The sequence below is a fragment of the Varanus komodoensis genome, unplaced genomic scaffold, assembly GCF_004798865.1.
Source record: "Varanus komodoensis strain SLA01 unplaced genomic scaffold, ASM479886v1 scaffold39, whole genome shotgun sequence".
NCBI lineage: Eukaryota > Metazoa > Chordata > Lepidosauria > Squamata > Varanidae > Varanus > Varanus komodoensis.
Window position 1 is genome coordinate 5,541,573 of NW_025335922.1, and position 71,596 is coordinate 5,613,168.

The 71,596-nt window shown below is 41.2% G+C and overlaps 3 protein-coding genes across 6 annotated transcripts in view; 2 read left to right on the forward strand and 1 right to left on the reverse strand.

Annotated features, from left to right (window-relative positions):
* The first annotated feature begins 391 nt into the window (after positions 1-391).
* ALDH1L2 (aldehyde dehydrogenase 1 family member L2) lies at positions 392-33,305 on the forward strand. Its single transcript, XM_044441271.1, has 23 exons — positions 392-442; positions 4,064-4,208; positions 4,669-4,903; positions 5,918-6,083; positions 8,149-8,250; positions 10,791-10,880; positions 11,282-11,416; positions 11,625-11,750; positions 13,278-13,369; positions 14,606-14,753; positions 15,853-15,972; positions 17,313-17,440; positions 20,561-20,711; positions 22,281-22,351; positions 22,478-22,583; positions 23,840-23,927; positions 24,052-24,145; positions 26,329-26,428; positions 27,707-27,805; positions 30,972-31,137; positions 31,529-31,634; positions 32,371-32,570; positions 33,250-33,305. Exons 1-23 carry the CDS (start codon positions 392-394, stop codon positions 33,303-33,305), a joined length of 2,775 nt encoding a protein of 924 aa, XP_044297206.1.
* NOPCHAP1 (NOP protein chaperone 1) lies at positions 32,297-39,279 on the reverse strand. Of its 3 annotated transcripts, none has more exons than XM_044441272.1 (4): positions 39,144-39,279; positions 37,486-37,572; positions 36,050-36,186; positions 32,297-35,341 (listed from the first exon to the last, which is right to left on the reverse strand). In XM_044441272.1, the coding sequence occupies exons 1-4, from the start codon at positions 39,211-39,213 to the stop codon at positions 35,162-35,164; spliced, it is 474 nt and encodes a 157-aa protein (XP_044297207.1). In that variant the 5' UTR covers positions 39,214-39,279; the 3' UTR covers positions 32,297-35,161. The 3 variants fall into 3 exon arrangements, with proteins under 3 accessions (XP_044297207.1, XP_044297209.1, XP_044297208.1); XM_044441274.1 differs by having other exon boundaries at positions 39,222-39,245; XM_044441273.1 differs by lacking the exon at positions 39,144-39,279 and adding an exon at positions 38,973-39,058.
* A 12,314-nt stretch (positions 39,280-51,593) lies between these two features.
* The window catches only part of SLC41A2 (solute carrier family 41 member 2), a 39,007-nt gene continuing 19,004 nt past the window's right edge, over positions 51,594-71,596 (forward strand). Inside the window, exons 1-6 of one of the 2 annotated variants that reach the window (XM_044441254.1) lie at positions 51,594-51,719; positions 58,744-59,480; positions 61,719-61,826; positions 62,974-63,045; positions 64,125-64,269; positions 64,976-65,122. In XM_044441254.1, coding sequence (XP_044297189.1) covers positions 58,923-59,480; positions 61,719-61,826; positions 62,974-63,045; positions 64,125-64,269; positions 64,976-65,122 — 1,030 coding nt within the window. In that variant the 5' untranslated portion in view covers positions 51,594-51,719; positions 58,744-58,922. Of the gene's footprint in view, positions 51,720-58,484; positions 59,481-61,718; positions 61,827-62,973; positions 63,046-64,124; positions 64,270-64,975; positions 65,123-71,596 lie in introns of those variants that run through there. The other variant, XM_044441253.1, reaches the window with a different exon arrangement.

Sequence of the window (71,596 nt, forward strand, 5' to 3'; positions counted from 1 at the left end):
GCAGAACCCGCGCACACGCCCTCTTTCTCGCTCCCAGCTCTGAAGGCTCCCAGACAGGCAGCTTGGTTCGCATGTGCGTGTCTTTCGCTCGCCCTTTGTTCCAAATTGCCTGCTGCTTGTGGGTGGGCGGCGGGGGCAAGGCCAAGCAGCCAAGCGCGCTCCCGCGCTCCAGCCGCTGAGGCGGGGGGCCTCCCATTTTTGCGCGCGCCCGCTGAATTGCATCAGACTAGACGCGGCGGCTGCTACTGCAAGTCTGTGTGTTGCAGGGTACCCAGAAGCTGGACGAGGGCTCTCCAGCCACTCTCGAGGATTCGCCTTCGCTCCTCCAGGTGGCAAAGCCTCCCCGCTGGAGCAGCTCTGCGCGGCTCCGCTCTTCAGCCTTTCCCGTCCAATGCTCTCCAAAGCCACCCACTTTCTGAAGACATTCTCCACCATGGCAACAGTGAGTAACTTATTATTAGGAGGAGCAGGAGGAGCAGGAGGACATCGGTGGAATGTGCCCTTTCTCTCCCATGCTGAAACTGTGGCAGACCCTTTACAAATCGGGGTCCCCATCTATTCTGGGGGTATATGGGGGCTGGTACTTGCAAGAACTGAAGCTTTTGTTTTTCAAGGAACTGAACAGATGGGAAAGAGGGAAGGGGAGAGTGGCCAGTGGAGCTTCAGTAATGTGCCCTGACAATATTTTATCGGTGGTGATGGTTGCGTGTGTGTGTGTTTTAAACTTCTCAGAGGAATGGGAGCTCTGTTAAAAGGGGCAATCCCTTTTCCCCGTCAGGCTAGAAGTGCCTTCTTATCCAAGGTGCTCCTAGTTGTAAAGACAGAGTCTTTATTCTGCCCCTCTGCCGCATCTCAAGCATCACGGACCATACGGGATCTGCACCTGTGTAGGCAGCACTCTTGCATGGTCAGCTTTGCCAAGATTGGTGATGTGGTCCCTGCATTGTGATGCAATTTTATGCAAGTTTAGGCATCAAGTAAGACCTACAATGCTGTAAGCTGTATGTATGTATGTATTTGCTGGCAACAAATGCACCAGTTGTTCAGGGCAGGATGAGTTTGCCTTTGGGATGCCCAGTCCTCGTGCAGTTGTGTGTGTGTGTCTGCAGATATGTGTGGCAAATGCTCACTTGTTTCCTGGCTGATGCCCCTGCTGTGACTCCAGTGCTTCTGATGTGATGCTGGTACATTTTATGCCCACTCAGCAATTTCAGTCCACAAATGAAAGTACATCAGGACATTTTATTTATGTATTTATTAGATTTATATCCCACCTTTCCTCTTTTAAAGAACTCAAAGGGGCTTACATAATTCTCCTCCTCTTGCTCTCAATCTTATCCCAACAACAACAAGAACAACAGCACTGTGAGGTGGGTTAGGCTGAGAGTTTGTGACCTACCCAAAGTGCTCCAGTTGGTTCCATGGCCAAGCAGGGACTGGAACCCAGATTGCTTGGGTCCTGGTCCAGCACTCTTAACCATTACACATTTTACCCTGAAAACACACCTTTTAATTATAGATTATATTCATATCCCAGCTTTCCAAAGAAGCTGAAGGAAGCTTTCACATTTTCTCTCATGTTATCTGTACAACAGTCCTGCATGGTACGTTTGGCTCGAGCTCACTCAGCAAACCTTGTAGCAGAGGAGAGCGTTGGCTCCAGGTCTTGCAGGATCCAGGTTCCCAAACAGTGCCCTGCACAACTTTTGTTGCTAAAATAAATATTACCTGCAGGAGATAGCAGGAACGAGCAGACTTCTGTGGTATAATGATCCATGAAAAACCCAACTGTCTTTGGAATCAGTTCTCTTCTACTGTTCTACACAAATGGGTGCACCAAGCAGATTTAAAAATATTTTTAAAGTCAGGGCTTAATGCCCGACAGCAGAGCTAACATACCATCTGTTTTATGGAGGCAGGACATTTGTGATTGCCATAGAAGGCATAGCTAAAATGCACTCACTGCTCTGCAGTCATTCTGCTGAAGTCCCCTTTAGTGCTCATTCCATTCCTCTTAAGTTTGGGTGCAAGTAGGAAAGACAATCCAAGCTGGCTGTAATCCACAAGAGCATATGCACATCGTAAACGTGTTAGTGTTTAAAGTGACTCTGATAGGGGTGGTACTAAGTACAAAAAGGATCCAAGGTTCAGGCCTCTAGGATCAAATAAAAACAAAATGCACAGAAGTGCATATGCTAATTTACATTTGTTCTAAAGTCTCTGCCTGTGTGTCTTTAAAGGACCCTGCCTCTTTAAGACACCCCTATTCGTAAAAAGGATTGTATGGATCTGGGAGAGGAGGGCATTTGATTTCAAGGGAGGAAAAAACTCAGGCAGAAAGTCTGGCAGGGGAGCAGCAGCAGGTGAAGCACATGTGCACTTGAAGCCAGCTGATTCAAGGGAATCATATCATCAGGTATTTCATCAATACTCATGGAATGCAGGATGTTAGGGGAGGTGGTTTTCCAGATATCAGGGCTTTAGCCCCAATGGGCCACCCCCTAACACTGCCTCTGGCCACCAGGCTCTCGGCTGTTTTTGCTAGGATGAGATCAATGTGGCAGTGCCTGTCCCTGGAAATCCAAACCCAGACAGTGAAATTCACAGGCTCTGCCAGCTCACGGACGCTTGACCGGAGCCTACTGTGCATGTGTTTAACAACACAGCCCCTGGTGCATCTGTCAGCAGATTGAACGGAAATCTGTGCCAAGGGATTGGTATAGTACGAGAGGGCTTGATCTGAGCTCCTCGGATTGCATCAGCAATGCTAAATATGAGAATGAATGACTGATGAGAGCACATTGTATATGGATAGGGAGGGGTTTGGCATGGCTTAAGAAGGGATTTACAAGCTTCTTAGTTGAAGAAGAACAACGCTCCACTGGAAGCGGTAAGCAGTCACGCTGCTTCTTTTAAGACGAAGATGCCACAGAAAGAGCCACTGTATGTTGTAGCAAAGCTATGCTTACTAAACAGTCATAAACTGGACATCTCACTCTTTGCAACAGTGGCTAGATAAGATGTGGGAGGTGATGGTTATATATAAATGGATTCATCAAGTTCAGTTGCTTAAAGGCACAATCCTATGCAAGAAAAAAACCCCTAGAGTTTTTTCTGCCTAAATTTGCCTACGAGTCATGCCTTTAGACATCTGCTCAAAAGAAAAAATATGTAAATAGATGGGTTTCCTTTCATTTCTCTTGTCAAACATTAGATGGGCCAACAGGCAATTATAGCTGCAAACCTATGCATGCATAGACAAAAAGGCTTGCAACTCCCATCATGCCCCAGCTGGCATGCTGAGAGTGGTCTTTCTTCTTGTCTAAACATGTACAGAATTGCACACTAGCTCAGATTTAAGCATATGTATAAGTATATATCTCAACCAAATCTATCCTAATATTTTGGCATGACTTGGTTTGACACAACATCCACCATTCTTAGATAGATTACCTGTCAAAATTTCTTTCTTAGTAAGCTCAATAAGTATTTAACATTTTATTTTCCCTTCTTGCTTTAATAAGATATTCCTTTGTGAATAGTTGATAATATTTTGTACAACTACTAAAACATTTCAGTGTTTGGTTTTTTTAAAGTGAAATAGCAATTCATCGTGTATTAGTTACTTCTTTATAACTAGTAGGAAACAAACATAGTAGCACTTCCAGAACACAGACAACTGATTATTTACTAAAGTCTTCTTCAGAGGCGACCACAAAAAGAGGTAAGAGGTAGGTGGCTACTAAGGAAAGGGGCTTTTCTGTGGAGGCACCCCTATGTCTTTGATACCAAGTGAAAGCCTCTGTATTTGCCCATGTTTTTCAGCTCAAGCAACATGTTTTAGTGCTCTTTGAATCTTGGACATGACTACTGATTTTATTCTCCTTTTATTCCAGTGATGTTTTAACTTACCACTTTACATTCATGGTGTGTGTGTCTGTAAGCCTCTCAAAAGAACTGCACTGGTTGCTTATTCATTCCATGCCTGATTCAACAGAATAAAATAGAACACAAATTCACAGGGAAATGAGACTTTTCTTTGGATTTTTATCTTTGCTGACAGGTTTACTGCCAAAATAAACTAAAGCTAGCTTTAATAGGCCAGAGTCTATTTGGACAAAAAGTCTACCAGCAATTACAAAAAGAAGGACACAAAGTTGTGGGAGTGTTCACAGTCCCAGACAAAAATGGAAAGGCTGACCCTTTGGGTAAGTACTTATGTCCCTTAATGATTACAGTATTTGCAGTGGGCAGGGATAGGCATGATCAAACACTCCAGCAGGGGCCACTGACAAGAACCATCTAGGCTTGCTTCTCTTTGTCACGGTTGCAGGTACACATGCCTCTGTGCTTCTCACACCCTTCATCGGATGCCTGTAAAACTCTGAGTTCACACAGTTATGGGCAGCCTCACTGGACTGTGGCCTGAGTTACTCTGCTAAACAAGCCCATTCCACATAGTCTGGTAGCATCACAAAACTGCAGCCCATGGGGTGATCCCAGATTGTGGTGCCTTCCCGCAGCAAGATGGCTGCACTTTCTGGAAGGGGTGAAAGTAATCTCAGAAGTGGTCTTGATCTGTTCTCAAATCTTTTTCCTATAACATTACATTTCAGTACTTTAACTGACAAACCCACTTGCAAATGCTCTGCTACTCTTACTTCCCAGCCTCTGCTGCAGAGAAGGATGGGATCCCTGTGTTCAAGTTTCCAAGGTGGAGAGTGAAGGGCAAGCCCGTCAAGGAAGTTATTGATGCTTATCAGTCTGTTGGAGCAGACCTGAATGTCCTTCCATTCTGTACACAGTTGATTCCTATGGATGTTATTGAGGGTCCAAAGCATGGGTCAATTATTTACCACCCATCACTCCTTCCCCGTCACAGGGGAGCATCTGCAATCAATTGGTGAGTCAGAGGTACAGATTTTGTCAAATCCATCCTGTATGTGTTTCTTGGCAGATTTTCAGGCATCTTTCATTCCATCATCTACTCAGTAATAAAATTGCTTGTTCTTTATTGGAATTTCCACTTTGACAAATTTGAATTAGCACTAAGACACACTTGTGTGAATGTGCTAATCAGTATTAGCTGGTGTGCATTAATGTTAATGTACATCAATTAGCACAGCAGAACAAGTGTCTTTGCGAATGCCTATTTTTGCTAATGTGAATTAGCTCAAATTATGATCAAAAGTGAAGGGAAAAAAAGAACAAGTCCATAGGTCTGTGGAATCCATTTGACTTGAAAAGATTAGTGCCTCTGTGCACTCTGCTGTTCAGACCCATAGAAATCTAAACTCAGTTCAACCCATTACAGATTCCCCTTGCATCCCTGTTGGTGAGTAGACTTGATAAAGGCCTACCTCCCCACCTCATTACCCATGCACAGTGGCCTCAGTCAGGCCTGTGGCTTTGTACACTTCCATTAAACATAAAAAAAGATTGGACCAAGCCAACTGGAATAACGAAGAGCTTGAGCCAGTAAGATGTAAATCCAGGATGAAGTTTCAATTTTGAAGACCAGCTTTGCATCTTTCAAGATGCTTGAAAGATGGCTCTCAGGAACTTGGACTGAACTCTTTACAAAGGAAGAAAAGACCTGTAGGCTCCCAACTGAGCTCCTAATCTCAGAGGGCAGCCAGTATGGGTTTTTTCCCTGCCAGTTATGAGGGGGCAGGGGAGAAGGGTCAGAGTTTTGATCCTCAGCTCTGAGGTCAGAGCACAGTCTTTGACCTTGGACCTGGAATCTGAAAATTTCTGGGACCCTCAGACACTGTCTAGGCACCATAAGACTGCATCCTAAATTTCCAGATCACCATTTCTGGCTCAAGCCTCTGCCCAGGTTTATCTGCTGCATAGCTCAGAAGATGCTCTCTCATTCATTATCTCCTCTTCCACATGCCCTTTTATTTGTTTTCAGGACTTTAATTCATGGTGACAAAAAAGCTGGATTAACCATTTTCTGGGCGGATGACGGGCTGGACACAGGACCAATTCTTCTGCAGCAGGAATGTGATGTTGCCCCAAATGATACTGTTGATGACCTGTATAATCGCTTTCTTTTCCCAGAAGGAGTAAAGGCTATGGTAAGGTTCCCCAGAATAAAAGACAAGCCATTGGAAGGAAAATTCAATGGCATGCCAAAATCTGATGATTGCAGCTTGCTTTATATAGACAGCTGAGAGTGCGCTGCTTGTGCAGGAGGCAGCGAATGGAGCTTTCACAGGCATGTCAATAAGGGGCCACCCTATGTCAGTCCCTGAAGACCTGCATTGACTGCCTATTAGGGCCAACACAGAGATTACTGTAAATGTGTGTCCAGCAGTGGTGTCTTTTCATTTTTACTCTGCAGGAGGTGCAGAGGGTGCAATTGACATCTTAAAAGTTCCTCTTCTTGCCAAACTAAGGTCCTGATCCATACTGGAGGCCCTGTGCCTACTATAGAGAAAAAAAATAAAAAAAGACATAGCTGCTAGATATACCTTTAAAGTAATGTCTTTTGACCTTCAGTCACAAGACCTGATACAAAGCTCAAAATGGCTTGAGACATAGATACTTTTGCCAATATAATCCTGGCCAGTTTTGGAGATAAGCCAGGGAGGCACTTCTGATGCTACTAGCTTCAGAAATCAATTCCTTGTCAGAGGGCTTTCTTAGCAGTAACACCCTGGCTGTGGGATGCTCCCTTCCCTTCCCTTCCCCTCCTCAACATTTATGCAATACTTCCAATATCAATGGAAAGCTTTTCCTTTTCGACAGACCTTTCCAAGTGCTCCTTTTTAAAATGCTGTCTGTTTTTATTTGATGGCTGTGAGCTGGCCTGCAATCCCAGGTGATGAGGGGCGGGATAACATATTTTCTAAGCAAATAAGCAAATTGTGGAACTTTGGAGACTAAGGGCTCAACCCTTGGCCCCTGGGTATTGCCTGAGGCATCATAGGAAAGTAGGGATTCCCAGCTCTAAGGCCAGAGAGAGCGATCCGACCTTGGAACCAGGCTCTGACCCCTCTCAACCAGTTGCCCACCCACTCACAGCCTGTATGGAAGGAGCAATGCTTTCCAAAGCACATTGGCTGCTCTTTAGAAAGCGGCTTCAGAGAGAGGTCAAAGGGGCATTTTGAGGGGCAGGGAGAAGAGGAGACGTAGGTATCTTGAAGAAGAAGCCACTCTAGCCTGTTCCTCCACCCAACCCAAGATGCTCTAGTGAAAAAGCCTGTCTAGTGAAAAGTGCAGAGCAGGCGCTCCAGAGGACAAAGACCGCTTCTGCCACACCTCCTGCTCTACACAGGATGCCCCAAAGCTTCCAATTTCAATGTTGTGAGCTGCTCCCTCCCTTTTTTTCCTTCTGGTGCTCAAACTCAAGGGCATCCCTTGAAGTGCAGTTCTTTTACTGAAACTTAACAGACTACAGAACAGTGTGAACTTCCCACCAAAGCTGAAGGAGAAGCGTCGGGACATTCAACACATGGAAAGTGTGGAATCCAAACTGGAACCTTCCCCCTGACCTTCCCTCTCAACAAAGCTTCTGACTCCCCTCTTAAGGGCTCCTGCTTCTTGAGGACAAGACTGCAGGGACAGCAAAGAACCTTTAACTGGGCCACGCATTTCTCCTGTCACTTCCTTACCAAGTCAAGGACTGCGTCTTGTACATGCACTACTCCCATCCTGAAAACCCTCCTGTCCCTTCCCAGGCAGACGAGTTCACACAGTTTGCCTGAAAAGCTTCACTAAGTAACCTTGAAATTTCAAAACCCTTTGAAGTCTCCATTTCACTGTGAGTCAGGTTAGGATGAGAGTAAGTCAGACCAAAGTGACCCAGAGAGGGGACTAGAACCTGGATCTCCCAAGTCCCAATCCAAAATTCTAACCACTACTCACAGTGTAGGGCTTATCCTATAGATTGAACTGAGGACTGAATCTGGAATCTGAAACTTCCAGATTCACAGCTCAGAAGCACCAGTATCAACACATGACAACAGATATTCCCGTAAGAGTTGACTTGCTGTATGCTGGTAACAACTTGCAAGCACTTACCACATGCCCAGTGGGAATCCAAATTAGTCTTTTCAATATGTTTGAAATAGATAAAAAACAGGGCAAAGTAAAGTTTGCTAAAGGCATCAAAACAACTCTCTCTTCTTTCCTGCTTAGGTGGAAGCTGTGCAGCTAATTGCTGATGGTAAAGCTCCTCGGATTCCCCAGCCTGAGGAAGGGGCAACCTATGAAGGCATCCAGAAGAAAGAAAATGCAAGGGTATTATGGGCATGCAGATGATGTGGCTGCAGTTTCAAATGATAACAAAAGATGCTGTTGTCCATTTAAAAAGTCGCCATGAATGTTAACGCAGAAAGAATTTAGTCCACTGAGATGGGAATCCTATGGTTCCTGAGCATGAGTCCTAGAAAAGTTTGGCTCTCTCCCTCCAGAGATGAAGCAAGAGGTCATCTACAGAATGGGAGATCTGATCTTGGATACCCCATTCCTGTGAAAGCAGTCCTTGCCTCTTCAGCACCCGAGCCCCAGTCCTGTAGAGGCAGAAGGGGTATGGGAAATAGCTTTGCAGGATTCAGTGTCCTCCACTACCCAGACGTGGCCTCATCGTGGGGTCACTGAGACAGCTAATTTCCCACTCATTGGGTCTAATGGAAGGGAATCAAGAGAAATAAAACAAACCCTAGAACAGGAAAAGGAAGGCAGGCAGGTCTTTGGAGTTGTTGGAGCCTCTGCTATCAGAATTCCCACCCCTGAAGCAAGGGTAGGATTGCTGTGCCCATGGCTTCATTTACACAGTGTTATTGACTCGTAGCTTTTCTACACAAGCATGTGTTGTGTGCTTGCCGTTCCTTATTCACAATTGTTTGCATTTAGCTGATGTGATCCCCCAGTTTCATTTCTGCTTTTCTGGGGGTTTTTTCTTTCCTTACTTATTTTTAGAATGGGAGAAATGAGCTATTAAATTCCAAGAGGGAAAAATGTTGTTATTGCCTGGTGTATTTGCAGTATGCTGCTATAGAATAGCTCTACCTAGAGGCTGTGTAGCAGAAAATCAGGAAAGAAAGAGCTCTTTGAGTGGAATTTATTCTCAATGCTGCAACAAAACCAAAAGTAGATACACTGATTAATAGCGCAATAAATGCTTCATGTAGAAAAGCCCTCACATATTGGTGTTCTTAGAGTGATAGACAAGCTACTATGAGAAGTAAAAGAAATCACATGGATAATGTGAATTTAAAAAACATCTATGAAATGTTTACTTCAGAAATTACAAGAATTTTCTGGGTCTTTCTCTACCTAGATATTCTCCAACAAAGGCAAAAGCTGCCAGTTATCAGTTCTTTTTACATCCACTAAGACTGCTCTTCTGTTCATAATGATCTTGTTCCATAAGTGATTCATTCATTTGTGGAAGATCATGAACTTGGAACCATGATTATAATTTGATTCTGACAGTGCACTGAACGCTGTGTTTGTTCCAGTTTTATCCCAAGTTCCCCAATCCGTGCAAGCAAGGTACTTCACTGCTCTTTGAATTCAGTCCCAATTGCTTGTTGTTAATTAACAGGGAACACCCATTAGCCCATGAACTCTCTTATTTGAGTTTCAATTGTAGTGAAGTTGAATTATTCATGTCGCAAGGTTCCTCATTGTTGCACTCTCATTCTTGAATGAATTCCAAGGAAGAGTGATAGGGCTCCAGCGCAGTCATTTATAATTAGAAACTGCTTGATCTGCTTGGCATTTCCAATATGGAATCAATTTATGTGGAACAGCTCCACTTTCCTTTGACTCAGCCTATGGAAATACAACTGGATCCATCCTTCCCCTCCATAGAATACCCTTTTTGGAGACTAAAAAAAAGGCATTTCTCTATATCCTTATCAGTGTGAACAGTTTTTGTAACTTGAAATTGTTTTAATAGTGTATTTAAATGGGACTTTTCATATTATTATTATATTATTATTATAACATTTCTATGCCGCCCCTTGCCGAATCTCTCTATGTGAACTGCTTGGGGTTTTTTTCTGTTATGTGATATATAAATATTATTAATAAATGATAGAGACAACTTCACCAACTTCATTCCTTACCATTGTATAGCGTTATCCTAACCAGTACTTTGTCAGTGCACTGATAAAACTTTCACATACTATTGTGATCTGTTTTGAAAGTAGCATTCTTTTAAATAGCAGTGACCAAAAAGATAAATGATGTACTTGACTCACTTTTGTAATGTTTTCTGAACAGCCACATGGTTCTTGGGCAGTTCAATGTCACAACTGTTACGGCATTCTCTGAGTAGATATGTCTTCCTTCTGTAATTTGAAATCACCCAGCATTATGTGGCCAGCAATGCATTTTTTCAATGCTGTATTAATTTTCTCTGCTTCCAATTGTGCTTGTGATAGACATGATTCTCGGATCACAAGTGTGTGTTAGAGTAACAAATATTAGTAAGAGGTTGAGGGCACAATCCTATAGACAGAAAGAAGTCATATTTTATTTCACTGGGGAGAGAGGAAAAGATTAAGAAGTTCTGATCTCAAAGCAGTGTTGTATGTTGTTTGGAAGTGAGGGATGAGAGGGAAGTTTGTTTGGCTCATGATGTACCAGGAGTGGCCAAAATTCTCCCCAAAAGTTGGAGGATGTTTTTCTGTCTAAATATGCATAGAGAATATGAAAACATGTAAGTAGGAACACGTCCTGAGATATTGTAACCCATCCCAAGAAGCTAGTGGTAGACAGGTTAGAAAAGCTTTTAATAAATAAGTCAACTTCTACCTCTTGGTTTCTAGATTTCTTGGAATCAGCCAGCATCAGATTTGCACAATTGGATTCGAGGGCATGATAAAGTACCTGGAGCTTGGGCTATGATTGACGGCCAGGTAAACACTGATAACAATATGAATATAGGTCAAGGTTAAACCAAACATGAGGATCAGAATGTTTCAGCTGCCATGCTGAAAGCAAATGAAGAATGATGTGGCAATCCAGCCAGTTTACAGTTATGGAGCAAGATATATTGATGATCAAGAACTGATCATATTTTGGCTTTATCTCTTAAACCAAAGTTCATGAAAAGCATATTTCTTTAGGATGAATTTGTTACTGGCTTTGAAATATTTTTGTTGTGTGAACTCTGAGACTGTCACCAAAAGAAAAAAGCAAATACTTCACCAACCACCTGGCAGATGTGTAAAGGCAACTTACTCTGACTTACTATTGATTGAAGTGTTTATGGATCCCTCCTCTCTTACAATAAAAAAACACCTGGATCTTTTTACAGATGGTTACCTTCTATGGGTCCTCCTTACTTGATGGCTCTGCCCCTCTGGGTGAAGAACTGGCAATAGAAGGTGCTCCAAAATCTGGTCTTGTAACTAAGAATGGGCTGGTTCTTTATGGCAGTGATGGAAAGATGGTAAGCTTTTCAGAAGCACAATACTAAATGACTGGGAAAATGGAATTCAGACAACATTGGTGAAAAAAAATGCAAATTTTATCATGTGCAAACTTTGTGACAGTATTGGCATCGGAGATTTGGGTCCAGATGTTTAGAATGAGGTGCCAGTCCCAGCTGTGGCTTCCTACCTTACTAGCTGCCTTTGTCTGTATTTCTTTTTCTCTAGTTGCTGGTAAGAAATCTACAGTTTGAAGATGGAAGGATGATTCCAGCATCTAAATATTTCTCCATGAATGAGATGTCTGCCTTAGAATTTACCGAAGAGGAGAAGAAGATGGCAGAAACTATCATGGTAAATTCTTGTTGTGTTTGAGAAGAGAAACTTTTTTTACTTTTTAAAATCTGACAGTGACTTCTTAAGTCTGCAGGTGGGGACTGTGTTGTTCTTTTAATTTCCAGGAAGACTTTAGGAGCATTCTAAAGAATGATTGAATTAATTAATTAATTAATTAATTAATGAGGGAAAGGGAAAAAAAGAAAAGAATCTATGCAATATCACCAGTAAGAATTCAAGACTATTGAACTATACCTACTTTTTGAAAACAATAATGAATGATTACAGTATACAGTATACTATAGACCATTCCTTCATTCCAAGAGAATTTCAGGTGCTTTCCACAAAAATGGGAAACAGGCCACTTGGGTTTATATAACTAGTACGCAGGGATATATTCTTTAAATGTATGCTGTCTGAAACCAAGCTTATTTACATTTGACAAAAATTCCAATAAAATGATTTCCACATAGAGTTTTGAATGTGTTTGAATATAATATTTGAACTATATCATGTGGTTCACTTAATTTCTCCCTAAACAAATATTTCAGTTCAAGTAAGTTGCAGCTATTGGCGAAAATGCTTGCTATATTTACCACACATAAAATTGACAGAGATTACATTTTTAGTTCTGCTTACTGAATAGGAGATATTTCCTGTGCTTATTGGGGGAGAATGTGTACTGGGGGTAAAAATGAGTCAAACAGTCATGCAAAATCAGATAACATTATTTAGAGAATTAGAACATTTCCCTTTTTCCTTCTGGAAAATCCACATCTCTGCTCCTCTACCAGCTGGTGTGCACAACCTGTGCAAGGCTGGCCCAATGCACAGGGCCGCCTGAGGTGAAGAGCAAGAAGGTGCTCCCTCTAGTTCCAGATGCAGAAGCTGACCGGAAGGTTAAATGAATCTGGATTGGCCATGAATGATGGGACAGCATCTTCCACTTCACCGTTGCGACAGGCAAAGTTAAGGGGCAGGCTGAATGACACGCTGCTTCAACCCCTTGTTGTGGCTTCCCAGTGTTTGCTGCCCGAGGTGACTGCCTCCCACCACCCAGGGGTGGGGCCAGCCTTGAACCGCGGCTCCCTCTGCCTCATGAGCAAGCGGCTCACCTAAGGGGTGCCGCAGGTAGAGAGCAAGAGCCTTTGGGCATCTAGGTGCACATGCGTGAGGCATGGAGGGTTGACAGCTTACAACCAGGAGCTGCTGGCCCAGAAACTATAGAACCTGGGACACCTATAGTGCCTGGCGCCAACACTTCATTCTTTCCAGCACCAGGCCAAAGCCTTTTTATTTTCCCAGTATTTTAAGATTTGACTATGATTTTAATGTGGGGTTTTATTGTACAGAAAACCAAGTTGGATGCTGTCTCCACTCTGTTTTATTGTAAGACCATCCTGAGACCTTGGTAATGGATGGTATATAAATGTTTTAAATAAATAGTGGGGGCCCAGTTCTAAGGTGTTATATTGTATAATTTGGAGTCTGCATGCATTATCAGTAATATCTCCCATTGTCTGAGGTATTTTCTGTACTTTGCAGTCCATTTGGAAGAGAATCTTAAGCAATGTGGCTGTAATTGAAGACACCACTAATTTCTTTAAATCTGGAGCATCCTCTATGGATGTTGTACGGTAAGTCAATGGCTGGGTGTACACATCACAGCAAGCAATGCCAGGCTGTTTCTGTGGTGTGCAGATTTTTGCCTTAACCTAGTGGTCAGATGGTTGCATGGTTCCCATAGCAACAGAGTTTTCACTCCTTCCGCTCTGCCCTGTTCTCTGGATCTCCCCATGCATCCCAGAAGCCCCAGAAGAACCCCTCCTGCACTGCATTCTTCTGTGGACCTCAGATGCTTCTTCCTGATTGGTCCACTGAGGTTTTGAGGAGGGTGGATTGGTCAAACCAATCCTCCCAAGTGTACCTGCATTTCTGCAATGCTTCCTAGCCACTGCTGCCCCTATTTTTAAAAAAAATTAAATAAACACTTTTCCTATGATTTCCCCCATCAGACAGTAAATTGTTCAGCCAACAGGATCAAAGGGAGTGATGATGTGTGCTGCTCAGGAGCTGAGTAGCAGCAATTGGATGCTTAGCACAGCTTCTTCCACTGCTGCTCTTTCCATGGGACTCTATGGTATTTCCTTACCACCAATGGGAAAAATGGAGTCCCTGGGTCTGGGCATCAAAAGAAGCAACAATGCAGTATCAAAATCTTAGAATGCACCATTGAATCTCTCTGTGGTTTTGGGAAGCCATGCTGAAACATGGGTTTTGTACCATGCTGAAACACCGCAACTGAGTTCTCATGACATGGCAGAAAATCAACAATAGATGTCACCATGGCTTCTTGCAATGTGCAAACCTGGACCTGCTGTTTAAAATGAAAAGATTCCAAAATTCCAAATCAAAGGTACAGACTTGAGCAGGGTTATTGCGGTGGGGGTGCAGTTCAGTGGCAGAGCTCCTGCCTTGCTTGTAGGACGTCCCAGGTTCAATCACTGGCATCTCACGGTGGGGCTAGGAAGTGCCCCCCCGCCAGCTGCTTCATTGTCCTTGAAGTAGTCAATGCACAAATGAAATGAAATGAAGGCTTAAGGGAATAAAAAAGTCAGGAGGGCAAAATTAATCAAAAATAGAAAACTTAAAAATGGGGGGAAAAAAACCCAAACGCTATCCCATGTATTTTCCCCAAATCTCTGGGCAAAATGGGAAAAGAGGGGTCCATTGTTTTTCTTCTCTGCGCTTCTTCTCTCCAGATCTTCATGGCTCTGAAACAGGTGTGACTGCCCCATCTCCCTCCACCACAACATCCAATTTGCTGTTGAATATACCAACTTTTCACTTTTTCAATTTCTTTATATCTCAAGGATGATTGAAGAGATCAAGCAAAAATGTGATGGGCTTGAGCTCCAGAATGAAGATGTCTATATGGCTCCTAAGTTTGGAGATTTTATCCAGATGGTAGTCAGAAAACACAGGGGGGAAGATGCAGAGGAAGAATTCGTAATAGATTATGTAAGCTGCTTTTAAATCCCACCTTTTCTTATGTGATATATTAGCAAAGTGCCCCTGTGTGGGTAGGCAATGGGTGTGTGAAGAAAAGGAGGCAAGGACCTCACTTGGGTTGTAGAACATCTCTATGCGATTCACACATCAAGACACGTTGCACTTGCCTGCAGGATCTCTCTGTGAGTCTCAAGTTATACGTGATGCTATCAGATCCCCATCTTAAACATAATCCCACTTCAGTCATCTGTAAAGTAGGGGAGGAGTATCAGTGGGATGTAAAAGCAGGCAGGCTGGCAACCTGCATCCAGCAGAATGGGGAAGATGCTATGGTCTAGAGGCCCTGGAGGACTTGCTTCTGCTGATGCCAATCTTTCTTTTTAATTCTTCCTTTTTTTAAAATGGATGTGCCTGCACATCTTAGGATATTATATGTGGCAAGCATTCTGGACTCAATAAGCAAGATGATTCTTAAAATTAACTGGAAAAACAAGAATGCATCAAGCAGTCAAGATATGGGTGTCCTTCTGACACTCATTTGGTCATGGAGGTTTGCAGTAGACCTTAGGATCAAGGTATTTGGATTGATCAGGGTGCAATCCAATGGGGATTCCCAGCTCCAAGGTCAGAAAAGAGCATCGACCTCAGAGCTGGGGTTCCACACTCATTTTATCTGCCCCACCCCCTGGAACATCCTCTGTATCCTTCTCTGAGGTTGCTCTTACAACCTTGGACATGTAACTGGTGTGTTCTTTCTGTACCATCTGCAAAAAGAGGTGGGGACCCTGAGTGCTGAGTTCAGAACCCTTTTCGGACCTCAGGACTGGGAATTTGAAAAATCACACAGGCCCTTAAACATGGTCTAGGGTCCACTGGATAGCTCTGCCCAATATTCAGAATATTCTGAAAGGAACTCTAGTTGTGATTTTATTTTTGATTTACCAATCAAACCTGAACATCTCATATGTTCTCAGCCTAATATGGAGATGCTCAATGGATCGTGCTTGTCTGAAATGTTATGGATAGTACCTTGCACAGGAAGGTGTGGTTCATGTACGTTAGCTGCCTGAGAGCGTCAAATGAAGCTTGTGGCTTGTTTTGCTGCTAGGTTATAAAAGATGTCAACAAGATGACTGTGAAGATGCCATATCAGTGCTTTATCAATGGACAGTTTGTGAATGCTGAAGATGGTAAAACATACGACTCTATCAATCCAACAGATGGATCTGTGAGTACATAGCCTGCTCACTGTCTTTTCTGAGTTCTTCATAAACGCCATGGATGCTGTGTTGCAATTGTTACTAGTTGATAGGCAGATAATGCCATTTTGTCACATAACCTCTCTTGGAAAGATGGGGGCTGAAAATCTAGTTTTGCCTGACCACAGGGAGTAACAGCTAATGGTATCCAATCCATTCTTTGTCAGTGTCTAGATGACCATTGACAGTGTGCTTGTTCAACACCCAGCTCCTGGATGTCCTGGTACCAGTAGTCCATGAAATTATACTTGGCATTAAAGACTCACTTCTATGCACATTTAGACAGAACAAGAGTGCTACAACCCCCAGCATTCCTTAGCTAACCATGGCAGGCTGGGAAATGTTGGGAACTGTGGGACATTTTTTTTTCAAAACATGTCTAGGATTACACCTTAGACTGCATGAAGAGGAAACATTGCAGATAATTTGGCAGCGTTTTCTTAAACTCTATCTTGAGCAAAAAACAATGCTGGTATCTGCAGAAATACAACACCCCACACAAGCCAATTCAAAGTGCTGGTTATGACCTATAAGGCCCCTTCTCCCACCTGAGCCTGCCTGGGTTTTAGACGTTCAGTGAAGACCCTTCTCTCGCTCCCAGTGCCATCAGAGGCATGCAGGACCATGGCTTCTTGGCTCAGTTGCCCTTGCACTGGCAGGTGAAGGCTCTTTCATGTAGGTGGGGCTTTGGCATGTAATCTGGTCTGTTGATAAAGGATTCTTTAATTGGTTGGGTGCTCTTTCTTTTAGTGATCAGTTTTAATTGTGTTTTAATGTACATTTCGTGTTTTTATTAAGATTTTCTTTTTAATTTATATTTTATTCTTTGCCATCTTGAGTGAAAAGGTGGGATGTAAATAAAATAAATACCTTATTTGCTCTCATTTCTCCTTCCCTTTTTTCCCCTTTTATGTTCCACTCTGAGCTTTTGCTCCTTTTCTCTCTTTACCCACCTGCTCCATTCTTTTTCTCTCCCTTTCCCTCATCCCCATAAAGTCGATACTGTAGCAAGCAACTTTCACTAAGACAAATAACATAAAATTATCAACCTGGAAATCAGAGGCGTGGACAGATGCAGGGAGGAACTAGGAAGTTTGTACTTAAACTTGTACTGTGCCCATTGCTGAAAAATAGAAGGACATAAAGGTGCAAGTCTAGGATGGGAACAAAGTAATCCAACTCTAAGCCTGCCCTATCCAGCCATGCTGACTAGGGCACGAAAGGCTTTTTTTCTGTCTAAACATGCATCAGTGTCCATAGAAATACTGATACTAGTATCTGAGCTTGCATCTCCCTCTCTTAATGACAGGTGATTGCCAAAGTGTCCTTTGCTACAGTGAGCGATGTTGACAAAGCAGTCGCAGCAGCAAAAGATGCCTTTGAACACGGTGAATGGGGAAAGATGAATGCAAGAGAAAGAGGGAGGTTACTGTACAGGTATGGCTTGCTTAATAAACCTGGTACATTTCTGTCTTGTAAGTCTATTGCTGCTGCCTCTGAAAAAATTGTGATGTGCCCCATTGGGCTGTAGCATGGTTGTTCAAGATAGCAATTCCCACAAGCCCATCCCCTCTGCAAAGAGAAACCGTGTTCCGCATCATTCATAATTTGCACAGATAAGCTATGATTTAAGCCTCAAGATGCATCCCATTTGACTATCACATGACCATTTAAGACCATTATGCAAACAGTGATTTAAAAATCATGCTGTGTCCCAGCATGCCCATTTAAGATAGATCTTTCCACAGGCCCGTATCCTGTGTGTATCCTGCAAAGACAATGTTTATTCTTCATCCTGCACAGTTTATGCAAACAAAGCAATTTTGCACTTATTGGCACCCTTATTCTGCCTTTGCCAAGTGCGGGGATGGGTGAAGGGCCGGAACGCCACTTATGAGCACCTGCCACAACAGCAACAGCCTTCACGCATTCACTGAACCATGTGCATCGCTACACTACTGCTCAAGAGGCTTAATTAGGTTTGGAAGCGGCCTGGTGATGAGCACAGGAGCCAGGTCCTCCTATCTGGAGCCAGGGCTGCTGCTCCCTGCCACGCCATTGCCAGCAGTTTATGGCGAATGTGAGATGACTGACACAGCCCCCCCAACCTCCCCCCCCCAACAGAGCAGAAAGCCTTATGGCCCCTAGGCGGCATCTGAGGGGACAGGGATTTCCCCTTTCAAGACTGTAGACAGAACTGCAAACCTGGAGGGGGAGAGCTGAGTGCAGCTTACTCTCCCAAGCCCATCTGACCCCCCAAAGAAAACTCCATGGCCATTCCATCTCTTGAGGCTGGAGTTCTGAACTCAGGAAGAGGAAGAAGGAGCAACAGGGCATGTTGGTGGGCAGGGAAAGAACGGCCGTCTGTCCCCTGGATCCAAAGACCTTCCCTACCACCAGCAAGATGAGCGAGTTCGACCCGGCCTGTCGAATGTCAAATGGATTTCAGGTTGGAGAAATTCCTCCTGCCATGTTGCTGGGAGAACATTGGATGCTTCAGAACTCCCACGTCGTATGAGAGGACTGGTGAAGGCAAGTTGTGCTTCCCCACTCCTGCTCTCTGCATTTTCGCTGGCCAGTCATTGTCAGAGCAGGAGGGAAAGAGGCTGGAGTGAAGTTGTAGATTGCAAGCTAAATGAGAGCTAGCCATGCAATGCAGCTGCAAAAAGGGCCAATTCTAATTTGGGCTGCGTTAACAGACGTATCACTTCCGAAACACGTGATGTACTGGTTCCCCTATACTCAGCACTAGTCAGACCTCACCTGAGTACTGTGTCCAGTTCTGGGCACCTAAGTTTTTAAAAAACGCAGAAAAGCTGGAAAGAGTACAGAGAAGGACAACAAGGATGATTCAGAGACTGGAGATAAAGATCTATGAGGAAAGACTGAGAGAACTGGGCATGTTTAGCCTTGAGAAGAGAAGACTGAAAGGTGATGTCACAAAGAGTAAAGACAAGATCTCTTCTTATTCATTCCAGAGTGCAGGACATGGAATAATGGACGTAAGTTAAAAGAAACCAGATTTAGGCTAGACACCAGGAAAAATGTCTTTATTGTCAAAACAGTACAACAATGGAACCTATTACCTGAAGAAGTTGTGGGTACCTCCCTGGCTAGAGATAGTCAAAAAGCATCTGGACAGTGGGATACTGTAACTTGGTGTCCTGCAATAGCAGGGGTTGGACCTGATGGCCTTCTGGCCCCTTCCAACTTTACTCTTCTATGATTCTATGACTTCAGGATGGCTCCCAGCTTCTCCCTTCTCCCTGAGCCATTCTCCCTCTTTGCTCCTTCTCCAAGGTTGCTCTCCCAGTCTTGGAGAGCAGCCAGTGCAGTTGTTTCCTTGCCAGCTGCACAGGGGTTGAACCTCTGATTCCCAGCTGAGATCAGAGTATGGACTCTCACCTCGGAACTGGGTATGAAGTCATCCTATGGCCACATAGACAATGTCTAGGGGACCAAAGGGTTGTCTCCTTAAGATATGCAATCCTATGCATGTTGAGACAGAAGTCATACTTCTCCCTGCATAGCTGGCTGGGGCAGGTGGGGAGTTGTAGGACCTTTTTTTTTCCTTCTAAGCATGAATAGGATTGCACTGCTAGTGACTTTGGTGTACCAGAACAGCTACTCTTTCCCATAACTCGGGGAGACCCTTGTATAGATAGGGTTGTTGCGAGAAAATGTTACTTGATCCATATCATCCATATGTACATTCTCAAAAGAAATACAATGAGCTTAGAACAGTGGTAAGGAACCTGTGGCCTTGAAAATGTTGCTAGAACTCCTGATCATTGCCCATGCTGTCTGAGGCTAACGTGCCTGAGAGACCAGCAGCAACGGGAGAGCCACAGGCTCCCCACCCTTGGTAAAAATGCCATTGCCATCTTCTGCCACAGGAGATCTCACCAACATTAACATTATCACACTACAAATACAACATGGTTTCATTCATTAAGTTTTCATGTTTCCTTTGCAGGGATGACTGGAAGTCCCCTGTTCCATTTTGTTCTTGTTCCGTCAGGTGGCTCTGTCCAGAGTTGTGCACCACCTCATCTTCCAGTTTAACCTGGAGAATTTCTAAAATCAGTTTCAGCATTCCTGTGTGCATGGTATAAACTACAACAAGCAAAGCAAATGAGGAATGATAGTATGCCATGAACAATTCCCAATGTGTTCCCAGTATCTTCTTCCCAGGAACAGGTTTGGGGCCGGGGACCAACTTTCCACCAGAGATGTGAAAATCCAGAAAAATGGTGGGGAGGAAATTTTTGATTTCAATTTCTGCAAAACTGAACAGCTTCAGAATATGAAATACTTTATTTCAGAATTTAAAATAAGGTGTTTAAATATTATTTTGCAGCCTTCACCTTGTCAAAAAAATTCTAAAAACTATGCTATAGGAATTTGCTATTCTCTGTTTTATTGTTTGGCTTTTACTCAGCAAATTGTTCTCCAGAAAAACTAGTTTGGGACATGTATTTTGCTACTAGAATAACTCTGCTTGCAATCATGTCAATTTCTGATTTACCCTGTATGTGTATTTGGTTCTGTTGAAAGACTTGCAGATCTTGTTGAAGAATACCAAGAAGAGCTGGCAACCATTGAATCTATTGACTCAGGAGCTGTTTACACACTAGCTTTGAAGACCCACATAGGAATGTCAGTGCAAACATTCCGATACTTTGCAGGATGGTGTGACAAAATACAGGCAAGCTAATATTTGAACTGGCATAGAGACTTAGGGAGCAAAAAGAAGATTGTGCTTTTCTACACTCTGGTCCTTTCCAACAGATTAACATGGAGTGCCATAAATAGATGCCCGTTAATCATTTGTTATCTGAGAAAAAGATAAGCCCTCCCAAGACATTGGCTTCTTTCCATGTGAGGCCAGCATCAAGGATAGGCATGTCTGGACACCTGCCAGGGACCCCAAGCCAGAAGGGTCCCTCTGATGAGAATCCCCTGATGCTGCTCTTCCTCTTCAGCTTGACAAACTGCTTGTTCCTCTGCCTCTCGTTCTGGCCCAGACACTGGTGGTGAGGAAGAAGACGAGCAGGAATCCCTGCCTACTTGCTCACCGGCTCCCTGCCTGTCAAGCAAATGGGTTCCATGATGAGAGAGGATGAAGGGCAACCACAGCCGGTGACAAAAGCAGTGAGACAGTAGACTCTGGGAGGGGGGTCATTCACAGTGTCTTATGCAAAGAGCATCTAAAACCTGGAACTGGAATGTTGTCCAAGCTGAAAGTGAGAGACACCCATAGAAAGGTCTAAGCAGCAAGTGCAGAGTCTCTTAGCAACTCAGTTGGACAAGAAATCATATGAGAGGGAGAGGGAGAGGGAGAGCGAGCACGAGCGAGCAGCATTGGTGTCCCTGATCTGCCTGTAGTCTCTCTCTAAACCAGAGTGAGGAAGCTGGGAAGTAAATCTTCATTAGATATTCCTCACGTTGCAAATTCAAGATCTGACACACCTTCCCCAGTGTTCAAATTCCAATAACTTCTCTGGGGGAAATGCAGGAATTGCTATACCTTAATGGTGCTACTGTAATAGGTGCTGTGTGGGATGTGATCGAACAAGTGTCACAGGCTTTGACAAGTCTTTGGCTTGGACAAGTCCCAGGTGACACTCACCTGCACAACCAGCCACCCATCTGACACAGCCTTCTCCAACTTGGCATCCTTCAGATGCATAGGTACTTCTATGTGGAGTAATCATCTATCTTTTGGGTTTTTTAAAAGTCTCAGTGCATTTAGGGACAAATTTAGGCTAAGCTCAAAAAACACAGTGTAATAGAGGTTTATAAGAAGGGCCACAGTGAAGAGGTGAAAATGGTGGTGGGTGACAATGATACATTTCATGAATTTATTATTTATTTTAGTTATCTGTTAACTTTATATCCTGTCTTTCCTCCAAGGAGCCCAAGGGGACACTCCCAGAATCCTTCTCCTCTCTGTTTTATCTGCACAGCAAGCCGTGAGATACGCATCCTTACCGGCGCTTGCCCGTTGGAATGTTTTCAGAGACATTACAGAACAGTGATCGCGTTGCTCAGCCTTCTGTGACTTGGTGTGCTCCAAATGTCTTGGACTGCAGCTCTCATCAATGCCACCCAGCAAAGCCAATTGTCCTGTTTGCTGGGAATTATAGCAGTTGGAATCCAAAACATCTGGATGCTACCTAGTTAGGGAAGCTCAGCTTAGTTTTTAAAAAAGTGATTGTATAACTGATTTATTTTTCATAGTACTGCTATTTAAATGACTGTTTTCCTCATTTAGGGTTCAACCATCCCAATTAACCATGCACGTCCAAACCATAACTTAACTTTTACTAAGAAAGAGCCTTTAGGGTAAGATGATGATATTTATTTCATTAATGCAACCAGACTGGAATGAACTTTTCTTTTACTGTTGGCAATTTTATTTGGCAAACTCAGTTTTGTTTCTGCATTTTCCCTCTGCTCCTCAATCTAAAGCGTCTGTGCAATTGTCATTCCCTGGAATTACCCACTGATGATGCTGGCATGGAAGAGTGCGGCATGCTTGGCTGCTGGCAATACGCTAGTTCTGAAACCAGCACAGGTAAGACCAAGCAGGGCAATGAGGCCCTGCTACTTGACAGTCCTGTAGCATTTCCATCAGGGGTTGCCACTGTGTAGCCAGCTGCAGGTCTTAATAGCAAATGCATCAAGAAAGGGCTGGTGGAAAGAATGGCCTTGCAATACAGGAAATAGCATGGAAGAACACATTCAGTGGGTCAGCAGCATGTTAGATTTGCATGTCAAGGAAAAGTGGCATCTCAAAGACAAGATACCACAAACACCTTAAAGGTTTATGACAACAGTGCTGTGGACTTTTTCAAGAATAACAAATTGATTAAGTAAGCCAAATTCTGCCATTTTTCCTGTTACTATTTTGTCTCTTTCTACTTTTCTTTATTTAGCTTCCTGTTCTGCTTTCCTCCACTTTCTTTCTTTCATTTTTCCATATATGTTCTATGGACAATTCATCATGGCACACAAAACAGGCATCTTTATGTCATGAAATAAATATCAGGATTTGTGTGGTAGGTTGAACTGTCAGCATAGAGAGATATTTCTTTGTTTGCAAAGGAGGCGGACATGAATGTTTCCTCTGCTGCTATATTTATTTTTAAAAAAATCAGCATAATCCTATGCATGCCTACTCAGACATAAGCACCATTAAGTACAGTGGGATTTAATTCCAAGTAACTGTGTAAAGCTAGGGTGACTCCTTTGTCAGTGGGGCTGCTTATCTTTTGGAACTCATATTTTAAGCTTTGCAGGAGCTCTCTGTGGTTATGAATCCATTTGGAGGTTGTTCAGCTCCATGTAAAATGCAAAATAAAACAGATGAGGGATCCCACTGTTGTAGGAGTCAGCAGCCTCCCTTGTGAGCAGAGCACAGCTGATAGAAAGAAAGCATGATGACCCATTCACTACTGAAGGACCAGATTGCAAAACTATGCTGCAATAAGATTGAGAACCATTTTTTATTTTTTTAGGCTTGGATCCAGATTTAGTCATACTTAAAGTAGACTTATTGAAAGCAAAGGGACACAAGTCAATCATGCCCCACCTGTAAGTATGACTAAAACTGGATCCAGTGCCTAAGGAATGTTAAAATGCTATAGAACTGCTAACATGGTAATATAGTCGCACTTAGTAGTAAAATAGCATGGCTTTATGGTGGTGATCATAATGTTATATTTATTGCAATGCACATAACCTATAAAATACATTCCATTAAAACTTTCAACACATGTATGCCTATAATGACAGGCAGGCTGGCTGATTAAACTGTGTGTTTGGACCTAGGTCACGCCACTGACTGCTTTGAAGTTTGCAGAGCTCTCTGTGAAAGCAGGATTTCCCAAAGGCGTTATCAATATCCTACCTGGTTCAGGTAGAGCAGTGATGTAAACGTTCTTTTCTGTTCAAAGCATAGCTTCGTTGGAATATAGTGTAGTTAAAACAACAACTCAAAATTCCACCAAACTTCACTAATTAAATTTACCTATGTATTACAGGTGGTTTAGTAGGTCAACGCTTGTCTGAACACCCAGATATTCGTAAACTTGGTTTCACAGGCTCAACACCAATTGGGAAACAGATCATGAAGAGGTGAGGCATTCCTTGTATTTTTACCATCCTTTATTTCTGCATGTTGTACATTTGTTAAGGTATACTTAACACAAAAAGGAGGCCACAAAATTCCACCTCATCCAGCAGTTGTAAAAAATATGGACAAACTTATTTGTGGATTATTTTATAAGTCCAAACCATTTTATAATATATACTTGGGTGCTAAAATGTCTCACACAAAAGTATACATCTGGAATGTCAGAAATCGCAAACCATTTCACACACTACTCTGCAATTTCTGGGTTGTTTAATTCAGGAATTGCTAGGGACAAGTGAAGTAACAAGTGCTTTTGTTGCAGGGTTAACTCCAATTTATCAAACCCATAGTTTCTGGCTTTGCACATCATCAAACAGGAATAGGGAATTCTTAGGTTGTTAACTGAATGTCGAAATGACAAGCAGATCAGAGGCAATGCCTATAACTTTACACATCTCTGGGAGTTCCTGAGTTAAACAATTCTATCATTGTAACTAGCTCAGCATCTCAAAATATTCAAACACCCATAGCCAGAAACACATTTTCACAGGAGGGGAAATTTTCCTTTCAGTATGTTTGCTCCTCCCTGTTGAATACAGAATAACCAGCACATTATGTATTGCTTTACAAAGCTATTATTTTTATTTTCAATTCAAAATCAAAAATTGTGTTTTAAACTCAAACTGTTAACATTACTGAAAACAAGAGCTAGTGTTTTTGGTGTTGTGGGTTTATTTGGTGTTGTGGCCCCATTATCAAAACTAGTGTGATAGACATTCCTCCTGAGACTCAATGGTTTTTGGTGGGGGTGGAGAGGATTTTATCACCAGATTACTACAGACTGAGGTGGGCTGGAGCCTCCAAACTCAGTCAAGAAGCTCATTCAGTGCTGAATGGGAGGAGCCATGGAGGCCATTTTCACCTCTCTGCTCCCCCTGCCCTGCATTTGCGCTAGGTGGCTGTTCTTGGCAGCAACTTCAGGATACCGTCTTCTGCTCATCACTCTCCCAAATGCTCCCTTTCCCTCCTCCCTGGAGCTGCTTTCCTGACCAATGTAGTTCAAACCAGCTGTGGGGGTTGAGGGCTCAGAGCTCTGATTCATGTCTTTGAGCTCAGAAAGCTGCCTCCCATCTCAGAGTCAGTAGTCCAAAGCATGCTAGGACCCCTCAGACAATAGAAATGTTGCAGAGAATCCCTTATTTGGTCCCCACTGTCTCTATGCATGTTCCCATCCAAAAGAATGCAGTGTCTAGAGGCGATGGGATCACCCACCCAGACCGGTTTTCCTCAAAAATACCAATGGATTATTTTTACCCAATATCTAACACTGGTTGTAGATCCCTCACTTGCAAAATCAAGAGATACTTGACATAATTTTTGCCCATGGGTGTGTTTTGTTTCTAGAAAGAAAAGGATAATTGGGAGTACCAAGGAAACATTTTGTAGGCACTTACAGACAACAAGTTCTGGGCAAACTTTGTTGTAGATGTGTACAACTTTAAACACTTTTGGAGTACCTATGTAGCTTCCCTTCTTGTGGCAGAGTTTTAAATTACATGTTTACTAAGGAGCACTTACATCCATATATGCCCAGCCGCCCCCTGAGATCAGCAGGAGAGGCCCTTCTCCAGGAACACTCCGTGAAAGAAATTAGGAGGGTGGTTACTCGGAGGAGGGCTTTCTCTGCGGTGGTGCCTAAGTTATGGAACGCGCTCCCCAGAGAGGTCCGCCTGGCGCCGTCGTTATTTGTTTTTCGGCGCCAGGCGAAGACCTTTTTATTTAAGCAACATTTTAAATGTTAATACCACTGAATTTTATCTGGCCAGGGTGGCTTATTTTATATTGTGTGTGTATGTGTGTGTGTGTGTGTGTGTGTGTGTATTAAATTATTATTATTATTATTCTAATGTATATATTTTAATTTTTATTTATGTGGTTCTAATTTATTGTTGTAACCTGCCCCAAGGCTTTGGCGAATGGGGCGGCATAAAAATGTTTTAATAAATAAATAAATAAATAAAAATAAATAAAAAATAAGCACATAAATAAGTTTATAATGTATGTATGTGTGTGTGCATGTGTGTATATGTGTGTGCATGTATGTGTGCTCACTAAATATTGGGGAAAATGGTACTGGATTCTGAATGCTTGCCACTTATTTATTTCATCATTATCATCATCCTAGCTGTGCTGTCAGCAACCTAAAGAAGGTTTCTTTGGAATTGGGTGGAAAATCCCCACTGATCATATTTAGTGATTGTGAACTTGACAAAGCTGTAAGAATGGTGAGTTGGTTTTTCAGCACAATATCAACAGCTGTTTTAAAAGTGTGTTGAGTTCCAGAGAGGCAGGGCGCTAAGCGATGTAAAAGAAAAGCCATACCAGGCAAATGCGGCCCACATGTTGCTCACCCTTTCTCTAGATAACAGTGATGTTCACTATCCTCAAATCTAATAAAAGAAAGAGCAGCATTAAAATGTTTCAAATAAATTAAACCCAAATGTTCTGTTTTTCCCCTTTATAAAGCATTAAACACTTACAGAAAGCCAGTACACTGTGAAGAGGGATGCCTTCTTTCCCCAGTTTTAATGAGAGCAGCTATTACTGATGGTACTGAAGCATCTTGTCCTGCTAAGCAAGGAATGGGGCCAAAACCACTGGAAGGCAACCAGCAGGCCAGACTGAGCTTTGCAAGGACCTCCGGTTACCAATCATCACTCATTTTTGTGTGATGAGTACAGTTTTTGCTGTATTAGGATGCTCCTATGCCAATGTAAATAACACTGTAGAGATGGGAGAAAAGTTCACATTTGCTTCAAGTAAACATAATTTCCTTAACCAAATATATGTTAATGATTGGAGGAGCAAATTTCATGGATCCAAATCTAACCAAGGGAAAACGTTTGTTCTTTCGTAATATGTGCCTTCTGTTTCATATAATAAAATCTTTAAGTGGTTTAGGGAGCAATCCTTTGGATTCCCTGCCCTAACCTCAAAGCTGTGTGGGAACTGGGGTGCTGACCCTCCAGCCCTCTCAGACAGTGCAGGATGAATTGGGCTTGCTGCCCCTCTGAGGTCAAAAACACAAAGTGGGTATTTTGGTGGGTGAGGAGGGAAGGAGACTGACTGGAGGGCCAGGATACAAAATCCAGTGTGGTGTAGTGGTTAAGAGTGTGGGACCGGGTCTCAGGCAATCTAGTCCCCCCTCAGTCATGCAGTTTACTGGGTGACTTTGGGTCGGTCACAGATGCTCAACCCAACCTACCGTACAGGGTTGTTGTTGTGGGAATAAGATTGAGAGTAGCAGAAGGAGCATTATGCAAAAGTCTTTAAAATAAAGAATTCCTTAAAAGGAAAAAAGGGCAGGATATAAAATAAATAAATAAACTGAGCTACCTCTTCAATATCTTTCCCTCCTCTTTCAAAACACATCAGCTAGCTAGGCCAAAAAGAAAAAAAGAAAAGAAACCCTCTAGAGAAACTGCAAGGCAGGAGGAGTTCAAGATCACATGCACACAAAAAAGAGATCATTGCCGTGGATTATTCTTTTCTCTCCAATACAGGGCATGGGAGCAGTTTTCTTCAACAAAGGGGAGAACTGCATTGCAGCTGGTAGACTTTTTGTGGAAGAATCCATTCATGATGAATTTGTTCAGAGAGTGGTAAGGAGTTTTAAAAGGGACAGGTTGTAAGTCTTAATTTTCCATTACTATAATGGGACTGCAGCTTTCATCATGCCCAGCCAACATGGCCATGAAATGATAGAAGTTGCAGTCTCACGCTTTGGGAGGATGCCAGGTTACAGAAGGCTAGTTACACTTAAGTAAACAGAGCTAAGTCAGTGGTTGGCATGTTGCTCTGGGACTTGGGAAATCCAAGTTCTAATCTCCACTCGGCCATGAAGCTCACTGGATGACTGGGCCTAACTTACCTCACAGTCACTGGGTTGTTGTGAAGATAAAATGGTGAAGAAGAGAACCTTGTAAGTTGCCTTGGCTTTCTTGCAAGAGGAAGAAAGGCAGAGTATAAATGTAATATAATAATAGTAAGCCCTATTTTCAGGATTTTCAGTTTTCATGACCTTTTTGAAGTGGCAGAATAGTTGTACACACAAGTACATTAGTTTGTAAAGTGTCTGTGCTTACCAAGTGTAACCTTAAGGCTATAATGAAAGCTCAAGTTATGGTGAGAACCTGTGCTGGAGTCAGAGCCGCTGTGGCTGCTGCTTATACCTCCTCCTGCATAAAATCATTTTGCATAGTTCTGAACCCCATTATATCTCTCCCTCTCATGAAGATTCCAAGATTCAGGAAGACAAACTGCGAAGAACAAAACCATAAAGACATTTATGGACTTTATACTGACACATGGCAACCTGCAATGTCATTGGAGTTGTATGGATTTTGTTAAATCCACTCCATCTGTGCTTTGCAGGCATTGTCAGGCACCTTTTGCTCCATTGTAACTCATTGACAGAAATGGATCTTTTGTTAGGCATGAACAAGAATTTAGATGTTCATTGTGCGAGTGGGCTTCAGCACTGATTAAAATTTGTACAAATACTGCCATTCTCCCCAAGTTAAAACAAAAAAAGAATCTGCAAGTCTGAGGAACCCCTGGAACTTGGGAAAGAATCTTGCTGCAGAAGCTGCAGGTCAGATTCATGGAAATCCATACTCATTTGAATTCACTGTGGATTCCTCTGGCATCCCTAGATGTCAAAATGCAAGATGTCACTGCGGCACACTGAACATAATTGTCCAAGATAAATACTTCAAAAGGGACACCAAATATCAGCTGCCAAGGCTAGGAGGTTCTGGGGACAGTGAACGGACCATGGTAGTTTAAAAAAAATCAATATAAAGCTATTCCAGGACATGGTACTTTGTATTATTGCAGAATGCACACTTTTATCCTAAGAGATTTACAACTGCCGCAAGTGTTTTCTGAGATTTCTTCTTGAACCAGTAGATATCATCTTGCCCATTGGTGGTGACCTATGGTACTTGTGCCACAGTGGGCATGCAGAGCCTCCTCTGTCAGCATGCAAGCCAAGTCGCCCCAGCATCACCCCAGCAGCTGAGCATCGGATAACAGCGCACACAGGGGCCATGCACATGCTCAGAAAGGAGTAGCAGCGCCAGGCGAGGATGTCACGAGCCATGACTCATTAGCCGCAACTCATCCGAGCTTTTGCATGGCCAGTCAGTGCACTGCCAAGGATATATATATTTGCTTGGAGTGCCTGTGAGTTGTTTTTTCTAAACTAAAACATAAGTTTTCAGGTATAATTGGAGTGCTGGCACTTTGCGAAAAATGTTGGTTTTGGGTTGCAGTTTGAACACTCTGTCTCTAAAAGTTTCATCATCACGGGGTTAGGGTTAGAAAAAAGAGGTGTCCTGGCATGATATTGATGGTTGGAATGTGTTTAGGATGGGCAGAAATGTTGAGCTGTGCAGAAAAGGCTACTCAAGGAAGGCTTTTTCAAAATGGTCCTACTTTCAACAGAACATTAGCCATGTATTAGGGTTAGGGTTGTGCACCAGGGTGAGGTCAGGGTTAGAAAAACGGGGTGTCCTGGCATGATATTGATGGTTGGAATGTGTTTAGAATGGGCAGAAATGTTGAGCTGTGCAGAAAAAGCTACGCAAGAAAGGCTTTTTCAAAATGGTCCTATCTTCAGTGGAGCTTTACTCCTATATTAGGGTTAGCAAAGTGCGCCATGGTAGGGTTAGGCCAGTGGTGGCAAACCTCTGGCATGCTTGCCGCAGCAGGCATGCAGAGCCCTCGTTGTCGGCTTGCGCGCCAAGTCACCTCTGCTTCACCCCAGCAGCCAAACATCGGATAACAGTGCACACAGGGGCCATGCACATGCTTAGAATGGAGTAGCAGCACCAGGCAATGATGTCACGAGCCATGACTCATTAGCCGCGTCTTCCGAGATTTCTCAAGGCCAGGCAGTGAGATTTCCAAGATTTCTTCCGAGATTTCGCATAGCCAGTCAGTGCATTGCCAAGGGGATACATATTTATTTATTTATTTATTTATTTATTTATTTATTTATTTTATTTATTTATTAAAACATTTTTATGCTGCCCCATTCGCCGAAGCCTCGGGGCGGCTTACAACAGTTGTTGCTGCTGTTGGCGCGCTCCTCCAGCGGGCTTTCTAGCCGCAGGCCCTGCGTCGCCCCGCCTCGTCCGGAGCACGCCTGCCACACGTGCTGGGGCGTGGCGGAGCAGCCAGGTGGGTGGTGGATGGTGGCGCGGCAAGGCAGATTCATGCGCCCCTATCTGGAGAACGACTGCCTTGCGACAGTGACACATGCGTTGGTGACTTCCCGTCTGGACTTCTGTAACGCGCTCTACGTGGGTAGCCCCACGTAGAGCCCCAAACATAATTGTTTGGACTGGCTGTGAGGTGTTTTTTCTAAACTAAATCTCAGTTTTCAGGTTTTATTGTAGTGTTGGCACTTTGCAATAAATAAGTGGGTTTTGGGTTTCATTTTGGGCACTAGGTCTCTAAAACGTTCGCCATCACTGATCTAGCCTGTGTAGCATAATTTGTACACCTGGGAGTGGGACTGAGGGAATTTGTGGGAGTGGGGAAGAAAACAGCAAGCTCATTGAAAAGGGAACTCTACTTGGAACTAGGAATCTGTTTGGCTGTTCTCATTTTTGGTTTATATAGAAAGTGGGGCAAAGAATAATTTTCTGTTATTTGGCTCAAAATTAATTGCTTTATATGGGATTACCACATAATTTCCTGAAGAAAGCTTTTGTCTTTACTATGAGATTCTCCACCTCTCTCTACTTTGGTCCTCTGTAGGTAGAAGAAACCAAAAAGATGAAAATTGGTGATCCACTTGATAGATCTACAGACCATGGGCCACAAAATCACAAAGCACATTTGGAAAAACTTCTGGAGTACTGTGAAACTGGACGTAAAGAAGGAGCTACGCTAGTGTACGGAGGAAGACAAGTATGTAGACCAGGTAAACAAAACTCTAAAGCAGGGTTTCATCACCTAGATTACTGCAGAATCAATCTAAAGAGTTTTGATTGATGTTCTCTCAGTCAATTTGGTAGCAATTTTTAGAAGAATTTTTAAATGCAAGTATATGAAAAAGCTGCAAGAGAAAAGCAACATCCTAGGAAATTGTTGCCTTTTCTATAGAGAGGTGTACTGTGACAGTCAAACCACCTAAAAATTGATTGTATCCAAATTTTTCAGATCAAACACTGCAGCCCTCAATAAATGAACATATGGCACCAAGTAAGAACTGTGTGGAAGATTGACACCCTAGAACCTTTGACGTATCAAAATGAAAAAAACCCTGATACAATTTCATACTTTATCTGTGACACTGCACTTTGTTTGATTAGGCTTCTTCATGGAACCTACCATATTTACAGACGTTGAAGACTATATGCATATTGCCCATGAAGAATCGTTTGGTCCAGTAATGGTCATTTCCAAGTTCAAAGATGGGTAGGTTCTGCTCTAGTGAAGTCATCTGATCCTCAGTATTATGCTGTTGCTTGTTTTTGAGCTTTCCATCTATGTGATTGCCCTATGAGGGAGAGCACGGCATTCAAACATTTGGATTGGAGAACGACACACCTTTATGAGCGGGAAGCCTGTTCACTGTTTGAAGGAACAACCTGCACCTTCCTGGGTCCTGCAGTCAGCTGTGGAAATTCTGCTCACTTAGTTTGGTGGGCACAAGAGGGTTCCCCCCTTCATCCTTCTGGAATGTGCCACCACAGGTTATGCAGATAGCTCCTTCCATTGCAGTTTTTAAGCAGGCTTTAAAGACTTGGGATGGTCCCATCTGCTTTTAAGTAAATGCATGTCCATTTTTCTTGCCAACATTTTAGTTAATTGTAGCTTAGATTCTATTGTTGAATTATTACTTCATAATCTACTTTGAGGAAGTTCTGCCTCAAAATGGTTAGAACGCTGGACTGGAAATCAGATCAAGTCTCCACTCCACCATGAAATGTACTGGGTGATTCTGGGTGAGTTGCTGACTTCTCTGTGTTATTATGAGGATGGAAAGGAGCACCATGCAATCTGCCTTGGGTCCTTCACAAAAAGCAGAAAGGTTAGGATAGAAATGTAATAATAATAAATCAATGAAAGCCAACATGGACTGGTTAGAATCCTTTATTAGGGAATGGGGTATGTTTGACTTTGCCTAGCAAGTTATCCTTTCTTACTGTAGAGACGTGGATGGGGTGTTAGATCGTGCAAACAGAACAGAATATGGCCTTGCTTCGGGGGTCTTCACCAAAGACATAAGTAAAGCTTTGTATGTCAGTGACAGACTAGAAGCTGGAACAGTTTTTATTAACACCTATAACAAAACTGATGTGGCAGCTCCATTCGGTGGATTCAAGCAGTCTGGCTTTGGAAAAGACTTAGGTAAGTTGCCTCTCCTTTTAAGTCCATTCATAAAAAATAAGCCTTATACAGTAAGCATGCCATCTTATACCTTTCTGACTTTGTTTGGGAGGATACAGGATTTTTTAGAGTCCCAGCTCCAAGATCCTGTAATTTCAGATTGTCTCAGCTTCCACCACTCTGCCCTTGCAACAAACACGGAAAAAGCCATCCAGCTGCCCCTCCCGAGATTGCAAATGGCCCAAAAAGCGGGGGAAAGTGGCAGTTGGGGGGGACAGGGAGGAAAGGACTTGGGTTGCAGACTTATGCTGATTTTAGTCTGCATTTATCCTCCTTCCCACTGCTAAACCGAGATGGCCTTTTTCAGCCATCTAGAGAAAATGCAGGTTATGAGGTGTGGTGGTGATCATAATCATGCCTTGCACTGGAGACTCATAAGCTCTCCAGATACATTGGACTATAATTCCCATTGCTCCCAGCCAATGTAAGAATTGAAGGGCACCAGGCTGGGGAAAGTTGTTCTAATGTATCTGTTTTTACAGTGATTCATTTCCATGGTCTGATATCAAATTATGTCCTAATTGCCACTATTATTCAATGAATTGAAGAAAGATGGGTTAGTTTCTAAATTTTTGAAAGCACAGCAGTGAAGATCAACATTTATATGGTGCAACTGTTTCTACCCTCTCATTTCCTTCAGGTGAAGAAGCTCTCCATGAATATCTTAGAACAAAAGCTGTAACTGTGGAATATTAAGCTGCTCAGCTTCGGTGGCATGGCAATGATCTTGCCAATCTACTCAACTTTAGAAGTACTTCCTCAAGCACAAGACAGGACTGCAGAACTACCAACAGCAAAAAAAAAACAAAAACAAAAAAACAAAAACCCTAAGTAGAGTGCTTTCCTAGCAATGATTCAGAAGTCAGAGGCTCATCCAACTGTGCAATCAAAGAATATTGCATTCACAGAGGACCAAGATAGTCCTCCTTGAAGTTATGCCATTGGTTCCATGTATTTTATTGTGTGGATATCCAAGCGGCGCCCTGCATTTGTCAGAACTTATGCCAGAGTCACGCAGACTCTACTGTGACAACTCCACTCCTGTAGCTTCTTTTTTTGTGCAGTCTCTATCATCACCACTCAACCTGCATGCTGACCTATATGGCTACTAAACATATAGCAGTGGGCAGGAATCTAGGTATCAGTACACTGAAAGCTCTGAGCACTGCAATGTCAAGGGGCTGGCTACATTTCTTAGTTGTCCAATACAGTCACATGGGACTTGGTTTCTGAAAATAAGCATTGTGCCAGCATTATGCCCCTCCCATGAGGCACATTCAGCCTGTTTAAGCAACATAGAAGGAAACAGTTTGCCATAAACCAGTGTAAATAAATTCAAGGAAGTGCACTTATAACATGATTTTGTATGATACAGAGGTCAACATCTCTTAAACTATGCATATAAAAGCTATAGCAATTATTTTATAATCTATTTGCCAACAGAGAATGTGTAATCAACATAGAGTTGTGAATGCCAATTATATTATTAAATCAAATCTGTGTGGGATATTTTATGCAGTATTTTACCATTATGAAGTACACATGGATCCATACATCAATCTACATGCCTCTACTGCTTTTCCTACCCCACCCCCCAATAAAACCCTCCTAGGAAAAAAGTTGCTTTCTTTTAACGAAGATTAACCTCCTTTATGATAATGCAAGATGTAAGATAAACTCATAATGATATGACCACTGGGTAGGTATTGGCCAAAAACTCTGCAGAATTCAGATGAAGATGAAGAAAGTACAACACAAGACAGTTTCTTCCTTAATGTGAATATTTATACATATATGTTTGGTATAAAACAGAAAGATAGATTATAGGATTATGAGTGGAACAGCTCATGCTCTGTTATTAAAACAAAGAAGTGTTTACTATCCCACCTACAATTCTAACTTCCCCCTTGATCTGCTAAAAAGGAGAGAGTCAATTACCTTGGTTTCAAAGGACAGTTCTGGCAAAGGTGGGCACCGGTGGCCCTTTGCACACAGGTGGACTCCACTCATAAGCCTGCTCAGATATGATGAGAGTTGCCACAGGTTCCCTACCCTGGATTACAGCTCTCAAGATGAAGCAGCTGCAAGTACTTCTGGGACAGAGATACCCACAAACTATAAGAGTTACTGACTACCTGATTGGCCAAGTACAATTTTGGAGCTTTGGCTGGACAAGATACTCCAAACTATAGATGCATTTCCATTGGATTCCATACAGCAGCTGAAACATAAGCATTTGCCTTATCAGGTTACATAAATAATACAACACATGAATTGTCCTCAGATAAGTTTCCAGTGATGCTTCCACTCTCCGTCCGATTCAATATTTCCTTCAGCTTTTTTCCAGTATGCTGACCCCATGAAGAAAACTGAGTGTCCTTATTCATCTCTTCTGCATTGAAATTTGAACTTCAAAGAGATTTAATCACCGTGAGGTGCAGACAGTAAGCTAGTTTCTAGGCAGCAGAAGCTAGCTATCCAAGAGGACTTTGAAAAAATTAATGAAACATGACATGTAAGACATGTGGAAATCTGAAACAGCAATAATACATCTATTTGCTTATCTTATTATCCAAAATCTCTATTCGTCCTTCTTCTTTTGATTTAGGAAGTTTAAAGTTTTCTACAGTCACTTCATCACAGTCAGAGCTGTCCTCACTTTCTGAGTCATCTTCGAACACTGACTCCTCTTCCTCTGTATCAGAACCACTCAATTCAACCAATGCCACGTTCTGAAATGATAGCAATTCCATTTAAGTGCTGAACTAAAAGCACATTAAAGCACATTTTGGCAACCCATGGAGGCCTTCAGTGCAGTCTAAACATATCTCTCCCTCTTTGCTAGATTCCTTCCTTCCTCCCACATCACCAAATGTTCCTGGCCTCTCCACTGCATTTTCTTCCTTGAAAGGCTGGGAGAAAGAAAAGTCCTTCTGTTCCAACCTAGCATGGAAAGAAAGCTGAATGAAATGTAAGAGTGTGAATGGGAGAAAAGGCATGAATTGGGAGGGTATGGATAGAAGGAAAATGTGGGAATGGAAATAGAGGAATAAGTGTGAATGAGTGGAGCAGCATAAAAGGGACAATAGGAAGGGAGAAGGCAAGTTTGAGGCTACTTGGATGGATCTTTGGTATTATCCAGAATCCATTTTAGGGTTCGTACTAGACACATTTAAAGAAAACACTTTTTAAATAGATTTCAGTATAGAAATTAGTTTCAAAGGTGTACTGGCAAGGTACAGATATCAGACACTGTTAGGCTTAGTGGCCACTGATCCAGATAACAAAGTCTGCATGAATCATTAGAATAATTTGAAATATAGTATCATTTTTAAATAGGCAAAATTGAAAAGTTTGAGGAAAATGGCCCTCATTTTGAGCACTGTAAAAATGAGTATGCAACATTAGATACCAAGACATATAGAAACAAAAAGAATCACCATTTCAATGACATTTTCAGTTGAAGCATCTACATGTTCTATATCAAATTCGTGAAGAGGTGCATTGTCCATTTCTCTTCTCAGTTCGGCATTTGCACTGGCCATCTGTGGTAGGAAGTTCTGAACCCTATCCAAAACTAACACATGAAAATAGCATTTATGCAGGTATTAAAGCACTTGTAAAAATACTTTGATTTAAAAAGCAGTACATTTGCAGGGACAGGACACAGAATAGGATGTGGTAGCTACTGAGTAGACAATAGTGAGGAATAAGGACAAATAAAAAGTGTTATAATATATAGAATGGTCATGCTGCAAGAAGAAATAACTATTTTGAAAGTTCCTGGCTCCAACAGTTAGAAAATCAATGTGAATAAATAGTGAATGATGTATACACAGAACTCCAGATTTAAGAGATGTTTGCTCTGCAAGAGTTCTCTGCAGGTGTTAAAGATTTCAGCAAGAGTGCTGACTGCTTTCTCTCCACTATGCAGCCAGGAACAGACAGAAGGCAGATGTCTAGATGTTTTGAACCTCAACTCCTGAGGTGGTAGCTGAACGGTAGCTGAGCTGGCAAGGGTTCCTGGGAGTTGTACTCCAAAACTATCTGGACAGCTGCCTTCTGCCCATCTCTGCCTTATGTTACTCACATAGATCCTGACCTTGTATGCCCTGAGGACACTGAAGAATAGTTTTTCCTGGCCACACATGCACACTTGTCACTGCCATCATCAGGTAGATGGCTCCTCATTACAGCACCAACACAAGACTCCATTATTTGCCTTTCAGAAGTGAGTGCTGGTGGGACCAGGCTTATAACCAGAAGCTGAAGAAGACACAAATATGCCTCCAAATACTCCTATATATACCTATTCTTTTAACACAGCATTCTGAAACAAAAATTAACACTCCCCCCCACCCCCGGCAAAAAATAGAGCATTACAGTTTTCTAGCATAAGGTCTGAATATACCTGTTACAATAGATAAATATGTAATGTACACCCCTATATCAAAATAGATAGATCTGTCTATTTGTAGATTCTGCCCAAAAACCAACTGCTTAAAATTGAAAGAGTCATTAAGCCCTCAACCTGTTGTATTACTGAAGGTATCCAATTGTCCTTCCATTGTTATAATATTAGTTTTTTAGCTTCAAAAGAGCAGCTTTTGAAAATCTATTTGCATCAACCCTGTATGAAATTCCAAGATGTAGATAATTAAAAACATGCACCTCTGTACATATTAATGCACTTTTCATCACAAAATTATCTATTTTTAAATTAAAGATTACAATAAAATGGATTTTAAAAACACCATGGCATTCCCAACCTAGTGCTCTCCAAGTACATTGGGTCACAATCCTCATCATGGAGCACCAATGCATTAAAGACAGTTTGTGAACTGCAGATAGACAGAAAATCTCTTAAAGGACTTACGGTTGCTCCTTGGCAGCCTGACTGTCTGCAAGCTTGTGGCTTTCTTCTTCACATGATTTGAACTGAGCAACAGCATCTCCTGAATGCCTACAATCCAGAAATACTGCATCAGTTGTGTGGGAACAGATGGATTACACTAGCATTTTTCTTTGAAGATAGCTCTTTTTCTGTTAGAGCAGGGTTGAACAACTTGGTGCCTTTCAGATGCTGAGGCCTACAATTCCCACCTGCCCCAGCCAGTGCTGAAGGATGATGGAAGTTCTAGGCCAAAACATGTGACAGCTACAAGATGCCCACTCCTATATTACAGGTTAACTCAGTGATTCCCAAAGTGGGCAGTACTGCAACAGATCTAATACAGGTGTGGAGGTGCTAGGGTTGCTGCCCAAGAAGAAAGGACAGTTGCCCAAAACAGTTTGGGGACCACTGGCTTAACTGATAAACTGATTTTATTTATCATGGACCATATACTATGAACCATATATTCATGTCTATTCCACCACGTGTGCATGCTGCCAGGGGCAGTGTTGCAATGTTAAAGAAATATGTATCTACTTCAATCATTACAGGAGAGCGTGCCCTCTAAATCTGTAACATAGAAAACAACCTGTATCTACCACAAGCAAACAAGTTATTCAGCACATCAGTGGCAGCATTTCTTCCAGAATCATGTGGCACTAAGCTGCCTGCAATGTCAAGCATGTGTGAAAATGCTGTTTGTGCATTTCTCAAGTGCAAAATATTGGAGGCATCATTGCTGGTTTTTTGGAGAGGGAACCCCCCCCCCACAAAGTCACAAATATATGACACCCTCAGAAGCACTCCTTCTAATAGTCACAGAAGTCTGGCAGTCATAAGGTAACCTGGTCCCAAGTGGTTTAAGCCTTTATATGTTGACAACAATACTGTGAACTTGGCCTAGTAGATTTCAGGCATACGGGGCTGTTCTTCTAGCAGAGGATTACTCTGTTTTCAAGAGGCCCAAGCTGGAAGTGCCATTTCTTATTTGTTTGTTTAACACTTTTGTACACTGTTGCAATAGCTTCATAGCCCTCTGGCTAATAGCCCTCTGGCTAATAAACAAGACAACATCCCCCTCATAGCGGGGCACCAGCTGCAGCTTTGGGACCAAGCCCAAAGATAGCTCCAGGTCGATCACATTACAATAATCCATTCTCGGGGTTACCAATACATGCACCACTGTGGCTAAGGTACCACAGTCCTGGAACTGCTTCAGTTGGACAAATGTAGTTGGCACCCCATTCTGCTGCTACATTCTGCTGCAAATGTGGGATATCATGGTTCCTAGCTCCCAGCAATATCTTTCTCCTCCACCTTCATTTTAAAAAATTAGCATCCAGTCGCAAAATTCTGCTGAACATGATGGTTTGCTAGTTTCTTGACAACTCTTCAGATGTCCCCGATAAATAGACTGTACGATCAGCTGCAAGTATTTTAGCATGACACCTCACCAGCAGTTCACCCACCAAATTGTTTCTAGCGTTCAGTGCATCCATTTGCAAAGTTTGGATCCAAAGTAAAGAACCCAACAAAATGCTACAGCTTAAAGAGATGCAATCAGGATCACAGGTGGACGTCCTGCTCTTGTCCGGCCACCTGGCTCGAGCTTCCTTGTCCCCTCGCTCATCGTCCATTACCTCCTCCGCGTCCCGCAGAGAGAAGCTCGCGAGATACAGCCGGCCCCGCGCCATCCCCGTTCACCGCCATCCACCTACAAGCAGAGCAGAACAGACTTCCTCACATCCATGTGCGGCTCTTTCGGGAGGAACAGGAACGAGGACGGACCGGAACTTGAGCGAGAGACGGGCGGGGGGGGGGGAGCCCAGAACGGACAGGCCAGCGCAAGCGCGCCATCTGCAGTGCAGAGGGGCTAATGGCCTTCCTGAGTTTTTGTGGTTCAGTTACTATGTCCTTAGTCCACAAGCAGAAGGATGCACACGCAGAGAGAGAGAGAGAGAGAGGGATTGCTAAACTGCAATTAAAACCAGTAAATTAAAAAATAAGAATCTAAAAATGTGAGTAGGTAAAAAGCAGTGAAAGGACTTACAAGGAAAATACCCAAAGACACAAGCGGATCATGGGTAACTGGTGTTAAAATCATTGTCAAGATTGGAAGCTAGCCAAAGAGAAAATGTTGGGTTGAAGCCCTGTAGTTTGCACCAAAGAGCTACGTGTAAAACTATGCTATTCCAGGTCAAAGAGGTATGTAAAACTTTTTGCTTATCAATGAATCAGCAAAAACAATTGTAAAGGGTGTGTACACGGAAGAGCTTTATATACAGATGTCTAGAAAAAATAAAGGTTTAATTGCCAAAATTTGAGTGAAGTTATTTTCTCTGGGACATGTCAGTCTCTGGACACCTTTGTAGGGTGCTTTCCAACATATTAAAACAGTGGATTTTTCTGCTTTGGGGTGAATTCAGCCAATGTAAATGGCATGCACAGCACTTTGATTCAGCTGGCAGTTCTGCACTTTCCCTAAGGTCCAGCTGGGCTGTAAAGTACTGCATGTGTTTATTTTTATTTCAAACATTTGGGTTACACTACCCCACCTACCACACATGGGTCTGTAAATTGGCTTATAACATGAATTAGCCCTCTGCAAACTGACCTTCTTAAGCCTCCAAATAGGACCACCAGCTCTTAAGGCTTTGCAAAGCATCTTTTTTGGAGTGAGGGGGAAGGAAATATAAACATGCAGCACAGGTCCTCTCCTGTTTATGTGGTAAATAGAAAGATGCTGCAACAGTTAGTCCTCCAACTTAATTGGAAATGAAAATAAAAGCCCCCATGAAGCGTGGAGGCAAGGACATCTTTCTCTCCCTCCCATAACACAAGAATCCAGTGTCATCCCATGAAGCTGATTAGCACATAGTTAAATTATGGAATTTGCTGCCATGGGATGTAATGATAGTCACCAATTTTTAAAAGGAGATTGGACTAATTCAAGGAGCATGAGCCTATTAAAGGCTTCTAGCCTTGTTGTTTATGTCCTACATGCTAGTTATCTGGCCAGGGCGACTTATTTTATATTGTTAATTTGTTTTATATTTTTAATGTATTATATTTTAATTTATGTTGTGAGCTGTCCCGAGGCTTCAGCAAATGGGGCGGCATAGAAATGTTTTAAATAAATAAATAAATATTTGCTTAGGAAATGGAATTCCTACGCCAGTGTGGTGTAGTGGTTATGAGCATGGGACTGGGACTCAGACGACCTGGGTTCTAGTCCCCGCTCAGCCATGGAGCCAACTGGGTGACTTTGGGCCAGTCACAGACTCTCAGCCCAACCTACCTCACAGGGTTGTTGTTGTGGGGATAAGATGGAGGAGAAGAATGATGTAAGCTGCCTTGAGCCCTTTGTAGGAAAAAGGCAGGATATAAATCGAAAATAAATACATAAAATAAAATTGTCATACCTATCCTGCTTGAGGGAACCTGTCTACAGATGGTTTACCACAACTGTGAAAGCAGAGTTTCAGTTCTACTAATCATATTCCTACTTTAAAATAATTTAAACCAAAAACAAGAATATGAACTGCAACCCACTTCCTCTTGGTGCTTATAAATATAGCTTTATAAAAACTCTGAGATGAAAACTTATTAGTTTACACAGCCTTTGCAATACTCTGGTCTTTTCAAAATGCACCTGTATCCACTCATGGTTGTGCTTAGTTCTCTTTGGCTATCCTCTTCCTCTAGGCCAGTCTCTCCCTCCCTCTTCATTTCTTGGTAGTACAGTATCTGTTTGTCTGAAGGATGCCCTTGAGTGTTATGTCTTATGGGATGTAAATGTTTACATTTTCTGTGCATCACTTATTTGATTTGACTTTACCTCTCTCCATAACTTTTGTTGATTACTTCTGGTTCACAGCTTTTGGTTGGATATAGGCATATGTAGGTCCACTAATGCCTTATTTATACAGATATGATTGCCTTCTTTGATGGTTGGCCATTTCTTCTCTGCACTGATCTACTCCTGCTGGCTGCAGAAAGTCTCCTCTCACTGACAATAGGGTTTTGGTCCAACATGCATACTATACTGGACTGGTCTGGCAAACTTGTGATGTATGTCCCAGGAAGGACTGCCACCAAGGACTACCTTATGATAACATAGTTTCGTGTAGCATTTTTAGCTGTTTTGCAGAAGATTCCACCTTCCCATTTTGATGTAGGTATGCTGGAGAGGATGTGTGTTGATTGAATTCCTAGTTCTTTGCAAATGGGGAGAAGTCCTCCGATTCAAACTGAGACCCATTACCTGAAAAATACGGAGGCAGGGATACCATACCTTGCAACACAAGCCCTCTGTTTAACAATGACTGCCCTGCTTCTTGTGTCTGAGAGGGCATCAACCTCCCAGAAATGGGAGTAAGACTCGCTTGTAACTAGATACTGTTTCCCTCTGAAAGTATACTAGTCAATTCTAAGCTTCTCCCATGGGTAACTCATGTAGTTGAAGAGTCTCTTTCTGTTGTTTAGTACTATAACACATACTTCTGTGAAGGGTTGGAAGTGTGAGTTCATTCCTAGCCAATGAATACACCCTTTAGCTCTCTGAAGGCAGTGGTCAATGACCAGGTGTGATGATTTTTTAAATGTTATTAATATTATATTATTATTCTAACATTACATTTGTATCCCACCTTTTTTCTGACTATGAGGAACCCAAGGTGGTTTACATAGCTCCATTTTATCCTCACAACACCCTGTGAAGTTTATTGGGCTGAGGGTGAATAACTAGCCTAAGTGACTGCATGGGGACTAAGATCTGGATCTTCCCAGTCCAACACTCTAGCCACCACATCAGCCTGGTTCGCATGACTTCTTTATATAAGGAAGCTGGAACAACTTTCTCTGTCCTTGAAATGCAATCTGATCTTGTTCACTGAGCTAACCTTTGCTTCGGAAATGTGGTTCTGCTCCGGATCATGCTGGACTCTTATCTTCATGCAACAATCAGATTTGTGGCAATGTACTCCAACAGGGCTTTAACTATTTAACAGGGCTTTCCTTGCACACCCATCAGTCAGCTGATATCTCCTTTCATGTTTAGGGTTAGTTATTATAGCATTGCATTTTCTTACTGCTATCATTTTACATAATCAGTGTGCATCTCCTCTATTTGATAGATGTATTAGGATTCAATTCACTTTGTGGGATCATACTGAAAGAGGCCCCATTATCTAGTTAGACACACAGGCTGTTGAACCAATAGAATGATAGAAACATAGAAACAGAATGAGTCAGAGGGGGTCTCCCGGGCCATCTAGTCTGACCCCCGGCTCCAACTGGCTATGCTGATGACATGCCTACCATGTGCAACCTGTATGGCCAACATGTGTTGTTGCATAAAATTCAGCGCTTCTCCTCTGGGACTGAACAGCCTGCACTTGACCTTTTCATATGCCAACGAAGAGGGCTATTATGTCATCACTATGTTACATCATCTTTCTGCACAATTCTGACAGCTTCTCTAATGGGCTTCCTTTTACCTTTGCATATACTGCTGAAGAGATTCAGTCTGCCACATTTCCTGCAGTGCTGACCTAATGCCCAACACACATCTTTATTCTCTCATACTTTCTCCCAGAGTAAATACATCTCACACTGAGCCTGGAGGGTTGGGTTACTACTCTCATCAACTGTTGTCCCACCACATATATTTCAGAAGGTGCAGAACCTCCCAGGGCTTTCAGTCTTTTTCACAAGACTTCTTATTTATGGATGTGAGCCGCCCCAAGGCTTCGGTGAATGGGGCAGCATAGAAGTCTCCTAAATAAATAAATAAATAGTGCGTGTCCTCTATCTATGTATTGGTCTAGTTTGCAGTCACCTTCCCTGAGGAGCTGCTCTAGCAGAGAATGGTTTCAAATGCCACAGAGTAAGATGTCTCTCATCACAGAATCGGTTAAGTCTCCAAAATTGCAATAGGCATCTTGGGTTACTAGAATGGCTGACAGGGTAGAAATCTGTGCTCTGCTTTAGAGCAGTGTATAGCTCTCTGCCCTGTTCCTCTATCTGAGGGATCATAGGATAGTTCAGATTCCCAGATCCAAGGTCAGAGATGCCATTCTGACCATGGACCTGGGAACTGGAGTTCTGACCTCATTCACCCTTGCAGCTGGCATGGAATGTACATCACTGGCTGATTTCCAAGGTTTTGAAAGCAACATCAAAGTAGAAATGGTGGTGTTCCAGTCAGCAGAAAGAGGAATAGACCGTGTGATCAAAATGCAGGGTGGAAGGATGGGGAGCTGAATTGCCTCTGCTCTTCTTCCAGTCTGCATTGGATGTTTGGAGTTCAGGGCTACATCTTTAAATATTGATTCACTGTCTTTTTAAAAGAACAATCAAAGTATAAAATTGCCCCCTGGATAAAAAATCCAGCACTCTCACAATCATTTTTTTCCAGTTGGCATTTTTAGTCAAAGTTGTTGATGATATATATTATAGTTCTGCTGATGAAGTTTTATGATTGTTTATCTTACTTCAATGGCTGGATTGCTTTTCATTCCCTTGTGCTTTATGTATGTATTTGAAAGCCATTCTGCATTTGATTTTATCATAGAAAAATGAGTTCAAGGATAGGGAAAGGTGGGTTCATCATGTCACAGACCTGTTAGTATGCATTCACACCACTGGTATTTGCTGTAAACTTACAGAACCGGTATTTCTGGAGCTTGAATGTAGAGATAAAAGTATTTGAACAAAACATGCTGACCATGCCTTATCGCTCAAATAGTATTGCAGCTGTACCCTGTTTAACAGAGTAATCTAATATGCCTCTTCATAGAAGTAAGCTTCATTTGGTTCAATGGATCTTACTGCCAGTAAGTTTATAGCAGAGAATTACATTGTAAGAGTTCCTTTCCATTGGAAATGGGAGCAACACTCTTAGCCAAAAAGTCTTTTGGAAAAATGAAACTGTATGAGGTCAAACATTTTTTCTTCAAAAAGGAAATGTATCGAGCTAGGGAAAGTTTTATTTTAAATAGTAGTAATAAATTAGAACAAGCCAGATTTTTTTTTAAACCATGATCAAACTATAGCTATATGCTAATCACAGGTGTGGATTAGTGTTTTTAGGTCCATGAAGATCCATTTAGAAAGCAAAAACCAAATAAACAGGTGAACAAGTCACAGACAATGAGATTCAAGAATGCATTTATCTGAATGTTTGGCTTACAGAAGATGCCAGGGAGCCTTTGAAATGGAAACAAGATCCCCCTTTAACTCACATGGATCTCAATTAAGAATAGCATGCAACCTTCTCATGACAATATAAGGTTATGAACTGAACATAATGTTGGAGTACCTGCTTTAGTACAACGTAGCTATTTGCTGCAAGTTAATGTAGTGTTGCATTGTATGAATCTGCAACTTGCAGAGTTTATATGGTTCAGGGGTTGCATCATCAAGCAACTGGAGAAAGAACATTTCTGTTTATATCACTGCCACACACAAGTCCTTGAGTGACTCAGAAGAGGAAGGAGAAAGTCCCAGGTGTGGGCAAGTGAATTAACCTTTGGTTAATCCTATATGTAGTCACAGGATCCAAGCCTCTCCTTGGACCAGTGAATCCCTCTGCACAGACATCCAAAATCCACTCATATGCATATGGACACAGGTTAGAAGAAGGCACAAGATCCAAAAGAAAGTAGGCAGCACAGCCAACACTGGGTTAATACAATAGGCACTACAAAAGCATGCAGAACATATGACTGGCATCATCTATCACAGTTCCCCAGTTACAGCATCTAACACACTCAAAGGAACGCCAGTTGCCATTACAGGGCATGCATGGAGCACAACAGATGGAACTGGCAACAAACATGCTGTGAATCTTACAGTGGTGAGATGAGTTAAGCACCAAAGAGGACTTCAAGTAGTAAAAGTGTACATACCATGTATACATTCCTGTTTATGTACATATACTATTTTGTGTGTGTGTATACTATTTTTCAAACATTGGTTTCATCATATTTCATCTTGGAATGTTCAAAGTGCCAGGTGGATGGTTCTGTAGGGACCAGACAAATGTTAACTTATGATGCAACAATAATCAGTTAATGGAATCACATCGGCATAATTTTTCTGTTTACATAAATTCATCACCAGTTAAAAGTTATATGAACTAGGCATCTCATATGTTTAGACTTCAGAGATGATAAGCTAAGATACAGGGTGGATACAGGTAATCATTAATCTGTAAATGTAAATGATGGTTCTACAACTGTGGCAAAATATGCCCCTGAGGTAGTTTGATCATATGTAAGGGCTTAAATTTTTCACAGTTTGGCACTCATAATAAAACCTTCCTGCATGGAATTGTGACATTACATCTCCTTGATACTGGATTCCATCATAATGACCACAGGACATAGTTAAGGGGTAGGTGCTTAAGCCTGGTCATGTCCCTCTCCTCCTGGACGACCTGTTTTAAGGACAGCCAAACGTAGGTTGTGAACTTAACAGAACAGTTCGTCTGATGCTGTATGGTTTGTAGTCTGAGACCACAAGCCTATCCATGTTAGGCAAGAAAAAAAAGTCTTACAATCCCTAACATGCTGCAGTTGGTCACAGTTCCTGGGGCATGCTGGGAGTTGTAGGGACTTTTTCTGCTTAGAGTTTTTTTAAATTAAATACATGCCTAGGAGTGCAGCCTGAGAATGTGAGATGCTGACTAACTGAAGCCCTTTCTCCAAGAAAATCCAAAGCCACCAGATCTAATAACCAAAACCAATATCATATTTGGGGCCATTAAAATACAGACGAGGTCCATGTTATTGTGGCCAGGTGGTGACTCTCCCGCTTGGAATGACTGATACTAATTTCATAAAAACAGTGTAAAATTCTCATTCACCTTCACAAAGTCTTCTACAATTAGTACAGAGACAAAGGCACACACAGCAAAAAGGCTAGTTTTTAAAAGGGTGGGGTAAATACAATAAGATAATGCTTTGGCATGGAAAACGCCAAATTTAAAAAGGTAGTAGTGCTAAATTAAATTACACAAATGTACAATGTGCCTGAATGCTGGCAAACAGACAACTAGTTCCTATTTTGAAACCTTTCCCATGCTAATTGTCAGTGTTTGGCAGGTGCCTCTGAGATTAAACATTCCCCCTAAGGCACTCAAATTATCTTTCAATAAAATTACTCACACACTTGTAGCTGACTCAGGCTGATATAATTTGCTCTACACTTTTATTACAGCATATGCTTATTATGAACTAGACCTTGACATCAGTAAAAGCAATTGGATAATTTAAATGGATGATAATAGGAAGTGATACTCACTTCTACATTGCAAAGTCCGGCTCAAATCAGTTATGTCATTCCCAGCATAGTGCTCTCCAGATGTTTTGGACTGCAGGTTTCAGAATTCTTGACCATTGGCCTTGTTGATTAGAGCTGATGGGAACCAAAGAAAAAATGGATCCAGAGAGAAATATTTGGGATAGCCTGCCCTCTGAGGTTGCTTCCAGACAGGGGGCTCCTAGTGCTACCAATGAAAATACATTGTGCTGCTCTTCCATCCTTTCAGTCTAAGTAGGTATTTTCTGGTATGGAAAACAAAGGACGAAATGGAAAAATACAAGATTGCAACCATTGATGTCTGAACTCCCTGTAAAATTCTGTAAATGAGGCAGAGTGATGCACAGAAGTCCAATCTGGAAACATGTTGAACGTCCCTGGATAGATCATGGTTTCTATTTGTACACTCATCAACATTCATTTGGATTGTGAAAAGGCCTATTAAAGTGGGCAGATCAAAACAACAGAGCACACTTAGAAGCCCAATCAATCTTTGCTTCCTCAGTATCTGCAAATGGCTGACTTTATTTCTGTGTTCAGCTCAAGCAAGGCTTTTGTATGATAGGAAGAGATCTGTATGGCTCTCTTAAGTTAAAAAAAAAAAAAAAAACAAGCAAGCAAGCAAAAATGTAATGCAGCTTCTTAGAAAGCATCCTAGCAATTGAATTCACAGCTGATACCTTGGTTTAATAATACGTGGGAGTTTAATCAGAAGTAGGTACCATTTAGTTTTACTGAACTGATTCCCAAGCAAGGATGCACAGGACTGCTGGCTTACACAGATATTCCAAGATGGAGTTAATTGAATTAAGCCTGAGGTATCACCAGTCCCATCAAACTTAGTAGAACCTGTTCTAGGTAAACAGACTTGACATTTCACTGTAAACCCAAATATATAAGACATTCCAGACTTGTAAATTTATATCTACATACTCTTCTGCAGCAAGGGCCACAAGAGAGCCACACAGCACACACCAACACTTCATGTGAAAATGCCTACAATGTAAAAATTTGTGCATATGTTATGAATTTTTTGGCAAGGATGATGAAAATGTCCCACAAAATAAGAACAGTGTTTAGAAGAAATATTGTTCAGCTTTTTATTCCTAAATTTAATTAACACACTGAATAAAAATAGGTTTTCCCACACAAATCATTTTATTTGATCTGCAAGTGGACATGCAAATATCTGCATACTACCCTGGCATATGACTTCTTCAATGTGAATGTGTATATACAGTATCCCTTTGCTGCACCCCCATACTACGAATCAATCAACTCTGGTACTCTGCCTACTGTGTGTGGGGAGATGACCCCAGATATCCCCTTCTCTGTGATCAGTACTGTCTAAGCAGACAGAGCTTCTCATCCCTTCACAAGTAGTAGCAGCTAGAGCACAGTGAACAGGTGCTCAGCCTCTGCAGTGGGAACAATTATTGCAGCCAAAAGCACTGCTACAGTATTGTTTTCAACTATGCCAGCTGATGTTTCCAATGGAAGTGTACTTTATATCAAATGTGAAATCGGTTTTAAGAAATGGTCAACCCTTCTCTTGCCAAAAAAGCTTTCACAAGTGACAAACATATTTCTTCATTTGCCAAAAGCATATACTTGATTCTCTGTGGGCTAACCAGCATTTTTGAATGACAAATAAGTAGCTGAAAATCAGAAAGTGATCAGATTATTTACTAAGCAGTACAAAAACATTTTAGCCTCCTCTCTGTAATGACCTTTCAGTACAAACATGTCATTCTGAATGTTCCCTTTTTCCTCAAAGCAAACACACAATAAAAATACTTGCACAGTTCTTCCTGTAAGAAGAAGCAATATAAAAGAAAACACGGGTGACATTTTATGTTGTGTTCCTGAATTTCAGGTAATTTAAAGCATGGTTATTCTGGAGAGATTGTTTACAATTACATTTTCCTTTATTGAGAAAAGTGCAGTATAGCTATGGTTCACTTTTGGAACCTTTGCTTTGGGCCAGGGGGAAGGAAATATTCCAATTTCTGCATTTGTCCTTGTAAGTATATTCATAATTCTTTAGTTGGTCCCTTTCTGTTTTGAATTGAGGATGCATTTCTCCCAACCTTGAGAGCATTGTTGTAACACTCCGATTTTTAGAAGGCTACAGGCATCCCTATTGTATTGTTCCCTAACACATTTTAAACAGAAAGTAAAATACTAAAATGCCTGAGAAAATACAAGGTCTTCACTTGGTTCTAGAAACAGCACAAAGTAGGTGCCAGGCAAGCCTCCCTAGGAAGCTAATTTTACAACAGAGGACAGCATCAGATTTACAAATAATTTGAAATATGTAAGATTTAGTACTTCCTTTAACTTTTAAATACCTTAAGTGGAAATGCCAAAGGAGTACCAGATGTTTCTCAAAATCCTGTAAACAGTTTAGCATGTTTAGATTTAATAAAACTGAATCATAAAACCAAACAGCCAAAAAAGTTTCATTGCTTGTAATGTGTGTTAGTGTATGTGGAGAGGGAGGGAAGGCTGTATGGCTGGACTGGCGTTTTTATCATGTACTTACTTTTTAGCAGTATCATTATTTTGTAACTGTAGTAGTTCATATCCTCATTTTGAACTGTTGTATTTATTGACACTTATTTGATGTGTTGTGAGAAGTTCTATATGAATCCAGCAGCCCCTTCCTGTCCAAGTTCCCAGAAACTGGTGCACATAGGCATATTGCCTCTAGTACTGCAAGTAGCATATAGCCGTCCAATCTATTGGTCATTGATAGTCTTCTCCATGAATCTGTCCAATCCTCTTTTAAAGCCATTCCAGTTGGTAGTCATCATTACGTCTCACAGAACTGAATTCCATAGTTTTAACTATATGCTGGGTGAAGTACTTCCTTTTATCTGTCCTGTATTTTCCACATTGTGTTCTCATATTAAAGAATCTCACATCATGTATAATTTTGAACACCTTTATCATGTCTCCCCACATTCACCTTTATTTTTTGGTTAAAGAAAAGCAACTGTTCTGTCCCTTCCTCACAGGTCATTTGCTTTAACTTCTTCATCATTTAATCATCTTTCTCTGGACATTTTCAAGCTCTGACAGTATCATCAACATCTTTGTCTCCTCTATTTGTTAGGCTAACAGTTCCCTACAGTTCTTTCTCCATTTGTTGTTGGATGTTGATTATGGTGCCTACCATATCTAGCTGTGGGATGCCCCAAATATATTTATGAGAAACCTGCAGTAGGCTTTGGGAATGCCTTTTCCACAGGGAGAACATGTCACTTTCTTAAGGCACAATTGTATGCAAGTTTGGCAGGAAGGTAAGTCTCCCACCTCACAGCATGCCAGATGTAGGCCCTTTCTCTGTGTAAACATGCATAGGATTGTGCCCTTAGTTCTTCAGTCCTTACTCCAACATCATCCCTCAGCTCTCTTGGGCAGAAGGGGACTTGGATTAAGAATAACACTGGATCTGGGAGACTTGATTTGGTAGTCTGCAAAGACTCTATGCACTACCTGACCAAGCTAAGTAGAGCTGGCGCTGGCCAAGGCTACAGGTACTTCCTGGTACGTTATTACCCTGCCCCATTCACAAAATTGTACAGGTGATTCAGTCAGTGACTTGTTCCAATTTGTAGCTTTCTTGTGCTTTCCCATTGCTTCTTCCATCTTTTTCCTTACAATTTTTTGCTGAGGAAAAAGATGGAATGAGTTGTTAGAAAACATGCAGGGTCACATATGACATTTGAACTCCTCTGTAGACTTCCATGCATGACAATGGCACCAGACTATCTCCATATTGCCCTTTGACTGTTAGTGCTAAGACCCAGCCCCCCCCCCCACATTTGTAACCACACATCAGCACCACACCTGAATCTCTGTCCAATGTGGTTTTTAACTACTGTTTCCCTTACTATCCCTTCCTTGGTGTGTCCTTAAGATTTTCTTATTTTAAGAGTGTTAACTAGGAGAGACTCAATCCTTCCCCAACTCTTTAATTTGGTTTCTTAGCTAATTTTTTTTAATCATTATTTTCTTCAGGTTCAAGGGGAGGAGTTGGAAGAAAATCTGCCGAGGACAGAACTAAATGCCCTTTAGAATTTTTTCGCCCACATTGCACTTCATTGGTACATTGGTGGTTCAAGATCCATATGTCTTAGTGCGTACACCTTCCATACCTTACATCTAGGGTGAGCAGCTAGGCCTACTGCTCCCATCAGTCATAGCAATGCAAGCTGAAGGCCAAAACATTTGAAGGGCCACACATTTCCCCTTCCCCACCTTTGCCTTACGTGGGCACACCCAACCAGGAGCATCCACGTATGAGCTTTTTCACACATGCATGGCACGGGGCACCGGTTAAACAGGAGCTGGTTCCCAGCCCCCGCCGTCGCCTCTCAGTGGCATGGGACGACACGGCATGAGAAAGCGAACGGGCGGGCCAGAAGCCTCTCTCTTCACCAAGGCCATCTCTGCCCCTCTCCGCCCAGCACGGCCTCGTGCTCGAAAGGGCAGCCGCGACGGGTTTTCCCTCTCGGGTTCCGCTCTCTGGAATTCCCCCGCCGAGGCCAAGGCGGCTCGGCTGCCAAGCCGCGGTGACGACGGGCCACATCACCACCGCCGGGGGTTCCCAGGCCAGCGAGCCCGCCCTTTTGTTCCACACACACAGAAGGCGTTTCCCCGCCTTCACCGGCTTGGCTGCGCCTGCTCAGTGGCGGCGGCGGCGCTGCTGCCTCTCCCCCGAGGAGCTGTCACTGCTGCTGCCGCGAGCGCCCGGCAGGTTTCTTCCTGTGAGAAGCGGCGGCGGCGGCGGCGGCAGGCGTTGAACCGACCGAAGATGGAGAGCGGCGGCGGCTGCTGCGGCGGCTGCGGGAGGCTGGTGCCCGCCACGCCGTCGCCATTGCCAGGTAGGAGAGGGGGGCGGCTGGGGGCGAAGGGTGGGGCGGGGCGGAGGAAAGAGGGGACTCCTCCGGGATGGGCCAGGGAGTCCCAGCAGCGAAGTACGCGAGTGACTGGAAATGAAGTCTTCCTCCTGTCCGAGCCAGTCGCTGGCCCGTCGGATGGAGCCTTCCTCTCCTCACTCTTGCCGGCTCCCTTTCCTCTCTCTCCGCCCACCTATTAAAATAATTAGGGCCGAGCGTTAGTAACCCCAGTGTTCGCCCTGTCCCCGTCCCTTGCAGTTCTTCTGACAAAAGCGCTTACTTCTCCTTCCCCGTGCTTTCATCATGGAACTGATTTTATTTCTGCTGCTTGGCTGCTCCATCCCCAGGGCTTGAAGTGGATTAAAAATCACCGGGGGGGCGGGGGTGTCGAGAATGAGAGAGAGAGAGAGAGAGAGAGCAAGGAAGAGACCGAGAGAATTTCATATAACAATCTAACTGGCCCTCCGACTTTCTCAGAACAGGTCACGGTTAAGAGTCCTACTCAGATGTTCTAACAATATATTGTCCTCAAGACAGCACGAAATTCAAATTGCATGCAAAAAAAATCATCTTGAACATGCATACATTATGCAACATCGTAAAATGAAACATAACCATATGATCCACATCATTGTTCATATCCGTTTTGAAAAGTAGCCTTTATCAGGTTCATTTAATTAAGTTCCGGGAAGTTTTTACAGCTGGAAGGGCACAAATATAACCGAAAGAGTAGGAGGTTTTCAGCTTGGTAATGCAATAGGAAACCAACAAAAAAAAGTTAATGTTCATTTTTTTATATATGTTTCAGATAAAAGCATTTTATGTGTAATTTAGGTCTTGGGCTATATTAGGATGCAAATTTAGAAGAATGTCAATAATGACAGCTAGCACTCTCCATTCTGTCCAACTGTGTGTTTAATTCATTATAATTTAAAGTCTCCAACTCAGCCTATGTATTTTAATGTTGTTGTCAACATGAATTGCATATAGGTGCAATGGTGATTTATGGTCTTTCTTTGTAATTCTGTTAAGAAGGTGTTGTGGAAAAGGGCATTTGAGAACTTGGCTTATTCAAAAAAGTGCAATGCAAGGGGACAAGGCTATGAAATCTACCCTGAAATATTAGTTACAATCTCTGTACACCTGAACGGCAACGTAATGATCATGCATGTGATTATGTTCAAAGTTAATACTATATTTTTAAGTGTGTTTTTAAACTACTTAAAAATCTATTCATAGAAGCATGGAGAGGTGATCCTGTGCATGTAACATTGTTTTCTAATGCTTTGAAAGTACATCAAAGTCAGAGAAACAAGAAATAGTTGGCTGTAGGTATTTATTTACAGTATTTGTATACTGCATGATAACCAGGCAGATTCCAGAGTTGTGAATAGTACAAAGCTAAACCAGTTAAAAGAATAAAAGTAATATATTAAAAACAAGATAACATTAAACCATGGCTGGTCAGCAAGAATGACTTCTCTGAACAAGGGTGTCTTCAGCAGGTAGCAAGAACAGCACAGTGATGGAGACTTTCTGACCTCCAGAGGAAAGGAATTCCATAAAAATGGGGCTCCCATGCTGAAGGTTCTTGGTGGTCTCCAGTCAGGCCATGGGTTTCTGTGAAACTACCACAAGCAGGCAAACCAGTAAGGGAAAATGTGCTCTGTCAGATATCCTGCTCCCAAATAACGGCATTGTATTTATAAATGTGCCCAAAGATGACAACCTTGTATGGGTTGGGCAAATATCTAGTCATTTAGTCAGTGCCCAGGGGGGCATGCCTATACTTCTTTAACCTAAGTAAATAATTATCATAATTTTCACCAAACCGCATATCATTATGATGCATGCACGCATCAGCCTGGGCAGGTGCTACTACATGAGCAGCGTCACACAGCTCTGTTGGAAGAAAATTCGACAGAAAGGAGGCAGGCTCAGGATGTCTTCTCTCTCTGACTTAGAAATGCTGGCTACAACAGTGATAACTAGTCAGGGTTCCCTAAAATGTATATGGATTTCTGCTCTGCCAGATCACACATTAAGGATCCCTGAATGAATCTTGTCTGTACTCTGATATTTCCAATGTCTGTTCTGTGAATATTCTGTGAATATGTCCACTGGTTTGTTGTTATGGCTAGGTTGCATGCTTGAGAAGTATTCTAGTTTTATACTTACTTTAGGAGGGGAGGACTCCCCCGAGTATTAAAACACAGGAAAGCACATTTTTGTTGTTTTTCAGTTCTGTAGATGAGGTTTTCCCAGATGACTGACAGTATAGATTGATGTGGTAATCTGTGGTCTCTAAAGGTCATGCAACCCCATGGCCTAATTTCATACAATGTGAGTGGCACAAATGAAGAGGGAGAGAGATGGTGGAGAGATGTAATTCTGTAATGTTGTAAACTCTGCCTGCTTTTGAGTCTGGCTCTGACTGACTAGCACCCCACCAGTAGACCCAATGGCCCTTCATAGGAAAAAGTTTCCTCATGTACTGGTGCAGATGATCAATCTTATAAAACAGGATGATGCTTTATGTGTATCACTGTAGGGTGTTTACTATTGCAGATGACTAGGGTCAGTTCCAGTGCAAAACATCTTTTAATATGGCTCCTGGTTTATTTAATTCTGAAAATAGGTTTACACTCTCATTCATTTTCTACTTACAACATGGTGATGCAGTTTGTTGGCATTATTAAGTTTGCAAGTATTTGGTCCAGGGGTAGGGAATCAGTGGCCCTATTATGCAAACAACCACTCTGGTGGGTCCAACCCAACTGCTCATGCTATGCTCTTCAACCATCTTGCCTGCATTTTTGGGCCAACCTCTACTCCTACCCAGGAAGCTTCTGTGTGTAAAAGATTGCCACTGCCCAATCTGTCCAAAATGTTTTGTGGAAACCTGTGAAAACTTTAACTTCTGTTTGTCGCATGTGCTACAGCTTATTTACTACCAGCTGCCTGAGGCAGCTTATTTACTACCAGCTGCCTGACTGTGAGCAAGGCAAAACTACCAGCAAGACAGATTGTATACATTGACTACTTGTCTAATGGTAATTTGCCACATTTCCCTTTTAACAAGTTGGATGATGAAGTGTTCCCATTCAAGTTTCCTGCAAGCTAGGGGCCAGTTTTACATTCTTCTACACCAGTGGTTCCTAAGCTTTTTTCCCTTGGCAGCCCATTTCCATAAATTTTACCCTTCATATTGGTAAAATGTTTATAATATAGTTGCTGTTGCTTCCACCATTGTTCCTTATTTTTCGTGTACCCCCAAATGTCCTGGATTGTACCCCTGGGGGTACACATACCCCAGGTTGAGAATCACTGCTCTACACCATTCCGTTCCCTCCCTCTTTCCCATTTTTATTTTCCTGATAGTTATAGACTGAGCATGCCCAGTCCTCATTGGGCTATTTTGTTTCTTAGATGTTTTCCTCCTAAAACTTTTTTGTTGTACTTCTGCAAATTTTGGACTTTCCATGATGAGTTCACTATTAGTAACCAGGATATTATAGTTCTTTTCATTATAATTTCCACGATCACATGCAAACAAGAAATGTTTGACTGATTCCAATATCTCTGCACCTAGAACATTTTGTAGACATCCAAGTTAAGGTTTTGAGCTAATGGATCATGTCTTTTGAGCACATCTTGATCTTTTGTGGAAATGTACAGATACGCCCAGTTGGGCATGGTTTGCATAGTTAATTTTTGTCCTAATAAAAATGTTATGAAGGAAGAGACATTTATTTATACTGCAAATGCTGCTCTATTAATATGGATTTAATGGAAATATTGGTGGCTGTATCCTCTACAGTTATGCTCCATAAATCCTTTTGAAGACAAGTATGAGTCTGTGCACAGTCAATCTATATATAGGATTGTAGTCACTGCCTCAGTTCAGATTAGGCAAAGTCACAGTTAAGGAAACTTAACTGTGATCTGGTACAATGTCTGAACTGACAAACCATAGTTTGCTGTCATCTGGCAAACTAGATTCAGAAACCATGTTTTGAAGTAGGCTTGCAGACTAGTTTTGCTGTCTTAGGCTCTGTAAAGATACTCATATGAGTGGGCATGAGCCCATCCCCTGCTGCAGTGGTTGATTGATCCCCCTGCTCCATGATACGCATTTGTCATGCAATTAGAGCTAACATCATAGTTTAGAGCAGATAAAGTGTATGCTACTAAAGGAAAATGGTGGCGCTAATAGAACAAAAAGTATAGCACCTTGAAAAAGAATTCATTGTAGACATATCTACCCTGTACAAAATAATTGAGCAAGTACTTCTTCTGAAAATTGGTATAATATAATACTCCTAATAATGTATTTCCTATGAAGCCTTTGAATCACTTCACAAATGCAGAAACCATTATGCCTTATAGCAAGTTCGTATTTGCTGATCTAGCAAGAGTAGAAGCAGGCTGTAAGTCCCTGACTAAGCATAGCACTTTGAGGTCTCTAAGCCATGAGTTCTGTTTAATGAAGGCAATGTGATTATACATAATCCAATTTGGCAATTAGGAGGAGTAAAGGATTAACAGGACCTACCAGTCCTACATTCCAAAAGGTGTGAAGTAATTTGAAATACAGTGCACTCAGAAAAGATTTGTCGTATAGAGTGATTCTTACAATGCTATGAGACTTAATGTATGTTTTTGCTACCACCCACTCTGACTGCTAAATTGGAAGGTTTACTTTTAAAACATCTCACAATGGCATATTTTTAGTCCTTTAATAGATTGGGAAGGGTTTTTTTTTTTTTAACTAAAAGAGAGAATGTAGCATTTGTGGAACATTCTAAAACTTCATTTTTGAAGAGGTTTAGAAACCTCATTTTTAAAGAGGTTCTGCATACTTTTTGGAGGAAGATAAAACTAGGTAGATTCTGAATAAAGTACTTTTGTGTTGTAAAGAGATGTTTTAAAATATATTTCAAATAATCATATATTTCCCCAGGAAAAGAGGATTGCTGCTTGAGTTATCAAATCAGCATAAAAGTTACAATGCATAATTAGCAAATCCTTTTGCATTTTGGTTCACATGTGCATCTTTTTCTATGTTCAGACTTTAGATAATTTGAGAAAAATATATGTAGTCAGACTGAGGCAATGCATGAAACATTATAGCTGTGCAGCCATAATTCTTGATAATTTGTTTGTTGTTTCATTTTGTTGTGACCCTGAATGTCCCCACAGTATCTTTGTGTGTTTCTGCAAATGCTGCAACAGGAGCAACAGTGTGAATAGCTCCTGCTATGCTGTTGCTGGGACTGGAACTCAATACCTGACAAAGAGTACTCGGTTCTTTAAGATTTATCCTTCGGTCTGCAGTGGCTCAAAGGAATGGACTGGGAAAGTTTGATTTTTCTTAAGTATTTTTGTACAGAAGTAGGTTTCAGTTAATCAGTGGAACATTTTGAGCATATGTATCAAATATTATGTGGGCATAGACACTATCTGAGGGCAGTATTTCAGTTCACTTGGATAAAAAATAGACAGTGGCTTACTCCAGGAAACTGCCTGACTACATTCCAGAATAATGAATAATTTAAAAGGGTCAGACTGTTCTTCCACATTATTATTTGTGGCAAATATGTCCAATATCGTATTCAGAGCTGTGGTTGTTGCTGCAGATACCATCCAGCAGGCGCTTAAGAAGGGTTTCAGCGTCTTTCATTTTTGTACCTTAGCAAAATTGGCTTTCCTTAATTGGCTCATCTTTGCAATGATATCTATCTTGTCACCCCAAAATATTTTGTGAATGCCAGTAGTTAAGGAAATCAACCCAATCTGTATGATTTGCATTTCAATTTCCCTTGAAAACAACTTCCACCTCCATCGCATCATCCCCAGTTTGTGTATATAAAACTGCCAATTTGAGGTTAACGCTTCATGTTTTTGATGATCTAGGCAGATGCTATGAAAACCGAAATCCAGAATAACTTTGCTAGTCTTCAAGTTGTTTTTTGCTGCAACTAACATGGTTTCTCCTCAGAAAATTAACACTAATGATTCTTGCTAAAATGATTTTATATCACACACTTTCTTATATTTGCTTAACTTTTAGAGTTGATTTTCAGGCAGATGATGGTTCACTGAAGATGACTACCCCTATGTTAAAATATATACTGGAGTAATTAGTTAATATCCTGTGCTGTTCCAGGAAAAAACATCAAATGATAGCAGTAGAAGAGAGATGTAAGCTGGTAAAGGCATTGTTTTTCCCACAGAGTACCAGTAATACCATAGCTACCTACAAATCACTTCTGAAAATTCCCTCACTTTACCAGTATATGGAAGGCATATACATCTATGCGTATGAAAGGCACTATGTAATTTACAAAGCTAGGAGCAACATGTTAAGGTCATTGAAGTTATTCTATATACTCTCCCACAAACAAGGTACTTGTATGCTACTGGAAAGCATTTTAATGCTTTCTTCAGTGGACCTAATGCCATAGTCAGGAAGAAACTATGCACAGAACCAGGAATCCCACAAGCAAGAATTTATGTGCTGGTGTGTACAGTTGCACAACAACCTTTTTTCATGGATGAATTTTGATGAATAGCCTCTAGATTTGGGGATACAGTGATATAGCCCAATGGTTGACTTCAGAGATGTCTTTTCCCTGCCTGCTGCTCATTTATTGCTGATGGCATGCAATGGAGTTTCTGAGGATGTGGGGTGGGGGACACGGGGACCGTCTCCGTTAACTTCAGTGGTGTGTTTTTCTGACAGTCATTTTGCTGTTTGCACTGGAAGGGGAATTGGGCTTTTGCTTAGAATCTGAAGATGATCCTTCTCTGCAATGGGATCAGTATACTGTTGTAACTTTCCTAAAGTTACATTTTTTGTGAGGGATTTAATAGCGGTATAACTTGAGAATACAATCACACAGTATAATTGCATATACTTTGTTTTACCAAACAAAATGGTGATAAAAATAATTCAGAAGCAGAAAAAGCAGACATTTTAATACCTTTTATTATGTTGTTTTTTCAGATCCAAGCTTTATTGTGGAACTATTCAAAACCAAAAATGTGAACAGAAAAATTTCTACATAACAGCCAACAAAGAAATGGGCTTTGTTAGATTCAATATTTGTGTATAATCCTTTGGTGCATCTGTAAAAGTTCTTTGGAATCCGAAGTGAAAATCAGAGCAGTCTTTTCTGAAACAGCATGACTAATTGTAAAGGAAGATCTGTCAGCAAAAAAACAAACGATAAAGCTTATCACGGAGAAGGATTTGTAAATTGGACTATAAATTTAAATACAGTTCAGTCTGACAAATTCTTGAACCTGCTGCTGAGTATGGTTCCGATTGTTTATCACAAAACCCAGGAAGAGAGACATAAGAAAGTGAATGGTCTCTGGCAAGATGGATTGCAGCCATCAGGACACAACTTCAATGTTAGGACAGATCAGCACATGGATTATCATCACTTTACAGAATCAGCTTTTCATCATGGTAGTAATGGACATAATTTATCAGGCTGTAGTCCAAAATATGATAACTTTGTAAGTTATAATTATGCAGATGCAATTGACACGTCAGAAACAGATGTTATGTTGCAGGACAACAATGCATCTAGTGATGGTGAAGAAGATACAATTGTGGAAGGGACCAGAAAACAGCCTAAAGAGTCTAGTAGCATTATGGCACTGCAGATATTAGTACCATTTTTACTAGCAGGATTTGGAACAGTGTCTGCCGGAATGGTTCTGGATATTGTTCAGGTTGGTATTTGCTTAATATAGCTTTTTAATGCACAGTTAAATTCTTTTTGATGTGCTTAATCATGACAATTTAGTATGGTCTTGTATATAAAGGCTGACACATGTGTTTCTGTTCTTATATTTCATTTTTTAGTGGGTATGTAAGGACAATAATAATAGAAAAAATCTTTTTTCAGGAATGGGCTCTGTTCTCTGTCTCTGTTCCTCTACTGCCGCTTATCTCTGGCTTCAGTGCTGGTATAGACTGCTACTTCTCTCACATGCTTTTGACATTTTCATGCATCTATCATATTTGCACAGTGAAACACCTTTAGGTACTATAACATTTATTTGCAAGCAAAACAAAGCTTGAAACAATATTCTGAATGAGGGGCAGTAGCATCAGGATTGCCACAAGAATCAGCTGATCAGCATTCTGTACAGTGTCTGGGAAAAAGATAGTGAGATATGGTTGTCTGAAGGGCCAGTTAATCTGTACTCTTCACAGCTAGCCTGTGCCAGAAACAGGAAACATTAGTTGCTCCCACAAAAAATTCGGGTTGGCAGTTTATATGACTATACAAAAGGGATGAGTGCAGATCCACTGGGTACTCATTGTTTAGGAGCACTGAGAGCCCTCTGTTTAGAAATAACCTGAATCTTTTTTCCAGTTATCTCTAAAACCAATCTACTGTGATATTAATAAATAGAAATCGCTCTGCTTCTCAATCGAAATATCCTATGCCAAGGAATTGTGCATTTCCAGGTTAGAATAAACAAATAATTTGATTCTTTTTTCCCCATCAGATGGGCCATAGACTACTACTCTAGGGTAGAGAAAAAAGAGCAGCATGTGTTATTACTGGTAGTTTTATGGTTTAATTTCTACTCCACCTTTATGCAATTATGTATCCAAGAGAACTGAAAGAAAGTCTTATTACACCAAAGTGGAGATTGCATTAGTGTAACTAATTATGCTATTATCTCCCAGTAAAAATGTCAATAATATAATAATCGCAGTAGAAAAGAGAGCTAACATATTGATGAAGATTGTGTCTATAGAGCTCCTAGTAATTGTGCTACTCACAACGTTACTTTCAAGGTGCAGAGTTTGTCAATGTGCAGTGCTGTACTGTTTTCCTGAAGTGGTGGAACAGAACAAAATGAGGAGGCAGACATCTTTGGCTTTCACTTGACGTCTATTTATTTATTTACAACCACCTCTTTTCCTGTCTAAGTTTTATGGTGGTGGGGAAAGTAGGATAGTACCCTGGGAAACAGTAGAACCCACATTTAGCTGCCCTCTCTTCCAGAACCCATAATTACCCATTTTCACACTATAAGCAGTTTGCACAGTGTAACTGTAATGTGCTGTAAGTCCTACCATAACAATATCTTAACGTCATTGTACCATCACAAACATCTAATGCTTGCATGGTAGGATCATAACAGGAATCAAAATTTGATGAGGCATCAAAATTATTTAGCATTTTCCCAGTCAGCAGCTTTTTGTATTGAACCCTCATGGAAGAGATAAATAGCATATGTGCCAACTGCAACTTCTGTTCTAGCAGCGATTGCTATTTTGTTACATAGCAGTATTGCTGCAGTGAAAATAATAAATAGCGTTCTAGCTGTATGCACCATTTGACCTGTAAATATATCACTGTTTTGAGTTTTAGCCAAAGGATTCATTTTCATTCCCTCATCACCTCCTTTGTTTTTACCAAGGGCTCTAAAACTGCTGAATTGTTTTGAACCTACAAGGTGTCATTTGGAAGCCCTTGGTGTATAGTTTGATCATCAATCTTTGAATTCCAGTGTTCAGGGTCTCACATGTCTTCCTGGCCCTCAGTTGTGCAAATGATCTGTCCTGTAATGATGGAGCAGCTAAGCCAATGGCAACAAGATAGGCCATTTCATCTCTGTCTTGCAAGTCCAACTCTAATGTCAAAGCAAATTAGCCACTCAGTTACCAGAAAACATTTAACAGCCTTTGGGTTTTGACTATGCTAGTTAAGTAATATTGGCAACAGAGACAACATCTCCATATATTCAGTAATGATCTGACATGCCTTATTTCAGGAGTGTTTCTGTACTGCTCACGGTGCTCATCTTCAACAAGATATATTAGATATCAACTGACTTGATCTTTTTAGTTGCTGAAGTACTTTTGTATTTGTGAATCATCTGTCATTATGTGGGCCAGTATTCAAAAACACCATACATGCACATATAATGTTTCTCATTTTTAACTAGCATTGGGAAGTATTCAAAAATATTACAGAAGTTTTCATTCTGGTGCCTGCACTGCTTGGTTTGAAAGGAAACCTGGAAATGACATTGGCATCTCGACTATCAACAGCTGTAAGTATCTGTAGCATTTTGAGGCTGGGATATTTAATATGGGCACTTTTTGTTCTATAGCTCCTGTCACATTCATTGAGATAGAAACCTGTTGCCTCTCCCCCTTGAGAAGCTCTTCAGTTGAAGAGGTTAACAAGCCTTCACTTAGTAACTGGAAGTGAAGGAGGCAGAAACCTTCCTCAGCTCATAATGCTCTTAAAGCTGATAATCTAGTTTATCTCCTTGGCCATCTCTCAAGTGGCAAGTAATGTCTGAATAATGAATTGACTGGATTTCAACCTTACACCCCACCCTGTAGTACATTATCTCCAGTCTTTTGTCAAGTTAGTTGAAGGAGGTCAGGTACCTTCAATCCTAACTTTTGTCTTTGTATGTCTGGATGAATATTTCTGCAAAACATTACGTAATAGGGTTTTGCCGCAATTATGCTAGATTTTTATTGTGAACTGTGTATCAACATTGTAAGATTCTATTTTTGTTTCTCTTCCATTTTTAACCTACCAACTGCTGTTTGAAAAGTAACATTCATTCATTCATTCATTCATTCATTCATGTATGGCTTTTTTATACCATCTACTACCAAGGTCTCAGGATGGTTTGACAATAGACATAACAGAGCAAAATAAAGCACAACATCCTAATTAATTCCTAGCAACATTTGTATTAATTTAAATAAATTTTATACTGCTAAATTAGTTTTTAAAAGATTTTTGTTTTCTAAGCATTTCACAATAACCATGTTAACAATGGCCGAAATTGGCAAAATGTGAAGCATAGATGTTGTGCAACTCCCTTTCCTTTCTGGGGACTAAGGCTCAATTTGGATGCCAGGTAGTAATTCCTGACATTTAGGACCCTTAGGGTATCGAATGGGATTCCACGGGAGGTTGAAGTCCCATCAGTGAGGGTGTTCAAGGATAGACAGGTCATGCAAATGGTAGGCATGTCATGAGTGGAGCTGGCTGGAGCCGGGGGTCAGACTAGATGGCTCAGGAGGCCCTTTCTGACTTGCTCTGTTTCTGTGTTTCTAATTTTGAATTGCCATCATTTTCCATTCATTTTAACTGAGCTGAGATAAGCTTGATTATGTTAGCTTAAAGTACTCATTGCATTAATTCATTGTTATATCTGTTATTGATTTTTAAAGGTAAATGTTGGGAAAATGGATTCACCAATTGAGAAATGGAATCTAATAATTGGTAATTTGGCATTAAAGCAGGTAAGGATTGAAAAGAGCATTGTAAAAAGTCAAAACAAATATTGAGTAAATACCACTTTCATCCCCTCGTGTTCTAGCAACCAGAGCAAAGTCAGAGCATTGCAGTCAAGTGATTCACATACTGTTTAGACTAAATGAGTTCTATAGGATTTTGTGAGATGACATATTGTAATAATTGTATATCTAGCCAGAATTGGGAAATTTTTCTAAAAGCCTTGTAAAACAGATTTTTCGCAAGTCTCTTTGGAACTTACAGTTACTGAGTATCCTGTAGTGCAGGCATGCAGATCGCTCTTTTAGCTTATTTTTTTTAGTATCTACCAATATCTCATTGGTAATAATAAGCTCATACCTTCTTCAGCCGGACTGTGTAGATGAAACAGGTAACTATTTTGGTAGTTTTCCTCTGGTTTTTCCAGTTGACTGAATATAAGCTCACTGCCTTTTCCATGTTTAACAGATCAATCCAGAGAGTAGGGGAAGGAGAATGCATGATGGAAGAGTGGCCAAATTCCAAGGTGGGAGGTGGGACAACAGTTGGAAGGCAAACGCACATGCTAAATCCAGAGGCAGCTCCATTTGAGTTGCAGCTCCATATGAAGGCTAGCTCCATATGAATTGCAGATTCAGAGCCTCTCTGAATCCACGTAGAGCCTGTTTCCTTTTTCCTGGCACTGCCTTCAACATACTCATGGTGGAGTGGCAAAGGGAAAAGGCTTGTGGAGACAGATTATCCTTCCACTTGTAGACTTCTGTCTCCTTGGGTAGTCCCACACCATCCTGTGACCCCAATATGCCCTTCTGTGTGCACACTTATACATGCAGGCAGAGGCACACAGACTAGATGTAAGTCAATAAAAATAATAAAGAAACACTCCATAGGTATCACTGCATACGTAGGCCAGTGAAAGTGGAATTGCGGGGAGAGGCCCTGACACCCCCTTTTTATGGGTATGAAGGGATGGGCCCTGGATGTACCACCAATCTGAAAAGCTACTTGGATTTCTTGGCTGCTGATAAAGAGCATACTATTTGCCAGAGGCAAACTTTTCTAATGCAAAATATGTTTATCTTTGTAGGTACAAGCAACAGTAGTTGGTTTTTTGGCAGCTGTGGCAGCAGTTATACTAGGCTGGATTCCTGAGGGCAAATACCGCCTTGATCATTCAGTCCTCTTGTGCTCTAGCAGTGTTGCAACAGCCTTCATAGCATCCCTTTTACAAGGTAAAAGAAACAGCCTAGTATGAATACTTAAGCAAAGAACATTAATTCTAACATTACAAACACCGCATTTCAAAGAAATTGCAGTAGTTAGATCAGCAGTCAATGTTATTCTACTTATATTCTAGCCATCCAGAAGTACATATAGAGATACATTCCTGGCAGTACTGATTTTGTATGTAATAGGATAATATTTATAAAGCCCATTCATTTAGCTTATTTTGGCAGAGGTGGTCTGTTCCCCTCCTTGCCCCAAGGAACACCCTGAAAACCATTTCTCCAAGATTGTACCTTTGACCTTAAAGAAGCAGATGGTGCAGTTTTTCCTGCACCAGTTTTGGGGCAGGGGATGGAGGGTGCTCGAAGTGCAGGGTTCTTGTCCAGCATTACAGCTGTTATTCAAAGTCAGAGCTGGGACTCTGAAAAATCCTATGGCCTTCTAGGTACTGCCTAAGAGCCACAAGATCACTCTGCTGGTCGTGTAGATTTTGATAAAGGTCTTGCTGGGGTTTATAATACTTAATTTCTACTGATTGCAAACTGAATCTGTTATAAAGAATTGCTTTGTATTAAATGAATTAATAAGTAGAGCTGTTTTTAACAGGGCAGTGAAGAAAATGTAAATTAAATAAAAGCACACCAATTTTATGTTTCACAATTTGGAATTGCAGTGTGCAGTTGACATGCTTTCTATTTACACTGGCTCTAGGAATAATAATGGTGGGTGTTATTGTTGGATCTAAGAAGACTGGCATAAATCCTGACAATGTTGCAACACCTATTGCAGCAAGCTTTGGAGATCTTATCACTCTTGCCATACTTGCATGGATAAGTCAGGGTCTATATGATTGCCTTGGTGAGTATTCTTTCCTTCATAGGATACAAGAATAACTTGTATTGTGCTAACATAGTTATAAGCTATAGTTTAATTAATCGTTGTTTGTTGATTTATGGGTTGTCACAAGCAAACCTGGAACTATGAATAAACTGAGGGTTATTGACTAACATTTTATAAAAAACCCTTAAGGCTTGGGTTTAAACCATGGGTTGTCATTATGTGTAAATCCAGAATCATGGGTTATGTATAGTTGTTTCACAAGGCTACAGAGGCAGCAGGAAGAGCAGTAAAGAATCCCATCTCTTTATGTGCCAATATAGCTGTGTCTCAGAGGCATTTGGTTTACAGGAAAGGAACTGATGAAAAGAGAAACAAGCAACCTAGGGACTGAGAAAACAAAGCATGACTTGTTCAGTTGCCTTCCAGGCAAACCCTAGGTAGGACAGTACACCACGATAAATGAATGGATAATAAAACATATATTAATATAATATACAAATCAGGCCATTGTCTTAGAAGCAACTTGTATGCTTGCTGTTCTCCTTAGTTGCAGCAGTTGCTAGTTGTCTTTGTAAGGTAACATTTTGCTTGCCGGTACTCTTGGTTCACTTAGATTACTTTAGATTGCATTGCATTTGGTGACCGCTCGTTCACTGGCAGGACATGCTATAATACCAGGTTCTTTAAAGTTTTGGTGTACATAGGTATGCTATTAGTGCATGGCCCCCTATCTCAGAGCTTGTGGGTTAGATCTTGGATGAAGTGGTCTGCTCATGGAAGTTCTCCACCCGATTTTGGGGCATCCCGTTTCCCCTGCACCACTGCATAACTCATTGAACAAGTTCCCCCGATTTTTTGTGTGGCAATTTCAGAGTCCTGGATGGACTGCCATGAGGAGAAGAAGTAGAGAAGTCGCTTCTGCCAGCCAGTTGCTTTCATCTAAATCTAAATCCAAGCCATACCCTATACCTTATTATATGCACATCCTGTTTACATTCTGCATTTTAAAAGGGGTATTTTAAATATTTGAGCAAATATACTTCTCGGCATATATTGGAGAAACTACGGGAATGCTTTTTAAGTGTTTTAGTGCTGCTGTTGTACTGAGACATTCTTGGAAATGCAAAACAGGGAAATTGGGGTTCAAAATTTAAATGATGTGCACCAGACCCAATTTGCTAGGAAAGTGGGATTGAAACAACATAGAAACTGTGATCTGAGATAAAAAAAGATGAACAGTGGAGTATGAGTAAAAGAAGGAGATCTCCTCAGCCTGCTCAAGAGTGCTGCAATAAATAATGTGCAGAAGATAGACTAAGTAAGGTAGTGTTCTACCACCTTTTACACCTGCTGAATGAAGCAGTTATTACACAATAAAACATTGTATAAATAACACTAATTAATCTTATAAGTAATTGCAGTTTTAAAAATTATGTGCAAAAACATCCCCAGTTTGACATGACTCCAGTCCTCCGTCAGCTTCACTGGCTTCCCATTGAAGGCCGGACCCAATTCAAGGTGTTGATTATGACCTATAAAGCCCTAACCGGCTTGGGTCCTGGCTACCTGAACGAGCGCTTACGTCCGTATATGTCCGACCGCCCTTTGAGATCTGCGGGAGAGTCCCTTCTCCGGGAACCCTCCATGAAAGAAATTAGGAGAGTAAGTACTCGGAGGAGGGCTTTCTCTGCGGTGGCGCCCAACCTATGGAATTCACTCCCCAAAGAGGTCCGCCTGGCACCGTCGTTACTGGTTTTTCGGCGCCAGGTAAAGACCTTTTTATTTAAACATCATTTTAATTGTTAAAATATATGATCTGGCCAGGGCAACTTTCTTCTTCCTTCTCTTTTCTCCTCCTATATTATTTATTTACTTATTTTATACTGATAATTTTAATTTTATATTATTATGTTCGTAACTCAGTGTATTTTTTGTATTTTTGTATTTAATGGTAATTTATTATGTTCTATTGTATTTCAATGTATTTTATTGTGTTGTAAGCCGCCCTGAGGCTTCGGCAAGGGGCGGCATAGAAATGTTATAATAATAATAATAATAATAATAATAATAATAATAATAATAATTTATTTTCCCTATTTGCCCTCCCGCCCCCTGAGATCGGCAACAGAAACCCTCCTCCAGGAACCCTCTGTGAAAGATGTTAGGAGACAGAGTACCCGGAGGAGGGCCTTCTCTGTGGTGGCGCCCCGACTGTGGAATGCCTCCCCAGAGAGGTCTGCCTGGCGTCATCATTATATGTTTTTTGGCACCAGGTTAAGACTTTTTATTTAATCAATATTTTAGTAAGTTTTAATATCAGATTTTATTATTGTAGTTTATTAATTGCAGCCAGAGTGGGTCGTCAATTTATTTATGCTGTTAGCCATCCAGAGACTTTAGTAATTGGACGGCATGCAAATTATATAAATAAATAAATTTAGATAATGGGAGATTCCTTCAGTTCTCTCTACTGAAGATTTAATACTCAAAATTTTAATCTATAGCTGTTGTGTCATTATTTATGTTTTATTTATGGGATACACTCTTAAATATTAGTAGATGATTGTTGATTGTCACTCATTGTCCTTGAGAGTTACTTCTTTAACCTATCTTCCAAAGGTAGAAATGATAATCCTTTTCACAGACTAAGCGGGAATTACACTTCATTAAGGAAACCATGCCAATCTGGCCCTTTCCAGAAATGAGTGTTTTCTGCTCTTTCCTGGACTTGCACCAGGAAGCATTAAATCTTAGTTCCACATACTCTAGGTGCCACTTTTATGTCTCAGTTGGCCAGTGTTCACAGGTGGGTGGAGTTGGATCCTGCCCTGTGTGTGTGTGTGTGTATTTAATCACCACCCAGCACCTGCTGCTGCCTGCTATCCTGGCCCAGTCAGACTGGTAGTTGTGGTCACTGTGTTTCTATGTACATAGCAGACAGGTGTATGGGAGCTCATAAGCTGAAGAATTACTTTCTCTCTCTGCCTTTTTAATTACTGTGCTTCTCTTTATGTCTTTCCCTCCCTTGCACATTCCTTTTCTTTTTGTTGCTTACCTGGGCATTTGATAAGGTATTGATTTCTTTCTGACTAATGGGTTATAATTCAGAAATGATTCTGCCCTAATCTAAGGCACAATCAGAGCACAATCACCATGTAAAAAGTACGGAGGGAAGGAAGGATGGAAGGAAGGAAATGAAGAAATAGGTGACAATAAATTATCTTTGAACCTCTAGTGTGAACCTCTATTGCAGTGTGAAGATAAAAGCAAATCCAAAAAAGACAGAAGAATGCTATTTATGTTTATCCTTACCCTGGATATGATACAGCCTTCTCAAAGGAGCAGGCAGAGTAACAGCCCTTAAATTCCACTATGGAATTGCATATGGAGAGCTACTGTGTATCCAAGCTTTCCATGCCATTTTTTATGATTGCATTTGTTTTTGTGCAGACTTCCATGTGTAGAGCCTCTCTGTGTGGACCATCATAGGAGGAACTTTATATTTCTTAGGAAGGAGCCTATTCCAGCAATCTTTCCCTCCCTCTTTTCCTAGCTCTTCTGTATATTTGTCCCATTTTTCCAGCTTTTGTAACTCAGTCCCTTTAATCCAGGAGTATTGTAAAGTAGCTTCTTTGAAGTTAGCCATCTTGGTATGTTAATATTAGCCTGCCGTATTTTATGAGTTCCTAACCATATACCTTAGAAAATTCTGATTACCCTAGGGTAGCTTAATGCATGCAAATATAGGAAGAAAAGTGCACATTAGACATAATAGATTAGAAGAGCAGCTGTGGGAAGGAGCAACCAAGCTTGGGTGGGGCTTTCAGGAGCCAGCTCCAGCTGTCCCTTTCTCATATAGAGGGAGACAAGGAGGAAAAAAGTAGATGAACAGATGAAATAATGAAGATGGGCCCAGACTCCAGGTGTGAAGCTCCACCTCTTGACATCATTTGCCTCAACAGGCTTGGTCCAAGAGAGGAATCCAGGCCTTGCAGAAAAGTATTTCTAGTTTGAGATAGAAGCATATTTGTGTGATCTGGGTCTCCTGCTGCATTGATACCCATAGTAGCTACCAGTAGTATTTTCTGGTCCTCTCCAGCGATGTAGAAGTTAAGCTACCACAGGACTTGGAAAGTAAGACATCTGGGAGAATTTTGTAACTACACTCCTTTCCTTGACTCTTCATGCCTTTGAAGTTATTGCTACATATCAAACATTTGTCATGTGTGTATGATGGCTCACATCTGGAAACCAAATGCATGTCAAGATTTTAAACAGGTTTAACGTTCTGAAGAATATATTACTGTTCTGTAAATGTTCTGTTCAGTTTATCTAATTAATCCCCATTCTGTGTTAGATAGAATGTTTTGTTAAAAGCATATAAACTGTCAAAATCACTTGAGAACACTAGAGGGCTCTATTGCACTGTGATTTGGAAACCTTTGGAAACCTTTTTGAAGTGAGATGATATACAATGGCTACACAAAATTTCTTTTTACAATCACAGGAGCAAGTTAAATAAATCTAGGAATTCAGTAAAAATGCAAAAATAGGAGTGAAATTTGAGAAGTGCTCATCTGACACCTTTGACACTTTTTATTTTGTCATAGGTTTTTAAAGAAGAAATTCCTAGGCCAATTTTATTTGAAAAAAAATAAATAGAATAACATTTTTTCATTTGCATTAAGAGAGAAAAACATTCAGTGTATGTTATGAGAACACTTTATATTCTCTTGGAATAAGAGTTGCTTTTCCAGTTGAATCTTACACATGTGTGATGTGTGGATTAATAGCATTTTCCCAAAGCCACAAGAGATGAGACCACCAAAAAAAAAAAAAATCAGATATCTTGTTCTAGGTCATGTAATAAGAATAATTGTTTTTGGAAAGCAGTGACTTCAGAGATCTTAAGAATGAAATGATATTCATACCTAGAGCCCCCTTCTCCACCCCATGCTCATGGGTTATACTACACACTTACCTTCTTTGATACCGTGCATACAGGATATCCTCAATGGGCTTTTTGGAACTTTCTTAGTTCCAGAGCTACCATAAGATTGAGAGGATACATATAGTAGTGAATAATGGTGGTAGCAAAGGGGAAATCCGTAGAGCTTCAAAACTCCGTAGACTAGAGATTGTGAGTCTTTGATGTTCATCCTCTGCAGGGTGGATGACTGTAAGACTGTAGAATAAATTTGTCTGCTGCCTTTGTGGTTACAGCATCTTCATCTCCTCCTATAATTACTTTGAGCTTGCAGGAACACTTTGTTGCAGTGCCCAGCTTGTGCACTTTGTTCCCTGGAAGGACAAGAGATTGCCATTGGCATCACTGCAGGCTCTCCTGTCATCTCATTTATTCCCAGATCCCTATAGATTTGCCTGCAGCCCTTTTCTGCATTGTATCTCATTGCTCTTATTTTATTCTACAGAGAAATTTTGCTAAATTATGAGCAGACCCAGCTGCATAGGATAATTCACTAGGACATCAGTTTGATATAGCCTAATGCAAGTAGGCTTAATTGTCATTGTAAGGCCATATGTTGATGGACTGGAAAAAACAGGGTGGTTATGTTGTATGGATTTGCCTTTACAAAGAGAAAGAGCAGATGGAAGGTGGGAGATTAAATAAAGAATACAGCACATACTGCTTTTTAAAAAAGAAAATATATTCTAAAATATAGAAATAATTTTCTAATACCTCTTTCTGAGTGAAATTTATTTAGTTGTTGAACTAAGCAGATGAGGATGGTTTGAAAATTAAAGAGGCTATCTTTGAAATAATTTCTTGGCCTTCATAATGAAATGCTTTGAAAATCATCTTTGTTATTATTAGAAGTAACTCTATTTTAACATTGCTAAAACCAAATTACAGATGGAAGAAGAGAGGTGAAGAATATATCACATTTACATCATGCTTTCATTTTGGTTTTTAATTCTACATTAATTTACAAAAACCATTCATGGTTTCAGATTGGTTGTGAAACATAAAATTTAACAATTAAAAGATGTTATAAAAGTTTTTTGTTGGATATTGTCATATGTGACAAACAAAGCCCAGAAGTAGGGACACTGGTATTTTTAGCTGTATAAAAAAGAACAAAATGCTGGTTTATAGAGAGATTGAGCCTGTAGTTATTCAGGCAGAAAATAAAGTTGCTAATGTCCTAACCTTGCTTTCTTGTAGATGAAGCCTAATTAATAACAATAGGAATAGTTCCAGGGAATTTGTTTAGGTATAAGGGTAAATTAATTAAGGTTTGCAATTAACAAACCAGATGTTTCAATATTTTGAAAGGAGTCAGGGCATAATCCAATGCATGTTTAGACAGAAATAGTCATCAAACTCGCAGCATTCCCCAGCTAGCCATTGTTTTTGGGGGGATTCCCACTGCACTGTCTAACACTATTGGCATTGTATTAGAAGTCCCTTAGGCTAATTTACTTTACTGGAATCACACTGCCCAATATTTCCAGAATATTGCAGAAATT

Excerpts from the sequence above, each read along its gene's own strand:
- ALDH1L2 (XM_044441271.1), top strand. The coding sequence starts at position 392 with ATGCTCTCCAAAGCCACCCACTTTCTGAAGACATTCTCCACCATGGCA. Across the intron at positions 22,584-23,839 it reads TAGTTCTGAAACCAGCACAG|GTCACGCCACTGACTGCTTT; the intron begins GTAAGACCAAGC and ends GTTTGGACCTAG. Across the intron at positions 24,146-26,328 it reads GGGAAACAGATCATGAAGAG|CTGTGCTGTCAGCAACCTAA; the intron begins GTGAGGCATTCC and ends TCATCATCCTAG.
- NOPCHAP1 (XM_044441272.1), bottom strand. The coding sequence starts at position 39,213 with ATGGCGGTGAACGGGGATGGCGCGGGGCCGGCTGTATCTCGCGAGCTT. Across the intron at positions 37,573-39,143 it reads CTCTGCGGGACGCGGAGGAG|GCATTCAGGAGATGCTGTTG; the intron begins GTAATGGACGAT and ends TCTGGATTGTAG. Across the intron at positions 35,342-36,049 it reads CTGAAAATGTCATTGAAATG|AACGTGGCATTGGTTGAATT; the intron begins GTGATTCTTTTT and ends CTATCATTTCAG.